Source organism: Cannabis sativa, chromosome 6 (assembly GCF_029168945.1).
Source record: "Cannabis sativa cultivar Pink pepper isolate KNU-18-1 chromosome 6, ASM2916894v1, whole genome shotgun sequence".
In the NCBI taxonomy this organism is placed as follows: Eukaryota; Viridiplantae; Streptophyta; class Magnoliopsida; order Rosales; family Cannabaceae; genus Cannabis; species Cannabis sativa.
The window spans coordinates 27466879-27538967 of NC_083606.1; the positions used below are offsets into that span (position 1 = coordinate 27466879).

The 72089-nt window shown below is 33.4% G+C and overlaps 1 protein-coding gene across 2 annotated transcripts; it reads right to left on the bottom strand.

Annotated features, from left to right (window-relative positions):
* Nucleotides 1-22747: 22747 nt before the first annotated feature.
* On the bottom strand, nucleotides 22748-26209 carry LOC115694775 (COBRA-like protein 10). Of its 2 annotated transcripts, XM_030621863.2 has the most exons (3): nucleotides 25416-26169; nucleotides 23066-24554; nucleotides 22748-22949 (listed from the first exon to the last, which is right to left on the bottom strand). In XM_030621863.2, the coding sequence occupies exons 1-2, from the start codon at nucleotides 25972-25974 to the stop codon at nucleotides 23101-23103; spliced, it is 2013 nt and encodes a 670-aa protein (XP_030477723.1). In that variant the 5' UTR covers nucleotides 25975-26169; the 3' UTR covers nucleotides 22748-22949; nucleotides 23066-23100. The 2 variants fall into 2 exon arrangements, with proteins under 2 accessions (XP_030477723.1, XP_030477722.1); XM_030621862.2 differs by lacking the exon at nucleotides 22748-22949 and having other exon boundaries at nucleotides 23013-24554; nucleotides 25416-26209.
* Between the last annotated feature and the right edge of the window lie 45880 nt (nucleotides 26210-72089).

Below are 72089 nucleotides of genomic sequence, written 5' to 3' on the forward strand. Positions count from 1 at the left end.
CTTTTGTAGGGTTTTTTCCTCTAATATTTTTATTATTTTAATGCCAAATAATTCAAACCTAACCCTAGTGGAATGCTATAAATAGATAGTGAAGGCTTCAGGAAAATTACACTTTTTTCAGACACTTTCTGAATCAGAAAAACCTGAGCCTTCTCTCTCCCTATCTTTGGCCGAATCCACTCTCTCTCTCTTCCTCTTGAATTTCGAAATCCTTAGTGTATGAGTAATGCCCACACACAACAAGTGATACCTCAATCATAGTGAGGAAGATCGTGAAGAAAGACTTTCAGCAAGAAGGAGTTTCAGCATCAAAGATTCAGAGAAAGAGATCCAGGTTCAGATATTAATAATGCTCTGCTACAGAAAGGAATCAAGGGCTAGATATCTGAACGGAAGGAGTCATTTAATTCCACTGCACCCAATGTAAGGTTTCTTTAACTTTATACGTGTTTATTTCATCGTTTTAGAAAGTTCATATTTAGGGTGTTAATAAACATACTTGTGAGTAGATCTAAGATCCTGGTAAAATAATTTCCAACAATTATATGTTCCACGATATAGATATGTTATCTCATTTAACCATTGTTATAATCTTATTGTGATCAAAGATCCTCTATATAGATGATTTACATCGAGATGGGATAATTTTACCGTTCTCACCCCTCAACGTATTTTGCCCCTTAAAACACTTAGCTACCTGTAAATGATGTTTACTGATCTAAGAATTAGTCACTTAAACAAGAGCTCATCCATTTACTTCTATTTTGCTAAGCTCGAAGGAAATCATCACTTGACTTCTATACACCAGTAGAAGCTATAAATTCCATATTTATGTTCAGCACTCCCACTCAATCATACTATCATGTTCCCAAAATATACGTATCACCCTGACCTAAAAGTAGGCTTAACTAATAAATCAAAGAACATGAATAGCACTCCTGAGTTGAGCCTAAGCATATCAAGATTTAGATTCTTTTAATCTTAAGATCAACTACTGATATTGACTTGGAAAGATATAACGGTATGTTTATATTATCTTAACTAAGTTTAATATCGGTCCAGTCCAATGTATACTCCATACATTCGAAACTAGTATACTTTACCAATGTCCTGGAAAGAACATAACACTTACTCCAAGTGTAAGTACACATCATCGCTGATTATCACATTAGTGTAAATCCAAAACACTAATGAAACAAGGACTTAGTGTTTTGATTCATATAATCACAATCACATTCCACTGTGTTGACAATACTGTAATTGTGAATAAACATATGATCTGGACTTAACAGATTTTGTGTGTAAATGTAATAAACATATTAAACCATTAGCATGTAAAATTCATGCAAACATAAATCACTTCAAATTTTTTATATTGATAACTAATCAGATTGTAAAGGGTTTTATTTAGGGCACAAAACCCAACAAACTCCCACTTGCACTAACATAAAACAAACTGTGCAAATAAATCAATCTGATGTCGTGATCTTCCGATCAAGTGTAGTATATTTGAATCCAACCAAACTTCTGGAAACTAGTTCATAAAAATATTTATGAAACATCCTTTACTATATGCTTTACTCATCATGGGATACTGAAATCCTTACTGTTTTAAAGTACATCTGAATAAACAGAAGACATATCTCTCATATTTTAAAATATGGAATAGAGATAATACAGCGTAGACTTTTCTTCAGTAGAATAACTTTCTGATAATTTCGAATTTACAAAGTTATAAATCTTATCTGGTAGAGCTTGAATTATTATAAAATAACTCCTCCACCCCCAGAGTAACCACCATCTCAAAATTTGAATGAGTTGGGGTAGATACAAGGATAACCGATATACAGTTCCTTAATATCTAACATATAGGTCACTTTCATAAATTTTTCTTGAATATCTTCTAGCGTTCCTTATTTGATTACATCTCAGATAGCTCCCACTCAGTAGCAGATGTCTGGCTAAATAATACTTTTAACCACTTATTGTTTGGAGAGTTATCTAGTTGTGACTTATTGTATTAGTCAGAAACTATATGTTTCTTTTAAGACTAAATCATCAACATAGCAGACTAGTATTTGAAGTGAAAAATACTTGCCAGAGATTAAGTAATCAAAATAAAGATACCATAAAATTTTATGAGGATTAAGAAATCTTGGCTCAAGTCATTCGAATAGACTGAACTAGAATTCTTTTATCTTATTCTCATAATTCTGATAAGTTATATCTATCCACATGAATGGTTAGATTTGCTTTTCAGTAGTGTTCTTAAGTTCCTATCACAAGTGTCAACCAAATGAAGATGGGTAAAGAATTTTAAAATTCTCCCACTCAATTAAGGTAGTGTGATACATTATCAAAGAACTTTTATAAGTGTCATTATTTACTACAACAGTAAAACTAAATTGGAACATACAATCAAGATCAAGGATTTATACTGATAATAGCTAATTCATTATATTACTTCCATGTTTAAAGAAAATATGTGTTACATAGGGTATTGTAGATAAATTCCACCCCTAAGTATATAGAGATTATGATCCATCCCTAAAGGTTATAAACATCATGATTCTCTAAGTGTTATAGAGATTATGTGAAGTTGAATACAATCCAGAGTTCATTAGATATAAAAGAACGTTGAACTGCATAGTTTTCTTAACTTTTCTCCATCCCTATCAGATCAAAAGATCCTTTTATTAAACAAATTCTCAATAATTGTATTAGAATTAACAATTATTAATAAACATAGAAATAATTTCTAGTGTTTATTTAATATAACTCTATGAAGAGTTGTAAATTTTATAGAATCAATAATAAAAATACTTACACATACAAACATATAAATATAATGTGGTAATTGTGGTTTAAGATAAAGTAAATGAAGCTCAATCTCATAAATTGCAATTTATTTGAAATAGAAAATAAAAATATTTTTAATAATAAAAAAATGTATTGCAACATTATAAGAAAAATAGGGATAAAAATCCCAAACTAAAATTCGAAATCCAAATTGTCTTTAAACTAAAACAATTAATTCGAAAATAGATAAATGAGCTTCATCTTCATCTTGGACGATCTTCACCCTTTTGTCCAGCTTTCCGATCCAACTCACTAAGATAGCATCTGAGTTCAAGTAGCTTGGCCTACAAGAAGAAGAAACAAATAAACAAAGTTAGTCCAGAATCAATAATCCAATTGGATAATAATTCACTAAAACTCTTAAAGTTTATAGAAAGCAATACCTTGTTTCTTTGCAAGAAGTTTAGGACATTGGGGTTTCCAATGACCTTTCTCATTGCAGTAGAAACACTTTCCTTTTAGTGCATCACCAGAAGCAGCAGCCTTTTTGTTTTTCATGGCTTTGGCACGCTTCTTGGTGTTTCTCCACTTCTTCTTAGATTTGGGTTTAGAAGTAGAGGCAACATTTGCCTCAGGTTTGACGGTCCCATTACCATTGCTAGAATTTTGAGGTTTACCCCCTTTCTTCTTGGGGCCTCCAATCAAATTTTCATATGTCTGAAGGTCATTGACTAACTCATGAAAGTCTATGTCCTTTTTATTCATGACATAATTTGATGTATAGGGCAGAAATGATGGAGTCAGACTATTCAAGATAAGGCTTACTTGAGTAGTGTGATCCATTTCAGCACCATGATCCTCGGCTTCTTAAATATAACTTGCCATTAGGAGAACATGATCACGCACATGTTGATGGGGTTCCATCCGTGCATTGATGTATTTCTTAGTCGCGTCAAAGCGAGACTGAAGATTAGCCTTACCGAATAGTTCAGTTAACTTCGTCATAACTTCAGCAGCCTTTTTGGTTTTAGAAAACCGAGTTTTAAGGGTGTCAACCATGCTGGAAAGCATGAAGTATAGAGCTTTATTGTTAGCATTCTGCCAACGCTCATACTTTTCTTTAACAGCTTTGGTTGCATTGTCCCCCGGCACTTCAGGAGACGGCTCAGTTAACACAAACAAGGCACTTTCTCCTATGAGAGCAATATTAATGTTCTCATTCCATTTTGGAAAGTTAGATCCATTTAGCTTATTTTTGGTCAAGAGTGATAACATGGGATTCATCATGGTTATACAGGATACTACAAAATAATAAATAGAAATCAATAATGGTTTAACACAAAATTCAATTCATAAATTATAAGCACAAAGCATGTAGGAATGATAGGAGAAAATACTAAAAAAATACAATCCTAAATAATTTCCAAGGTTTTCAACAAACTGATATCAGTGTCCCGTTTAGGCGAGAGTTAGAGCTACCATCCATTGAATAGAGTTGTTAGCTCATCTAAAATGTTAAACATTCTAGCAACCTTTTATTCGATCAAGATTGGAATCCAGCGTTGTCCCGTTTAGGCGACAGTCAAGGCTATTCTATCTTATTAGCTTCTACCATTATTTCATATTTTGTAAGTCAAATACAGTCGCCACCATTAGGGTGATCCATACCATATAAAACACTTACAAAGCTACTTATCTTTCGAGATTAAACGATGCTAACTTGCTAATGAACGTACCTCCATTTGGGAGGATTACTCACTAAAACAAAAGCTATGTAAAACCAACAATGGAGATCGAATATCTTAATAATAATAAAGCTCATTCTTTAAAATGTATTTTCTTCATTATTTATAATAAAATATATTCATTAAATATCGAATTTAGAATTAAAATTCTAAATTAGAATTTAATTTAATATTTATAAAATTATACTTAGATGGTGATTGAAATAAATTGAATTATTTCTATCTTAGTAGTAATTTTTTATATATAAATATTAAGAAAATTATTTAAGTTGTATTAATTTAAATTAATTTGAAACTCAAATTAAATTTTCATGAGAATATATTTAATTGTATTTTGAAAAAGAAAGTATAAAAACTTTACTATTTTTGAAATACTTAAATAATAATTACTTAGAAAAAATAATTCAAGCAAAAATATCACCTATCTAGATTTTCCTTTGACTAATTAATTCAATTTCTAATAATATACGTTAATTCATTTATTTTAAATTAATCAATAAATGAAAAAATCATTGATTTAAGTTGGTCTAAGAATTAATTAAAATAAATAATTAATTTACAACATAATCTATTTTTCAAGATAATGCATAATTAAATGCAATTTCGAAATTGATTAATAAAATAAAAAATATATGTTTTCGAAAATTATTTAAATTGAAGTTGAAAAAATAAATTTCAACTGAAAATAATTTTCTAATTAAATAAGTGTCATGAAAAAAAATATTTAAGTATCATGATGAAAATCAACTTAGATATTTAATTTTTCAATTTAATTAAATGTATTAAATTCAAGAAATAAATAATTAAGTGTAGAGAAGGCTTAATTATTAATTTCTAGTTTAATACTAGGAAAAAATATACTTAAATTAAATTGTACCAAGATGAATTATTTAAATAATTAATTTCACAATGTATAATATTTTCCTATTTAATATTAGAAATAATAAGTAGTTTAGAAATAACTATCTAGAAAATATCTTATTTCACTAAGTATCTTTTCCACAAAAATTTGAAAAAATATTTAATTTAAGTTGTTATAGAAAAAATCTAGAACTTAAATTTAAATTTAACTAAATATCAAAAATTAAGTTGTAACCACTTAATTTAAAAAATATTCCATTTTAAGTTTAAAACTAACTTAAAAAATATTTCAAGAATCTTTAATAACTAATTCCTAGAATTCCTCAACTTAGTTTTAAATTTAAATAAAATATTCAAATTTAAGTTAGATATGAAAAATAAGTTAAAGTAACTAATTTATAACTTAAATAGGAATATTTAATTAAATAAGCTTCTGAAAGAATCTAGTTAGTTAAAATTCTTTATTTAATTAAATACAAGAAAAATACAAATAATTTGTCTAGAAATAATATCTAAAACTAAGAGTGTTTTCTTAAAATTAACTTTAAAATATTAAAATGAAAATAAATTTTATATATTTTAAAAGTTAATTATGTTGCTAATCAATTTTATTAGGTTAAACTAATTTAATTAACCCAGCACAGTTATTCAAATCAGGCAAATGGGCCTTCACAATTGGGGTAGTTCATGTGAGGGGAAGCTGGGTTCAGTATGTCGTACCCACTTCTAATGGCCCCCAACTCTCACACAAGGCCCAAAAGAGAGGAATTTAACCTTAAAATAAATAACTGTTGTTAATTGAATAGGTCCAAAAACTAAATGGACCTAAATAAAATCTATCATGGTGTGACATTTTATTTAGCAACAACCTATATACATCTATATAATAAAATAAACATATAGGCTCACACAGTCACACATTTGGATGGATCCTATCATGTTGCTAGGTCATACACAGATGAAAGAAGATTGTAAAATTTACCTGTTACAAATTATTTACTTGATCTATTGACAATTGAACCATGGGTTAAAATCAGATCATTTGATCTGTCAACAAGTTAACCATGGCAATTTAGATCAAGCAATAAGAGGTTTTATAAAACTTACACATAAGCTAAAACACATACTCCTGCAACAAGGTTAACAGGATAGTTGGATGTAGGATTTATTTAATTTTAAATAATTAAATTTCAGAAAAATAATTAAATAATAAAAATATATATTGTCAAAATTAATAAAATAATATTTAAAATTAAACCTACAATTTTAAAAAATTAGATTTCAACTAACCTAAATATCATTTCAAAAAATTTGCTAACTACCTTTTAAAAAAATTGTTATTTTATAAATTAAATATTCAATAAAATTAAAAAATATAAATAAATATCTTTTTCAGATTTTATGATTTAATTTAAATAAATAAAATAACAAAATTTAAAAGTTAGCAAAATATCTTACTTCTATTCAAAATATCATGATTATAGTTATCTTATTAATTTAAATAAAGTCAAATTAAAAAAAATATTTAATTTTTTAAAATAATTTAATATTGACCTTGAATTTAAAAAAAAAATAAGATAACATATAATCAAATTTAAAAATAAGATAAAAAATCAAGCAAAAAGATAGATTTTTACTAGTTTTCAAATTCAAATTACACTAATATCTAAGATTAATTTTAAAAAATTCAAATTAATTTATTTCTGATATTAGATTTGAAAATTGAAAAATCAAAATCTAAATACAAAACTACTCAAAAAATCGGAAGTTAAATCCATGAAATAGCATGAAAAATTGTAGAAAAACGAAAAAAATGCGAGCTGTACGGACAGTATGCTGTGTATACTGCCCGCGCGGAAGGGGAAGTGCACTGCCGAGAAAACTCGGCGCAGGGGGAAGCCTGCAGCATGTCCGCGCGCGGAGGAGGGGTTTCACACACCCCTGGGCGTGTTGCTCGGACAAAACCTTGTCCGAACACGCGCCTGACCGAGGATCACTCGGTTCCGCGCGCGTGGGTGAGTGCTTCATCCTATCTTTTTTCAAATCTTCAAAAAATCATAACTAATTCAAATCAAATCGAAATTGAGTTCTGTAAAAAAATAAATTGCTTAATGTTTTCCATACTATCCAGCAAAAATAATTCCAGAAACAGAATTTTAATTATTTTTCACGAAAATTCACAAACATCAATCAATCATTATATAACACACAACACAACATGAAACCATCCAAATCACAAACAATCGTTTTAAAGTCCAAATTTCTTGCAAGCAAATCAATTACCATGGCTCTGATACTAGTTGTTAGAATTTATTTTACCAGGATCTTAGATCTACTCACAAGTATGTTGTTTAACACCCTAAATATGAACTTTCTAAAACGATAAATAAACACATATAAAGTTAAGAAAACCTTACATTGGTTGCAGTGGAATAATGTCTCCTTCCACGTAGATCTCTAACCCTTGTATCCTTTCTGTCGCAGAGTATTATCAAGATCTGAGCCCGAATTTCCTTCTCTTTGTGTGTGATCCTTCACAGTCTTCCAATCTATGATTGAGGTACCACTTGCTGTGTGTGGGCACTTACTCTACCACTAAAGTTCGAAATTATGAAGAGGAAAAGAGAGAAGTATAGGGTCGGCTATAGAGAGAGAGAAGTGAAGGCTCAGTTTTTTTGAAAAAACAATTTTCTGATTTTCTGACAAAAAGCTTATTTTTGACTCAGCCATCACTTTCTATTTATAGACAACTACTAGGTTTAGGTTAGTAATTATTTGGCATTAAAATAATGAAAATATCAATTTGAAAAACCTGCTTAAGTGGCCGGCCAAGGTGTTTATTGGGCCTCACTTAGTTTTTACAGTTTTCACAATTTTTATTTTTATTTTCTCGAAAACGTCAATTTTCTAATTCTAACCATTTAAATGCCAAAACTAATTATTTAATAACTAAAATAGATTATTAAATAATATTGTCATTTAATTTAATTATTAATTAGACACATAAAGTCTCTTAATTAATAAATAAACTTAGAATCTCTTTTCTTTACAATTTCACCCCTACTTAGTGAAAGTTCACAAATTAGACATAGTCTAACTTTAGAATTATAATTGATTAATCACAAATCAATTATTGAGTCTTACAAGCAGTATTGTCTCAACTAGAATGGGGACCATGGATCTATATGCTGAGCTTCCAATAAGTGAACCGAATTTACTAAGTAAATCCCTACTTATTAATTCCTCGTTGAATCCACCCTTAGAACTTAGAATTGCACTCTCAGACTTATATAGAGCATATTATATGTTCCACGATATAGATATGCTATCTCATTTAACCATTGTTATAATCTTATTGTGATCAAAGATCCTCTATATAGATGATTTACATCGAGATGGGATAATTTTACCGTTCTCACCCCTCAACGTATTTTACCCCTTAAAACACTTAGCTACCTGTAAATGATGTTTAGTGATCTAAGAATTAGTCACTTAAACAAGTGCTCATCCATTTATTTCTATTTAGCTAAGCTCGAAGGGAATCATCACTTGACTTCTATACACCAGTAGAAGCTATAGATTCCATATTTATGTTCAGCACTCCCACTCAATCATGCTATCATGTTCGCAAAATATATGTATCACCCTTACCCAAAAGTAGGCTTAACTAATAAATCAAAGAACATGAATAGCACTCCTGAGTTGAGCCTAAGCATATCAGGATTTAGATTCTTTTAATCTTAAGATCAACTACTGATACTTGGAAAGATATAAGTGTAAGTTTATAATAGCTTAACTAAGTTCAATATCGGTCCAGTCCAATGTATACTCCATACATTCGAAACTAGTATACTTTACCAATGTCCTGGAAAGAACATAACACTTACTCCAAGTGTAAGTACACATCATCGCTGATTATCACATTAGGGTAAATCCAAAGCACTGATGAAACAGGGACTTAGTGTTTTGATTCATATAATCACAATCACATTCCACTGTGTTGACAATACTGTAATTGTGAATAAACATATGATCTGGACTTAACAGATTTTGTGTGTAAATGTAATAAATATATTAAACCATTAGCATGTAAAATTCATGCAAACATAAATCACTTCAAATTTCTTATATTGATAATTAATCAGATTGTAAAGGGTTTTATTTAGGGCACAAAACCCTGTTGGGATTCATGCCCTAAATAAAACTCATTTCATATAATCAGATTTACTTATTAATAAAGATCAGAAATAACATTTTATGTTGCATGGTTCACATGATTTATTTCATGATTATATGTATATAATGTATGAATTCTTTTTAAGTCCAGAACATATGGGTTGGTTAAAGATTATAGTGTTGTCAGCACAGTGGAATATAATCTTTATTATATGTTCAAAAGTTGATTCCCTGATTTGTCAGAACACTGGATTTAGACTGACATGGTATGATCAGCGATAGGTATTCTTACATCTTGGAAAAGTGTTATGTCCTTTCCAGGACATTGGCAAAGTTTACCAGTATCGGATGTATGGAGTATACATTGGAATGGACCGATATTGAACTTTGAATTAGATTTTGAAACTTACCGTAAACATCTATTCAATTCAATATCATAAGTTGATCCTAGATCACATGATCCAAATCCTGATATGGTTGGGCTCAATTTCAAGAGTGTTATTCGTGTTCTTTGATTTGTTAGTTAAGCCTTCTTCTGTATCAGGGTGATACGTACATTTTGGGAACACTGTAATACAATTGAGTGGGGGAGCGCTAACATAAATATGGAATCTATAGCTTCTATTTGGCAAATAGAAGTAAAGGATGATTTCCTTCGAGCTTAACCAAACGAAGATAAATGGTGGAGATCTCATTTCACTTAGGTGAAATATCATTTATACAGGGTTAAGTGTTTTAAGGATAAAATACATTGTAGGGTGTTACGGTAATTTAATCCCTGTACAGTGTAAATCATCTATATAGAGGATCATTGATCACATTGGGGTTATAACAATGGATAACTGATGACGTGTCTATATCGTGGAACATATAGAGCGTTTCTATATGACTGAGAGTGCAATTCCAAGTTCTAAGTGTGGATTCAATGAGGAATTAATAAGTTAGGGAATTTACTTGGTAAATTCGGTTCGACTTATTGGAAGCTCGGTTATATAGACCCATGGTCCCCATACTAGTTGAGGCCATACTTCTTGTAAGACTCAGTTAATTGATTTTAATTATTCAATTATAATTCTAAAAGTTAGACTATGTCTACTTTATGAATTCTCACAGTTTAAGGATGAAATCGTAAAGAAAAGGGTTTCTAGGTTTAATTATTAATTAAGAGACTTTGTATGTCTAATTAATAATTATTTTAAATCACAATATTATTTAATAATCTATTTTAGTTATTAAATAATTAGTTTTGGCATTTAAATGATTAGAATTGGAAAAATGGCATTTTTGGAGAAATTGAAATAAAATTGAGGAAACTGCAAAATCCAAGTGAGGCCCATATTCCCTCTATGGCCGAAGCACTCCCTTTGTGTTTCCCAATTATTATTTTATTTTTTAATTGTCATGTAATTGCTAATCAAAGCCTAGCTATAATAGGAAAGAGGTGAATCACACTAAATAAGGCAGTTAATCAATTACACAGTAAAAGAGGAAATTGTTTATTTAGAAAGTTGTTCTCTCCCTTTTCCTATATAAAGCAACCTTGCTCTCTTCTCTTGCATGGATGATCAGCCACGAAATTAAGAGAGAAAATAGAGAGAAATTTCGAAATCCTTGTGAGATGAGTAGTGCCCACACACATCAAGTGGTATCTCAATCATAGTATGGAAGACTATGGAATTTCTGCATCAAAGAAGGAGAAAAGAAGATCCAGGTTCAGATCTTGGTGATGCTCTGCTACAGAAAGGAATCAAGGGCTAGAGATCTGAACGGAAGGAGTCATATTATTCCGCTGCACCCACTGTAAGGTTTTCTAACTTTATACGTGTTTATTTTCATTGTTTTAGAATTCATATTAGGTTGTTAATCCAACATACTTGTTAGTAAATCTAGATCCTGGTAAAATAATTTCCAACAACTGGCACCAGATCCATGGTAATGATTTACTTTCATGTAATATGAATTAAAACGATGATTGCATGTTTCTGTGTTGATTTGGATGGTTTCATGTTGGTTTATGTGCTTATGTGATGAGTGAAAATGTTGTACGAAATTTTTCCATGAAATATATTTTTTCAATTTTTGAAAATATTTTATTTGGATTTCTTGTGAAAAATTAAGCAATTTTGTTTTTTACAGAACTCGATTCCGATAAAAATTGAGAAAGATATGAATTTTGGAAGTTTGGAAATCATGGCTGCTACAAATTGCGAATTTTTGAGGTTTTTTCCCCAAAAATCCAATTTTTTCATGGGATTGTTTCCCAAAATTCAATTTTCCTTTCTTAAATATTTCTAAATTGAAATGTTTCCAATTTTAAATATTTTCAATTTGGAATTTTTCTAATTTTTAAATATTTCTATTTTGGAATGTTTCCAATTTTAAATATTTCCTATTATGGTCAGATTTAAAAATTTGTTAACTTCTTTAATATTTATTTATTATTTAATTATAAGATTAGATATTTTGATATTTAAGATATTTTAAATTAAAAGATAACTTTGTCTTTTTATTTAAAATATTATATTAAAATTATCTTATATGACAAATTAAATAATTAATAAATTTGAAATTAACATAGATATTTTTATAGATATACTTACCATAATGTTTTTCAAATTCAAAAATTTGTTATTTTGTTAAATATTTAATTATTTATAAATTATAAGTTTAAAAATGATATTTTTTCTATATATATCATTTTTTCCTTATTAGAAATTTATAAATCATATCTTAAATATTTAAATAACATAGATATTTTTGTAGAGATTTGAATATTGCTTAATTTGAGATATTTTGACATATAATTATGGTAATTATTATTTAACCAAATCTATTTTAAAATTGGTTTATTTTATTAAATTATAAGATCTGAAAGTGATATTGGAGATTCTTTCCTTTTAAATCATTGATCTTATTAGATATTTAATTTAATTTAATTCAAATAAACCTAGATATTTTAAAATTAGTTTCCTTTATTTGGTTAGTTTAAGAATAATAATTTAATTATATTAATATCTTAATTCACATCTGTTACATGGACAATGTTTGTTTATTTATATTGTTTATTCAAAACTTTTTTAACAAACCTATTATTTATCTGATCTAAATTGCTATGATTAACTTGGTGACAGATCATGATCCAATGATCTGATTTTAATCATAGTCCAATTGACGATAGATCTTATAAATAATTTGTAACAGGTAAATTTTGTACTTCTTTCATCTGTGTAAACCTAGTAACATGATAGGGTCCATCCAAATCATTTGACCTGTGTGAGCCTATATGTTTGCTTTTGGGCTTAGATACATATAGGGAGCCCATTTAAGTTTTTACTAAGTAAATGGACTAGGTTGCTAAAATAAATTTTGACATAAGGAAATTTATTTAGGCCCAATTAGATTTGGGCTTATTCAATGAATAACAATTATTTATTTTAAGGTTAAATTCCTCTCTTTTGGGCCTTGTGTGAGAGTTGGGGGCCATAGAAGTGGGTACGACATACTGAACCCAGCTCCCCCTCACATGAACTACCCCAATTGTGAAGGCCCATTTGCCTTATTTAAATAATTGTATTAGGTTAATTATATTAGTCTAACCTAATTAAAATTGAATTAGCAACATAATTAACTTTTAAAATATATGAAATTTATTTTTCATTGTAATATTTTAAAGTTAATTTTAGAAAAACACTTAGTCAATGATATATTCTAGATAGTTATTTCTAGTACTAGTTATTATTTCTAATATTAAATAGGAAAATATCATAGATTGTGAAATTAATTGTTTCCTAATTAATTTTGGTACAATCTAAGTTTAGTATATTTTCCTAGTGTTAAACTAGAATTAATAATTAAGTTTCCTCTTTACTTAATTATTTATTTCTTGAATTTAATACATTTAATTAAATTGAAAATTTCAATATCTAAGTTGATTTTCATCATGATACTTTAATATTGTTATTTTCATGTTATTTAATTAAAGTTGAAAATTATTTTAAGTTTGGAATCTTATTTCAGAATAACTTAAGTTTGAATAATTTTCAGAATATATTTTATTATATTTTATTAATCATTTTCCAAAATTTCGAAATTACATTTCTTTAATGTAGAAATTTCGAATTTTATTTGAAAAATAGATTAAAGTTGAAAATTATTTATTTAATTTTGGACCAACTTAAATCAGTGACTTTTTCATTTGATGGTTAATTAAAATAAATGAACTAAAATATATTATAATTAGAAATTGGATTAATTAGTCTATGAAAGTCTAGATAGATATTATTTGTTTTGCTTGAAGTATTTTTCTAGTGTATTTAATTAAATAGAAAATTAATATTTAAGTTGATTTTTTAATCATGATACTTAAATATTTGAAATTTTTCTTAGATATTTAATTAAATAGGAAAATTATATTTTTTGTTGACATAAAATTAGATAATTTTCCAGGATTTATTTTTATTTTATTTTAAAGCATTTTCGAAATGCAATATATATTTATAGAAAATTAAATTTGAGTTGTAAATTAATTCAAATTAATTTTGAAACAACTTAAATTGAATAATTTTCTAAATATATATGGAAATTATTACTAAGATGGAAATAATTCACGTTATTTATCCATCTAAGTATAATTCATAAATATTAAATTAAAATTTATATTTGGAATTTTTCATTCTAAATTGGAAATTTTAATTAAATAAATATATATTTAAAATAATTGGATTAAAATAAATATTAGAAGAAAATACAACCCTTCATTAAATAATGAGCTTTATTATTAGGATATTCGATCTCCATTGTTGGTTTTACATAGCTATTGTTTTAGTGAGTAATCCTCCCTAATGGAGGGACGTTCATTAGCAAGTCAGCACCGTTTAATCTCGAAAGATAAGTAATCTTGTAAGTTTTTTATATAGTTTATGATCACCCTAATGGTGGCGACTATATAAGACTTGCAAGAATATGAAACAATGGTGGAAGCTCATAAGATAGAATAGCCTTGACTCTCGCCTAAACGGGACAACGCGGATTCACATCTTGATCGAATAAAAGGTTGCTAGAATGTTTGACATTTTAGATGAGCTGACAACTCTATTCAATGAATGGTAGCTTTGACTCTCGCCTAAACGGGACACTGATATCAGTTTGTTGAAAACCTTGGAAATTATTTAGGATTGTATGTTTTAGTATTTTCACTTGTCATTCCTACTTGCTATGTGCTTCATAATATTTGAATTGTGTATGAATTTGTATTGAACCATGTTATTTTCTGTTATTAAATTGTAGTTTAATTTCGAATCTTCATTGTTGGTCTAACTTGATTTGTTTTTCTAATGAGATAAATCCCTAATGGATTTTCACCATTAGACTAACATAGTAGTGTTAGATCTCGAAAGATAAATATTGTATATGCAACATCTAGCTGTTCATCAATTGATGACACCTTAGACTAGTATTTTACAATATGAAACAAGAAGATTATATAAATAAGATTACTTTGACTCTCGCTAATCGGAGCATCGTTGGATTCTTATTTAAAACGAAATTATCCTAATTCCTCTTAGCTTATTCATTTCGAATTAGCTTAACGACATATCATTGGATGAATGGTCTATAAATCATATAAAGTCTTATTTTCTCTTAAGAAATTAGATGACACATATGATTATATTCCCGGAATTCTATCCCTAAATGATATAAATCCTCAATCTTAGATATCTCCTACTTGTATAGGCAAATCATAGAGTTAGATTAGTAGTGGTGGTCCAAGAGAGAATTACTAATTATACAGTTACACTTTCACAAGTATTTAATAACCATTTTCTTTCAATGGATTCAAACTGTATGAGTTTACTATTCTGTGACCAGAATCCACTTGCACTATTCTAAGAACTCTTTGATATAACTAAAGTAAGTCATCAAAAGATACAATCACATATTTTATAAATCTAAGGCATTTGTATCTTGTTCATAGTGGTTTTGACAAGATCATTCTCTGCAAAGAGTTAATATGCCTATATCCACTGAAAGTAATTTCATCTCATTCCCAGATGGATGTACATTCAGGGGTGGATATGAGTTTTCGTTGTATTCTTAAAACGATCACTCTAGATTTTACCTTATGCAAAAGAAATTTGAAATGTTTGAAAAATTTCATGAATTTCTAGCAATGGTGAAGGTAAGTGGTTAAAGATCTTGAGAACTGATAGGGGTGGAGAAAAAGGTAGTAAATATGCAGTTCAAAGATCATTAATTTGATTTTTTGAATTATATCCAAACTTACCTCCCCAGAAATTCGAGTTGCATATTGATGATTAGTTACTAGTCGTTGCCTAAATCCTTCTATGGTAATATAATTTCAGAATGATGTAATGTATACTTAATGTAAATCATTACTAGATTCATGGATGACCTAATCGAAATCTTAAGAAAAGCTAGAATTGCTAACCTTGGTTTGCATGTTTGTTAGCTATTCTAAGTGATTAGGGGTGGAGCATCCCATAGTCATTAGACAAGAAAGTGTTTGTTTAAACAAATACTACTTTTCTAAGAAAATGACTAAGTCTGAAAATAAAGTAGCAAATAAAGGAGATATTTTTTCTTGATTCCATAAGTGTTCTATCATCTTATTTTACAAGATGATCCCACTGCCTCTGTTGTCTTAACACAACTGAAGAGGTCTATACCATTTAGTTTTCCTTGACATAGTTCACGGTACCTTGTTGTAGTGGGAGAGTTTCTAGGAACTCACCTTCTTATAACTTGGAAGACACTAGTGATTAAAATCCATTGTGAGTTTAAACAAGTAATGGATTGTCAAGATAAGAAACTAAGAAGAAAGCCAATAGAACTATGGTTTGATCCATTCACATGGAGTAACCTAAAGTTTTCTATTACAAGGACATGAAAGGAAATTTTCGTTAATAAGTCTATTCAATGGACTTAACAAAACTTCCTGTTCCTAGTATTATAGGTTTGAGTTTATCTAAACCTATGGCTTGTGGTATACCTGGTAATTACTTACTCTAATGCAAGCAACTTACTTTTGTAAGATGCTGGAGCATTTTCTTTCCAATGGAAATCTATAGAAGCTTCACAACTTCTTAGAGATAGATTTTATTTATCTAAGGAAAAGTCTCAACTATTCCAGAGAAGATAAAGCCATGAAAGAATTTCTTGAATCAACAGTGAGAGGTCTCAGATATGCTTTAGTATGCCTTAGACCAGACACCTGCTGTTGAGTGGGAGTAATGAGTAGGTATCAGATTAATCCAGGAGAGGAACATTGGAAGACAATCAAGTAAATCTTAAGATTAAGAAGAGGAACTGTATGTTAGTCAATAAGGGTGTTTGTTTAAAACTCTTAGACTACACCACATCAGATTTCAAGACTTGCCTTTGTGCTAGAAAGTCTGCTGATGAGATGGTGATTACTTTGGGGGTGGAGTAGTGATTTTCGAGAAGTGTAAAAACCTATCTGAAATCTCTTAGTCTACCAGAAAGAGACTGAATGTTAAAAGTTGCAGGAAAGATACTTTTTCAGTCTAAGGAAAGTTCTATACATTTGTGGCAGTGTTCCAACTTGCCTTAACTACTAGGGTTACTTCCTGTATAACAAAAGAGTAGTTGCCCAAAAGTATAGAATCCAGTATCCCAAAAGAGTAGACATATAGAGAGGAATTTCACATTATCAAGGATTTTGTGATTAAGGAAGAGTAATGGAGGAGAAGAGGTTGTGTTCAATTCAACCTGTCAGATCCCATTACGAGGAGTATACTACTATTACACTTGATTGGTATATCAAGGTTATAATGATTATTTGAAATGCACTTTTTGTTTTATATTAGTGCAAGTGGGAGTTTGTTGGGTTTTATACCCTAAATAAAACTCATTTCATATAATCAGATTTACTTATTAATAAAGATCAGAAATAACATTTTATGTTGCATGGTTCACATGATTTATTTCATGATTATATGTATATAATGTATGAATTCTTTTTAAGTCCAGAACATATGGGTTGGTTAAAGATTATAGTGTTGTCAGCACAGTGGAATATAATCTTTATTATATGTTCAAAAGTTGATTCCCTGATTTGTCAAAACACTGGATTTAGACTGACATGGTATGATCAGCGATAGGTATTCTTACATCTTGGAAAAGTGTTATGTCCTTTCCAGGACATTGGCAAAGTTTACCAGTATCGGATGTATGGAATATACATTGGAATGGACCGATATTGAACTTTGAATTAGATTTTGAAACTTACCGTAAACATCTATTCAATTCAATATCATAAGTTGATCCTAGATCACATGATCGAAATCCTGATATGGTTGGGCTCAATTTCAAGAGTGTTATTCGTGTTCTTTGATTTGTTAGTTAAGCCTTCTTCTGTATCAGGGTGATACGTACATTTTGGGAACACGGTAATACAATTGAGTGGGGGAGCGCTAACATAAATATGGAATCTATAGCTTCTATTTGGCAAATAGAAGTAAAGGATGATTTCCTTCGAGCTTAACCAAACGAAGATAAATGGTGGAGATCTCATTTCACTTAGGTGAAATATCATTTATACAGGGTTAAGTGTTTTAAGGATAAAATACATTGTAGGGTGTTACGGTAATTTAATCCCTGTACAGTGTAAATCATCTATATAGAGGATCATTGATCACATTAGGGTTATAACAATGGATAACTGATGACGTGTCTATATCGTGGAACATATAGAGCGTTTCTATATGACTGAGAGTGCAATTCCAAGTTCTAAGTGTGGATTCAATGAGGAATTAATAAGTTAGGGAATTTACTTGGTAAATTCGGTTCGACTTATTGGAAGCTCGGTTATATAGACCCACGGTCCCCATACTAGTTGAGGCCATACTGCTTGTAAGACTCAGTTAATTGATTTTAATTAATCAATTATAATTCTAAAAGTTAGACTATGTCTACTTTATGAATTCTCACAGTTTAAGGATGAAATCGTAAAGAAAAGGGTTTCTAGGTTTAATTATTAATTAAGAGACTTTGTATGTCTAATTAATAATTATTTTAAATGACAATATTATTTAATAATCTATTTTAGTTATTAAATAATTAGTTTTGGCATTTAAATGATTAGAATTGGAAAAATGGCATTTTTGGAGAAATTGAAATAAAATTGAGGAAACTGCAAAATCCAAGTGAGGCTCATATTTCCTCTATGGCCGAAGCACTCCCTTTGTGTTTCCCAATTATTATTTTATTTTTTAATTGTCATGTAATTGCTAATAAAAGCCTAGCTATAATAGGAAAGTGGTGAATCACACTAAATAAGGCAGTTAATCAATTACACAGTAAAAGAGGAAACTGTTTATTTGGAAAGTTGTGCTCTCCCTTTTCCTATATAAAGCAACCTTGCTCTCTTCTCTTGCATGGATGATCAGCCACGAAATTAAGAGAGAAAATAGAGAGAAATTTCGAAATCCTTGTGAGATGAGTAGTGCCCACACACATCAAGTGGTATCTCAATCATAGTATGGAAGACTATGGAATTTCTGCATCAAAGAAGGAGAAAAGAAGATCCAGGTTCAGATCTTGGTGATGCTCTGCTACAGAAAGGAATCAAGGGCTAGAGATCTGAACGGAAGGAGTCATATTATTCCGCTGCACCCACTGTAAGGTTTTCTAACTTTATATGTGTTTATTTTGATTGTTTTAGAATTCATATTAGGTTGTTAATCCAACATACTTGTTAGTAAATCTAGATCCTGGTAAAATAATTTCCAACAAACCCAACATGAACTTGGTTGGACAGAGGCAGAAGAAGTCCGCCACATTCTTAAAGTACTGGTGCAAAGGCAACAATGCCCCTTGTTGGGCATGAGCACGCGACCAGACGCACATCCCCTTTTCAGGGTTTGTGGCTCGATTATTGTGGGTGGGAATGTAACAGTCCAATTCGCCCAGGTACCTTGCCTTCTATGAGGAACGGCGGCAGTAAGTTCCTCACTGATGTAGTCCACGCCCTCAACCAGGACGTCGCCATCAGCATCGACTGGCTCCCTAGCCTCATTGTATCCCCCATAGTTTGCGGGTGCAACCTCTTCCTCTTCCTCTGCCTCGAAGGGACTACTAGGACGGACATCGTCCTGCTCTTCAATCTCCTGGACCTTAGCATCCCCTTCATGATCCCCCTCCTCCTAGACGACTGGATCTTGTTCGGCGCTGGGCAAAGTGGCGTGCCAAGCCACTTGAGGGTCAGATGCGTCAACCATATGCATTGTCTTTTTGGTACGAGCCATCATTCTATGGTTGGATGAAAGACTTAAGGAAGAATGCCTTTCACTCAAAGAAGGTGGGCTAGAATAGAGACGAGGATGGTCCTCGTGTAAGAGTTGAAGCAAGTCCTGGTCAATTCGATGTTCGCTCTCCCGAAACTCACCTGAGTTCATCTACAAAAGACAACACACAAGATGAGTGTTTGGTCGGAATATCGAACGTTAAAACAAGCAAATATGCCGACCAAGAGTACTCAACAGATTAAAGAATAAGAATATTCAACGAAAAGTCAAAACTTAGGAAGTTTGAAATTTCTCGAGTTAGGGCAAAAAATTTCATGAAGCTTAGAATAAGCAAGATGAAAGACAGGCATTATGCAGTCCAGAAATCAAACACTACGGACGGTGAAATCACATGAACCCATGACAAAGGAGAATCGCAAAGTTTCTAAACTTAGGGTTTCCTACATATCTTCTACAGCAAAGTCGAAGGTGCATTCAAAAAGTAAACATGCAAAGTAAACATAAAGGAAATCGAGAACTTACTCAAGGATCAGATGTTTGGATTCAGGTAACGCCAAGCCAAACGAGCAGTTTTGATGAAGGCACTTCAGCAAATTTGAAGCCGAAAACCTCTCTTTTCCCTCTGAACTTACTTAGCAAAGAAGGATGGTGAAAATGAGTTTCTGTACAAACGCTCACTCGTATTTATAGGCAAACAACGAAAAAGGGGTAATCATTTCAAAAGAACCTCAGACGCCTCGGCTCCCCCCTAAAAGCCAATATGGGAAATCAAAAATAATCAAGTGCAGCCGTCAACCGTGGTGAGAGAAAATTGGATTTTGAAATATTAATTGTCAGAGCATTTATTAGCCGAAAACCGAAGGGACGCCCAGTCAGCCTCACATCGAGTCGCGATTAAACGCGCTTGACACGGGTCACCCATCCAAATGCAAAAGCAACTCGGATGAAGTCTACACGCAACTTTGGAAGTCCCGTACAGACTTGGGGGGCAAATGTTATCCTAATTTTTGCACTCTGACGTGGCATCACATGATGGTGACACATGGAATCGACTCTGAATATCTGCTCGTAGAATATAGTCTGAACAGGATGCCTTGTATGCATGCTCGAAGCAAAGCGATCAACAATCTGCGTAGAGCGACCAACACTTAGCGAATTCAGCTTTCGCATCGTGAGTCATCAAAGAAATCCCTATAACTTGGGGATCAGATTGCAGAAAATTTGTCAAGCTGTCCAAATCCCACGATCAATGTATTCTGTATGTATTATGCAATATTTCTGCTTATATCCATTGTAACGAGAAGGGAAATACTTCCTGTCCAAGCTCATAACCCTATAAATAGTGATGCATGTTCACTGGGCAAAGGGTGGAGAGATTTTACTTAAGAGATATTATCTAAGAATTCATATTCAGAGATATTGTTGTAAGAGCTATAAGAAAATGAACATTTCTCTTTGTTCTTGAGTTAATACAAATAACGAGGATTAGGTTATTACCGAACTGCTCGGGGCTGAACCTCTATAAAATTCTCGTGTCTTTATATTGCTTTACTATATATCAATCGTTATAAACTACTTGTCGCTTACTAAATTAGACTCACTGTCGTTGGCTAAAAGCGAGGTCAACATACCTGATTTGGATTGATGGAGAGCTCCAAATCTATTTATTATTTCAAGTCATTTATTGCCAATTGTGAACCCTGTATTTTTACAATATTTTTGTTTGTATCAAAATGTTTTAGCAACTATTATAAAACGAAATGCAACTATTTTCATAAAACTAACCATGTTGAAGCAGTCTTTTTTGAAGTGATCTTTCTTTTTTACCGTCAAATGAAATTCCTACAATATTGATAAACACCATATGAAATGATAATACAACTATAAAGCAACCTAAAAAAATGAAACATACTTATACGTAACTAGCTGTAGATTAATTCGAATTTTCTTTTCTTATTGTGTTTGTAAATTAATATATTCCATATTGGAAATCAAAAATCAACAAAAATGCAACTGTATATACCTTAGATCTATTATTCATGACTCTTTTTTTTTTTGGTTTTTTGCATTATACCTGGTTTAAAATCATGGGAGAACTCCAGATCTGTTTGTTAGAGATCTACATTATATGAATCTGAATTTCGATATTAGGATGAGTTGTTTTGATCAAATAAAACCGAAAAATAGTGTTTAATTTCAGTTTTGTCCCAATTTTATTGATCTTTTTTTCGTTAATTTCCGTTTAAATCGTTTCGTGTCTTCTTTTCCAATGAAATTCGTTTGAATTAATGGTGGTCTTCCTCTGAATTTGGTTTCATTTCAATTGTGTTGCAGGTTTGTACGATCGAAGCTTTTTGTTGTTTATCGTTCTGTTTTGTGCGGCTGAAAGTTTAAAGGTGGTATTTTTGTAATTATTTGTTTGTGGGCTGTATAATAGCTTAAATAGTTGGCTCAATGTATTTTAGTAAATTTTTTTTCCTAATTTGTATTTTCTTGTTTTTTCTCATTTTTTTAACCATTAATTTAATTTTATAATTTTTAAAAAATATATAATTATTTTTAAAATTTTAAATTATACACGTGATACTAAAGTGACAATTAGCTAAGTAGTCATGTCATTATTTTATTTATTATATACCATAAAAGTTGACAAAATAACCAATTTACAAACTGTAAATTGTTCAGATACCATTTGTAATAGATTAAATAGTTTAAAAGACACAATAACAGAGTTATAATTAGGAGAGTAAAAATCCTAAATAGTCAACATTTTATATTTCCTACATTAAACTTTATGTCGTGAAAACATCTCTTTGTAAAAAATAAAATAAAAAAAAAAGACACACTTGACACCACAGAAATAAAACATGTTTACAAATCCAATGAATACAGCCCAGCCCGTACATAGATACTTGTAGTATTTAAACTTTCTTTTATAAATATGTTAGATTTTTTCCTAGGAAAGAGAAACCTTTCATAATCCCATGATGGTCATATATCCTCTTCTTCAAATGTTCAGCGTCTTAATTCTAGTTACATTGCGTCATCATCGTGAAACACGTATTATCTCCCACAGTCCCACCTATATATGTCCGAAAAAGAAAGGAATAATTATCATAATAACAAAAATCTTACACAACAAATGTTGCGAGTAAATTAAACTTTATTAATATTTCGTAAAGGTGTATCAGAATTTACCAAAACTAAACAAAAAAAATTATTCATAATCATCATCAACGGAAGCCATGGTCAATCATCAGCATGAAAGTGAACACACAAACAAGGAAAGTTGACAAGAGTCCATTAGTGGCTGCATTATAGCCAGAATTTTCTATTGGAAAACTTTCCGGAATCTCACACTCTTCGCCATTAAAATAAACCTTTGTCGGGAACCCATCCCCACGACGGATATTAATCCCAGGAGTGTTCTTCTTCAAAAAAGAGATCACTGACTGCTGCTTACCAGGGACTGGTGGATCAATTTTGGGGTTCGATCCATTACTCTGGCCCATCAAGAAATTCAAACCTTTCAACCCCTGGAAGAAAATGGTGTTGTTTGCTCCTTTAATGTTAAGCTTCGTTCCATTAAAGGAGTAAACATTTTCGTAACCAGGGTAAGCTTTCTTCATCTGAACTGCAGCAAACCAATCCTCAAATGGGTCAGGTCTCCAGTTGAAGAGAGTGATCCTAGCCGTCCATCCACTCCTATAATCCGAGTTTATATGCCAGTTTAGACTAACCCCACAGTTATCGGAACAGGGCAACTTTTTGGGCATTGGAAAGTGTCTCAGTTTGGCCCAAGCTCTAGCTTTCTCTGACCTATTGGCGAATGGAACCAAAAGAGCCTCTGCAGGAAGAAGCATCGGAGGCCTGTCAGCATCACAAGTTCCCGCAATGCTATGAGGATCTTCTGAACAACCACAGGCGCATGTGTTGCACGGGACCACAGAGTCGTTGTAATAAGATGAGAACGAGACGCAGCACCGAGACTGCTTGGGCTTTGGTCGGGTTATGTTACACACAACTTGCCAACTAGCGATGGCATATGAGACCGATTGAAGCCCACTTGGATCGGGAAATTCACTTGGATCGACCCGAATTGGCGTCCCGCATTTGTACTCTGGATTCAAAACACCATCGATTTGCCATTTCTGAGGTGGGTATATCGTAGTTCTGTTGCCCACGTCAGGTGGGAGCTTGTAGACCTCTAATTGGAAGATTGATTTTGCTTTATTTATGTCCATTGATGGCGGAAGTAAGCTACCATTTCTGCAACAGAATGGCAACTTTCCTACTTTCTCATCCTCAGCTCGCTCGGCAGGAAGGTCGGCGATGATGGGTTTTTTGTCACAGCTCATGACTTGGGAGAAATCTAAGTCTTTGTAGTAGTTTCCGGCAGGGCCATAAATGCATTGCGAGTAATCTTTTGTGCGGGTGTAAGCTCCTCTCATGTTGAAGATGAACTCTCCTCGGCTCCATTCCCAGGTTAAGTTCCAATGGTCGAGACGACCCAATGGGTGCTTGTTTTCCATGGTTACTTGGGCTAGGTAGCTTCCGCCATAGGCTTGCATGATATCGTACGTAAAGGAGAGGTCACCGTTTCGACGAGGTAAGAACTTTGTCCTTTTCGATTTCTTCGCTTTGTATTTTGGATCAGGTCTGCAGCATACGTACATGGATCTTGTCCCTGTAAAAGCGACAATTAATGAAACAATTGATAAATATATTTCTGTTGCAAAACTTATAGTATAAAATCAATCTTCTATATATTATTTATTTAGGATAACACGAAACACATTTTCCATTACAATCATGTTCTTACTATTGTCCACGGTTTTAAACAAAAAAAAATCACATTACAGCTAAATTTTAAACTCATAATCCATCCAGTATGGGAGCCATTTGCATCCACATAATATAAAAATAATAAATAATATTAAAATGTATATGATTGTTGCAACAAACTTTCAATTCTCTCTAGCTGCGAGAAAATGCGAGAAAAGGACACCACTAAAGCAAATTATAGTAACGGTTTATAATTAATAAAAAATATGGTAAATATAGCGGACTCGACTCCTGGATTCCTGTCCATTTCTCATCGAACATATAACATTAGGACATGCCATTATAAACAATTGTAAATATATTGATAACAATCTATTTTCTCAAAGAAAAAAAATTTGTGAATAAGGAACGGTTTAAGAAAATTAATAATACATAAAAATATTTTATAAGTAGATCCCACTGCATTTTAAATTAAACTATGAATATATAGAAAGCAAGTTTACAGTTAACGAAAATGGACAGAAATATTTTACAGAGGATGGTCCAAGAAGAGAACATTTTCTTTTCTTACTTAATTAGATATATATTTATATTTATATATTTCTATATATGTCTGCGTGTCCGCCATTGGCACGGACGTATAATAACTTTTTCTTTGAAAACCACCGACGTATAATAAGTGGTTTTTCAGAAAAACAAACATAATCGAAAGTTGTTGTTAACGGAAGAATATTATAAGATAAAGAACCAGAACATAACTTGCCTTGTAAATGAGGAGCAGGACACTTAAACCCATCATTCTCAAGTTTGATTGTTTTGGGCATTGGAATAGCTTTAGGCCGAAGCCCAAACATTGTCCCAGTAATCGCAATTGTCGCCTGTATCTGCGAAAAGTCTCCAGCTGTATCAATGGAAGTTTTCAAATCCGTAATGGGGTTCCCCGACAAGTAGGTCCCATTCGCAACATCCACGGGAAAATCTCCTCCGTCCATGACAACTGCACCATCGGCAGAAACCAAAATTTCACGGTGCTGAAACCCAACAAAAACCTTCCATGCCTGGAGCTCCTCCGACCCGGCATTGACAACGGAAACCTCCGACTTGAACGCCCAAGACTGAGCAGACACGTTTTTCACCCGTGGAAATTCCTTCGTCCTTGAAATAAACGTGTACGATACGAAAATCCCATTACAGTCCTCCAGAGCAGGTGGCGGAGCCGTTGCCGTGAGTCCGGCATCGTTGTCCTGAGCAGAACAAAGGAGGAAGATATGAACTAGAGCTAGGAATAGTACCTTATAGAGTAATGGAGGTTGTAATTTCATGGTAAAAATATGATTAATATGATTATTTTTTATTTTGGAGATGCAAAAAGAGGTAAGGAAGAGTTTGAGAATTCAGAAGCGGCGGTCTTGGGTTGCCGCATTCTGACAGGAGGAAAAAGTGAGGGATTCAGAGGAAACCCCGAAAGAGAGAGACAGAAAGTGTTATAATAAATTGAGGAACTTGGAGGGTTAATTAATGACTGGGTCAGATTTTGATTCTCTTCCGCTAGTTTTCTCGTTGCATTCGGAGACACCTCCTAACTTTGTTATATGTATTATAATAATACAATTCTCATACGATGTGAGGTGAGGTGAGCTGGCTGATTAATTTCTTAATTTTTCAAATTTATTTTTAATTTCTAATTTTTTATATTATAAATTAGATTAATTTATGTCTTAAATACTACATACTTCAATACGTAAGTTTAATAACCAATTACAAATAAATACTTAAAGTTTAATTTTTGACTGTAATAATAGTTATAAGTTATATTTTTAAATCTCCCTAGTACCTATTTATTAAATGTCAAAGTTATTATTCATGTGTTATTTTCTTATTGTTATATATAAATTATTTTTAAAAAATAATTAAAAATTTAAGACCTGGACCAATCAAGAATTGCCACGTGAAAATTTAATTAATATTTAACAACCAGGTACCTAGAGAGTTTCAGAAGTATAACTAAAGTATCATTAGCGCAAAAAAATTAAACTTAAGTATTTATTTACAGCTGAGAGTTAAACTTAGATATTTATACAACACATTACTTTATAAAGTATCAAATGATTAATATTTTTTTTATATACTTAGATTTCTATTATTATTGCTACTATTTTTAAATGAGAATACTCAACACTACACTGATATAAAGCCTTATAATTAGTCAGCGGTTCTCTATATAATTTATTAAAGAGTAATTTGCGGCATAAGTACTTAAGTTTAACTTCCAGTTGTAAATAAATACCTAAGTTTAATTTTTTACGGTAATAATACCTAAGTTATAATAAATACTTGATTGTTAGTATTATTACCGCCAAAAATTAAACTTAGGTACTTATTTACAACCGAGAGTTAAACTTAAATATTTATGCCGCAAATTACTCTTTATTAAATTAAAAAATATGTAAGATCCGATATTAAAATACACAAATAGTAATATGCACCTGCTTTAGCAAGGTGTTCGTTAGCATTGCTCTTTTTAAATGTCCTTTCTTTTTTAGCGTTACAAACAATATATGATCTTTATATACATTTATATACTACATTAGTATTCAATGCATGTATATTTAATTATATTATTGATTTTTATTTCAGCTATATATATTTTTAATTGTGCAATTAGTTTTTATTTTTTGATATTATTCAACAAATAAAATCATTTTTTATTAAAAGTATTTTATTTAACTGCAATTTATAATATAAAAACTTAATAATACAAAATTTGTTGTTAATTAAAATTTTAATTTAACTGTAATACTTGTAACTTTTTATAAGAATATTATACATTCGTTTTAAATAATATTAGAAAGATAGTTTTTGATAACGTAATGACGTTATAATATTCTTGACGACCTCATTTTCTCTCTATCCATGGCGAAAAGGAAAAAACTAGGTCGCAGGCTGGGATCAAAGGTGGTGATAGATGTTTTAGGTCAGGGTGATACGTACATTTTGGGAACACGGTAGTGCAATTGAGTGGGAGCGCTATCATAAACATGGAATCTATAGCTTCTATCTGGCGAATAGTAAGCAAAGGATGATCTCCTTCGAGCTTGACCAAACGAACATAAATGGTGGAGTACTCATTTCACATAAGCTGAAATATCATTTATACGGGGTCAAGTGTTTTAAGGAATAAATACATTGTAGGGTGTAACGGTAATTTAATCCCTTTACAATGTAGATCATTCATATAGAGGATCATTGATCAAATTAGGATTATAACAATGGATAACTAATGATGTGTCTATATGGTGGAACATATAGAGCACTCTATATACTGAGAGTGCAATTCTAAGTTCTATGCATGGATTCAACGAAGAATTAATAAGTTAGTGAATTTTAGTGCTAAATTCTTGATCTACTTATTGGAAGCTCGGTTATATAGACCCATGGTCCCCCCACTAGTTGAGATAATATTGCTTGTAAGACTCATGTAATTGGTTTTGATTAATCAATTATAATTCACGAATTAGACTATGTCTATTTGTGAATTTTTCACTAAGTAAGGGCGAAATTGTAAAGAAAGAGTTTATAGGGGCATATTTGTTAATTATGATACTTTGTATGGTTCAATTAATAAATATGATAAATGACAATATTATTTAATAATTATTTATAGTTATTAAATAGTTAGAATTGGCATTTAAATGATTGAATTAGGAAATTGGTATTTTTGAGAAAATCAGATACAAAAGGTGGTAAAATTGCAAAATTGCAAAACCCAAGGCCCAATCCACTTATGTATGGCCGGCCACCTATATGTATATTTTAAATTGATTTTTTCATTATTTTAATGCCATATAATTCAAATCTAACCCTAGTGGAATGCTATAAATAGATAGTGAAGGCTTCAGAAAAATAACACTTTTCTTCTGACTTTTTCTATTCAGAAAAACTGAGCCTTCTCTCTCCCTATCTTTAGCTGACCACTCTCTCTCTTCTTCTTCAATATATTTCGAAATCCTTAGTGATTAGAGTAGTGCCCACACACATCAAGCAATACCTCAATCATAGTGAGGAAGATCGTGAAGAAAGATCATCAGCAAAGGAGATTCAGCATCAAAGATTCAGAGAAAGAGATCCAGGTTCAGATATTGATAATGCTCTGCTACAGAAAGGAATCAAGGGCTAGATATCTGAATGGAAGGAGTCATATTATTCCGCTGCAACCAATGTAAGGTTTCCTAAACTTTATATGTGTTTATTTCATCGTTTAGAAAGTTCATATTTAGGATGTTAATAAACATACTTGTGAGTAGATCTAAGATCCTGGTAAAATAATTTCCAACAGCAACACCATTGGCAGCAGTTCTCAGGAGGTAAGGCCCTAAACTCTGATGCTAAACTTTCTTATACTGAACCGAAGATTAGGGAAGGTAGGAAAATTGCTCACATAGACTTGGAGGAGGTGAAATTGGAAGAGGAAAGCTGGAAATCTCTAGTTATATGTATGGTGCTGGGTGCTAATGTTCCAGCTTTGGTCTTTGAAGGTTTTATCCGTAGAATTTGGGGGCATTTAGGTATAATTCATATTGCTAGAATGACAAAGGGGCTTACAATGGTGAAATTTAATGATGAAGCAACAAGAGATGAGGTGCTTGAGAACGGAATGATTCAATTTGATAGGAAATCGGTCATTGTTAGACCGTGGTCTGCGAATTTGAATATGGTTAGGATGGTGAAAGCATTTCCTCTTCGGATTAGGCTACCTAATCTTGGGATCCAATATTGGGGTAAAAAAACTGTGAGCGCTCTTGTAAGTACTGTGGGGAATCCGATAATTATTGATAAGCACACTAAGGACCGAACCCGAGTTCAATTCGCTCGTGTTCTTGTTGAAATGGAAATAACTGATAAATCGGAACGAACTTTTTGGTTTGTTAATGAATATGGGCAATTGGTAGAGCAGGAAATTGAGTATGAGTGGCTGCCGGTGAAATGCAAACATTGCGGTGGATTTGGACACATTATGGCTGAATGTAGGAAGGTAGAAAAGCCGAAAAGGAAAGCTAAAGTGAATGGAGTAGCTAAAGAAGTAACTACTGAAGCTGTTACAGTAGCTAATAATGTAACTGAGGAGACTACCAATACCGCTACAGTCAATGAAACTCAAAAAGAAGATGACCAAAACAATACAGTTATCTCTGAAGGAAACAGAAAAGTTTCAGAAGGCTAGAACAATGTAACTACAGGGAAGGAAAATGATGGGGAATGGAAAGCTCCAAAGAACCGATCTTCCAAGGGCTCGGGCTCATCTAGGAAAGACTTGGATTCTAGTGAGAAGGTTCTTAGGAACTCTTTTGCGATCCTAACGGGGGAACAAATTGAAGATATAGGGGGAGTAAGGTACTGCAGTTTGTGATTGATGGATTTTTGTAATATAAGTTGTTGGAATGTTAGGGGTTTGAATAAAAAAGAGAAACAAGAAAAAGTTGCGGAAGTATGGAGAATGAATAAAATAGGGGTTGGAGCTTTGGTTGAAACAAAGGTTAAAGGGAAGAGGCTTCAAACAATGATGGCGAATTATTTTACTCACTGGGAGTTTTTTTCTAGTAATAAAATTGAAGGTAGGATTCTCTTACATTGGAGAAAGAAGTTTGTGAATGTTGAAGTTATTGAAGATTCTAAGCAACATGTTCATTGTCACATCAAAATGATAGGACAGAAAAAAGATTACTTTGCTTCCTTTATCTATGGAGCCAATACCATAGAAGGAAGAAGTGATCTTTGGTCTGCTCTTTCAATGATAAATGTAACTAAGGCTTGGATTATTCTTGGTGACTTTAATGCGGTGTTCAATCATGATGACAGATAAGGGGGGAATCCAATTAGTGCTTCGGAGCTAGTAGATTCTAATAATTGGATTGTCAACTCTTTTGTTGGGCCGATGAAACGCACAGGATCGAATTCACTTGGACTAATAAACAGAATAGTAGGATCTTTTCCCGCATAGACCATGTTTTTCATAATGAGGATTGGGTTGATGATTTTTCGAATACTTCAGCCCACTTCTCTTGGGAAACGTGCTTGGATCATTGCCTTTGTGTGGTTCATTCTCATGCTACTGAGATTATTGGTAACAAGCCTTTTTGATTCTTTAACTTCTGGACCGAACATCCAGATTTTAAAAGGACTGTTATGGAGAGTTGGGGGAAGTATCTGAGATGTAGTGGCTTGAAGGGGATTTATCTCAGAATTATGCATCTCAAGCACAAACTAAAAAGTTTCAACAGAAATGTGATTGGAAACATTGGAGAGGCCTATGAGAAAGCCAAAGAGACTTACATTGAGGCACAATTCCAAAGCTAAGCTAATCCTAATAACAACTATTTTCTTGATTTGGAACATGAGGCGGCAAATCAGTCTCTCACTCAGAAAAAAATGTATCAGAGTTTCCTTCATCAGAGAAGCAAAGTCAACTGGATTCAAAAAGGGGATAGTAACACTGCTTACTTTCATGCGTTATTGAAGAAGAGGAAGGAAGAAAACAGAATTGTATCATTTGTGACTGACCAAGGGGAATTAAATGATCACTTCCCTGATGTTGTTCAACATTTCCTTAGTCACTTTCAAGGCATAATGGGGAAAGCCAAACCAACTTGTAGATTCAACCTGATTACATAGCTTTGGGACCCAAGCTCAATCTTGATCAACAGGTTCATCTTCTAAAACCCTTTTCTCTCAAAGAAGTTAGAGCTATGATGTTTAGTATCCCTATTACTAAATCTCCTGGCCCTGATGGATTTGGATTAGGGTTCTTTCGGTCTGTGTGGCCTGAGGTGGGGAAAGATATTCATGCTGCAATAGCTCATTTTTTCGACACCAACCAGTTCCCGACAGAGTTACATAACACAGCTCTCTCTCTTATCCCTAAGACTAAGAGCCCTTCCAAAGCTATTGACTACCGGCCAATTGCTTGCTGCACAACATTGTACAAATGTGTTTCTAAGTTGATTTGTTCAAGGCTTGCTAATGTTTTGCCTATCTTAGTGAACCAGAACCAGGGAGCGTTTGTTAAAGGTCGCTCCATTGCGTATAATATTCTTATTCTTCAGGATCTCTTGAAGAACTATAAAAGAAAGAATTGCTCCCCAAGGTGCACAATCAAAATTGACATAAGAAAAGCTTATGATACAGTCAATTGGGATTTTCTTGAGAAGCTTCTAGTAGCCTATTGCTTTCCTGATAAATTTGTAAAGTGGATCATGAACTGTGTAAGAAATACGTCGTACTCGTTACTAATGAATGGAAGAGTTCATGGAACTTTTAAAGGCGAACAAGGGCTTAGACAAGGGGACCCTCTCTCTCCTCTCCTCTTTGTCCTTATTATGGATTACCTGACTAGTAGCATCCAAAAAGCGGCCAGAGATAAGAATTTCTGGTACCATCCCTTATGCAAAAAAATGAAACTCACCAATCTTTGTTTTGTGGATGATTTAGTAATCTCTTATAAAGGGAATGAGGGTTCTATTAGTGCCATTAAAAATCTTCTTGATGAGTTTAGCAAAACCTCGGGGCTTTCCATTAATTTTGCTAAATCTCAGGTTTACTTTGGAGGTGTTGCTCAACCGACTCCCCTTGCTCAGAAAATAAATCTTTTGATAGGAGATTTTCCTCTCAAGTAACTTGGGATCCCTCTTAGACCAACTAAATGGAGACTTGAGGACTGTGGGCAGATTTTGAAGAAAATGAAACTCAAGCTTCACTCTTGGGCTAATAAACATCTATCCTATGTTGGTCGGGTTCAATTAATCCACTCTACATTGATAGGATTAAGGAACTATTGGATGGGAGTCTTCCTCTTGCCTCAAAGTGTGATAAAGGAGATCGAGAAATTTTGTCGGGGCTTCCTTTGGGGTCATAAGGATAATCGAGCTAGAGTTCACTTGATTAGTTAGGAAAAGGTGTGTCTTCCTAAATCTTTTGGTGGTCTTAGATTTAAGGATGGAACTAAATGGAATAAAACTTCTTTAGCTAGGTTTATTTGGGATTTGATGAACAAAAAAGACCTTCTTTGGGTTAAGTGGATTAATTCTATTTATCTCAAAGGAAGTGATTTCTGATCTTATAGAATGAGCATGGATACTAGTTGGTATTGGAAGAAACTTTGTAGATTGCGAACAACATTTAGCAAGGAAATTTGATGGCAGAGGGTGGAGAAAATTTCAAAACCAGCAAGGTTTATAACAGTTTGCTGAAGTCGAGCGAGTTCCCAGCAGCAGGGGAAATTTGGAATGGCCTAAATATGCCGAAGCATGTGTTTCAACTATGGCAAGCAGCTCAAAACCAGCTGCTAACTAGGGACCAACTAAGCAGGTTGAACATCCCTATTTTTAATCTGAACTATGTGGTCTGCGACCTTGATTTTGAGAGCCACAGCCACTTATTTTTCAAATGTAATCTGTCAATACAGGTGCTGCACCAGATTTTTAGATGGATGGGCACGATTGGGTGGTCTATGGACTACGAAAGGTGGACTGTTTGGCTGAGTAGCTCAAGACCGAAAGTGGTGGACAGGATAAGAGTTTTAATCCTTGCGGCTGTGATCTATCACTTGTGGAGCAATCGTAATAATTGCTTGTTTTCTTTATTCTCTAATACTGCGAATTGTATTGTAAATAAAATTAAAAGTGAAGTGAAGTATAGGCTCTTATTGATTAAAGATAGGAATTGCTCTAGGGAGGAGAAAACTTTGATTCACAAATTGATTTGTAACTAGTTGGTTTTGTTGGATGCTTCTTTTTAAGAAGTGATCTTGTTTGTATTTGGTTAGTAGATTAATGAAGTTTTCTTCTTCTTGATAAAAAAAAATACTTTTTTACATATGTGGATTGAGTAAAACAAATGATAATAGAAAGATATTTTTTAGATATGTAAATGGATTTAAATTTCACTACAAGAAAAAGAAAAATTAGGGGAAATTTTATTACTGGCAGAACTTTTCTACCCCTAATAATGGGAGTATTACTAGTGGAGTATGCTTCCCACTGATAATAGTCAAAGAAAATAATAAAAAAAAAATTAGCATTATCGATGTACTTTTGGGTATTACCGGCGGAGTGGCCCACCACTAATAAGAAAATTGGAATAAGTGAGAAATTTATTGCTTTTTTAGTTTGAAATCTTATTACCAGCAGACTATTAGCGGCAGGTGTTCGCTGGTAATTGATTATTTTATTACTATTATATTTATTACTAGTAGTTCCTATTAATGCCAGTGGATTTTTGCCGGTAAGAAAACTCTATATGTATAACCCTCAAAAACCTTATGCTTCTTCTCACTACAAGAAATGTTAGTTTTGTCAGTGCATTTTTGCAACGATAAAAGTACTCTATACTTTTACTTATGCATAATAGTGCTAGTAAAAGCTGTCAGCAATTCTCGGTCGGTAAAAGATCTTTTGTTGGCACAGTTCACCTTTGCATTGGCAAAACTGGCTTGTGCCAGCGATAATAAGTGTCGGTAAAAGGTATATGCCAAAATAAACAAAGCCCCTAATCTGCCAAAAGTTAGCTAAAAGCACTTTTGTCTGTGCAGGTTCGCACCTTTATGACTGAATGGCACGAGAGGTTTTGCAGGTGCAAGTTTGCACCAATAAAACCTTTTGCGCTAATCAGGAATTCGGTGGTATTACCTTTATCGACGCATTAATGTGCCGACAAAGGTAAATAAGTTTAGGGTTTTAGGTTTTTAGGGATGAGTTTTGCCGACACATTTTTTGTTTTTATTTTTTAAATTTTATTATATTTTAATAATTTATAATAATATAATAAAATTAATTACTGTTATACCTGAAACTCAGCTGACACTTCAGAGAAAGACACATGTCAATTTGGGAGAATACGAATCAACAAATATAATGATAATTATATTAGGAGATATTAAAATAGAATAACTCATTAAATGTGGAGCTAATGGAGTATATTTACAACTTGTTGACTGTAAAGTCTTAAGCAAGATAAGGATATACAAACTATTATCTCGCGCGTTAACGAGAAACCATTCACTGTCAGAAGTACAAAGTGAGGCACTAACCTCGCTATGTATGAAGAAATGTAAATAGGACATGTTGATTGTTAGAACACTTAGCATATAATGCACATTATACAAACTAAGCACAACAGTTGAATGAACTTGAACAGCGAATAGTGAGGCATCCATCTCGCTATAAGAAAGCATACTCATGATACCTTCACTAATCAGCTTGAGACATCTTTCAATGAGATTCACTGCTCCGTCGAGTCAGCTCTCTCAGATAGAAGCTGACATTCAAATGATGTTGAATGTTGAAGTCCATCTTGTCACCAGGAACTGCGATTGTTAGATGGAGCGTTATGTCTTCAATAGTAGAAGCAACGAGATTTATATTATCAACCTCAGAAAGACATGGGAAAAGCTCTAGCTCGCTACCAGAGTTATTGTTGCTATGTTTCCAGCGAGATGTCCCAGCATGATACACTTTGCAACGTATTTAATATACACATGCATTGACCTGGTAAAAGCGGACCAATCACAGCTGTGTGATTCTCAAATAATAACCGCATTTATGTTACGTGGGACATAATCACATCCCATGATTTCAGGGGATTATTGTTGTGGGATATCCGTCTGATTTGTAATTAACTGCCCTCCTATGTAACTAAAAATAGGAGCAGAATACACTAACAAAGGGACGAAAAATCCTTGAGAGACAAAGCCCTGTGCAAATCCATCACGATTAAGGCTTTAATATAGTTAACGAAAATCTGCGTTAACAATTACAAATATAAAATTAGATATTAAAAACATATAATTAAAAAAATAGTATTTACATTGATAATTAAAAAGTATTTCGATCGAACTAATATACAAACATGATTGATTTGTGCTAAAATTAGTAAGTAATGAAAAGTTCTAAAGTTAATAGTAAATAAATAAAAAATTGAAATATATTCAGAAAAAAAAAATTACGTTCTAAAGTCAATTATAAAAGGGATATTGGCGGCTAAACCACCTGAACTTTACGGTTTATAACACTTAACCACAAAAACTAAATTTTTGGCAGCTAAACTCCTAAACCCTGGTTCCGTTTTGCTCTGCAGACCTCCGTCCAAAAATCACTGTTAAGTGCCACGGTGGACTGTCCACATGTGCACACTTGTACACGTGGCAAATTTTTAGTGGTCCACGTAATATTAATTTTAAAAAATAATTATAAATATTTTAAAAAAAAAAGAAGAAAAAAATCAGAAAAAAAAATAATTTTTTTTTTATTTTTTACTTTTTTTAATTTAAAAAAATTATTAAATTAAATTTTTTTTTCTTTTTCTTCTTCTTTCTTCTTCTTATTCTTCTTCTTCTTTCTTCTGCTTCCTCTTCTTCTGCGTTTTTTTTTTTTCCAGAAAGCAAAGAATTCCCCATATACGTATATATGACTCACATATTAATTAATTATATTTGTGTGTAGGTGAAAGTTATAAAGATGTTGATTATAAGAGAAGGAATGAATAGATCAAAAAGAGATATCATAGTGTTATATCTCCATTGCCCATGCATACAAGAATGGCAATCGTATAGTGGAAAACCAATATACATCATCATATATATAACGATGAATCATAGTCCATATATGATCTATTTAGAGGCTACAAAAATCCACTTTTAATAATAGGGGTGATATTATAAGGGCCAGCAACAACACGTCTCATCTCTAAATGAAAAGGCCCATCTCACGTCTCGTCCCTACAATAGTCTCAACCTCAACTTCGTTCACCAACAATAGTTTGTCAGTTGAAAGTACTCTCAAATTCCAAGAAGCGAAAGTCATCGAAGCTGACCCAAAACTCAAAATCTCATCACATGGCTTCGTTACAGCAGCAGTACCCCATGATGTCCCTGTACAAGTCGCAGCTCATCGACAAGCCGAAGCAGCTTTTCACCACGGCAATCACCTTCATGCACAATAAGAAGAGGTCCGACGACTTCCCGCACACCGAAGCGGGACACCACGGCGAGGACGACTGGGGTGTTTGATTTCTCTGTCTCTCCTCTGCAAACGTCGACACCGTCAACAGGAGAGAGCTTCAAGCTCAGTCAACCCAGATCTGATTTCTGGGTTTTCCCCCTTTTGGGGGGGTTTAATTTCTGGAAAAAAAAATGAAGAAGAAGAGCGGACGGTTGGGGTTGGACAGTTGGGGATGGACGGCTTGGGCTGGACGGTTGGTGTTCAATTTTTGGGGGGTTTGCTTTCTGGAAAAAAAAACGCAGAAGAAGAAGAAGCAGAAGAAAAATGAAGAAGAAAAAGAAAGAAAAAAAAAAGAAGAAGAAGAAGAAAAAAAAATTAATTATTTTTTCTATTTTTTAAATATTTAAACCTAATTTTTTAAAATACAAATTATTAAAAAAAATTTGATTTTTTAATTTTTTTTTAAAATATTTATAATTATTTTTTTAATATTAATATTACGTGGACCACTAAAAATTTGACACGTGTACAACGGTGTACACGTGGACAATCCACTGTGGCACTTAACTGTGATTTTTGGACGGAGGTGTGCAGAGCAAAACGAAACCAGGGTTTAGGTAGTTTAGCCACCAAAAATTCAGTTATTGTGGTTAAGTGTTACAAACCGTAAAGTTCAGGTGGTTTAGCCGCCAATATCCCATTATAAAATATGTATTGTTCTAAAGATGGATAATGTCATCATCGTTGTTGTTCTGAGTCACGGGAGGATGCAATGACGATCTAGCACTAGGAGAAGTAGAGAATGGTAGAAGATCCCTATGACGTAAGTTGAAACCAGGCACAACCCAAAAGAGATACTCAAACTGATCTTGGAATCGCTTGAGGTAAAGTTGTTGTGTTTCATGATGCTGCCTCGAATACCGAGTTTCCTGCTCTGCGTCCTCCACTTTTTTTTTGTAAGGCCTCGTACTGTTCCATAGTAACAATCTGTGAGGCAGAAGAAGTCGTGACAGGTGATCTTTTGGCCTCAACTGCCTTCAATTTTGAGAGATGACCGAAGCCTCTCAAATGTCGAGATCTCTCACCTAGTACTTGCATCATAACAGGCAAAGTCTCAGGGTACTGGGTGGGATCTATAGCAGTCTCATCACGCTAATCCCTAGTGAGCATTAGTTGATTTGCAACCAATTCAACTATTTGCTCCTAAAAAATTAAATAAATTAAATAATTAATTTGAATACAAAACAAATTGAAAGAAATATTTATAAATTAATATAAATGTAAACTCAGCGCATGTTCTTTGTGCTAAGTGTTGTCTTTATGGTGGAACTTTTGAAAAGTGTCCATAGTAGTTGGAAGTTCCCTTGTCTCGGATTTAGCCTATATTTAAGAAAAAATAAGTGTGATTATTATGGGGAACCATATGCCACGCTCCATTGACAACCTCCCCACATTATGGGCTCGATGTCCACACCTCCAGGATACGGAAAGGGAATCTCAATTTTGCAGTGTCTTCCCAAAGCTTAACCAGAAGAGGCACATGGTCTGAGCCATAAGTAGGGCAATTAAATATCTTTGCATTCGGAAAATCCACGCACCATTGCGAATCAGCCACTGCCCTATCGAGTATTTTTCGAACCCTTTGATCAACCCTCCTGGCAATATGCCACGTACATGGCGCCCCAACGAATCCAAGATCAATCCCACCAGTTTCAAAAGGAAAATTATTTAAGTAATCACCCTCTTTATCCACAAATTGACATCCCCCTTCTTTCTCATATTTGTTTAAAATAACATTAAGATTGCCCATAACCATCCTAGGTTCATGGAAATTTGTGACAATACCAGTAAACCACTCCCACAAAGCATGTTTTTGCGATTGATATGGTGTGTCGTACACACAAAAAAGAATCCACCCATTATGTCCCGAGGCTAGCAATACCTCTGCTTTAAAACTAGATGCAAACACATCTACCACTTTAATGTGTATTCCATTCCTCCAAGCCAAACACAAACCCCAAGTCGTGCCATAAGCAGGGGTACAACAACAATTTAGGAGCCCTAACCTATGAGAAACTTGCTCCATCACATCCGTGCCCACCTTCGTCTCTGAGAGAAAAACACAATCTACATCCTCCTCACGGATCAAACCCCGAAGGGTTCGTTCTGTCACGGGTCTGTGCAACCCCCGACAGTTCTAGGAAAGGCACCTCATTGGGGAGGTGAGGGCATGCTTTCGGCCGCCTCCTTGCCACCACCAAAATTTTTCACAAAAGTAACCGGTATGTCCACATAAATTTCCAATAGATCACAAATGTTGCCCGTATTCTCTCTGCCATCAGATTTAGCCAATTTCCTTCTCTGACGTGTCTTAACACCTGACGATTTCATGCTTACAGTGCTTTTCCTTTCACTGCCTCTTGCCCTCCTTTTCCTCTCTTTTTTGCCTGAATTCGAGCATTCCCCCTCCACAAAATACCCTCAACTAAAGGTTACATTATCATCAATGTCAATTCCATTCCCCCCTTGGTCACCTCAACATCTACCTCGTAAATTGTCGAACTTCCCTTGGTAGTAGTCTGTACAAACTGTGATGTCTCCACTGTATCCCTACTCACACCATTCAATTTTTCAATAACAAAAAAAAGATGAGGATTAGGAATGAGATTATACCATGTGTGCACCTTGAGCTTACGGAACCCAAGTAAGTGAACAATCATTTCTGAGACATTTGGTGGATTATAAATCAGAGATGGTTGGGCTTTGAACTTGTCCACCACCTCAGGCCCATACAATTGCAGAAAGAGTTGTTGCTTCTCAGGGCTATTTGTAGGCCATCCCAGGGGAGTGGGTTCAGGAAAATCGTGGGGCCTGCGAGAAGCACAAATCCACAAATGTGGTATGTCCAAAGATTGAGCAATTTAGGGCCCAATGTATGGTATAATACCACAAGAGTCTATTGTAGGTAGGCCCAAATTCTGTAAAATCCCACGTTTTTATTATTTGAATTTCCCTCCTCCTTACTGCCAGTGCTTGTACGTATCTCCACATTCTCATTCTCCGTACTCGTATTGCCTTGTTTCCACCCACGATCCTCTTTCGTACAATGTCCTCTGTCCTCCAATCTCGGTTCTCCACGTTTATCTCCAGAGATGCTATCTGAAGCTTTTTTGTCATCGGCTAGAGGTCTGACATTGTCTGCCTTATGACGGTCATTTAAGCGTCATTTCCACATGCCCTTGATCCTCTGTTTTCCCCAGGGAGTATACTCAATATCCAGCTTCAAACGCATCTCTCCCTTACGAGCTATGGAGAAGTAGCTACTGCGGTCTGTGTCACTTTTTATTTATGGACCATACATTCTAGTCGTAGGCCCCTCCTTTGGGTACACCATCGCCATTGGGGCATGGCAAGCTTTCTCAAAATGTGCCAACTTTCCACAGGTGAAACACAATAGTGGAAACTTTTCATACTTGAACTGTATCCAAGTTTCTTCTTTCCCTTCCATTCTCAGAAAGAACACAGAGGATATAGGATGTGTCATCCAAATATCTACCCAGCATTTCAAATAACCTCTTCTAACCAATTATAACTTCGATTTTTCCTTTGCCTTAACAAAGTTACCCACTTTCTTAGCAATGATCAGAGCATTTTAAACGGACAAGCATCTGGTGGGCAGCCCGTGAAACTGAACCCAAAAGCGTGCTACCTCAAACTCTGCAAGTCTCATTCCCCTTCCACTGGCCATGGCTTTAAATTGAGTAGGACACCATTAATAAGCCATGGCCTTTTATCAAGCACATAACGACAGTCCTCCTCAGATTCAAAGAAGAAGCCCATGACCCCATCACCGCATTTCTTCATTCTCCAAAAACCCAGCCTGTTCCACACCCCCATCAAAATTTTCTTCACAACAGAGGGGCATGTCTTTACAGCCCACAACCATTGCCACACATGCCTTACAAGCAACTACATCTTCAAGAGTAATGTCTTCAAAAAGTTTCAACATTTCTATCTCTATTGCACTATCCCGTTCCAAAAGTTGAGCAATGCTTGTATCACTTGTAACAATATGGACATCCATTGTTTCTTTTTCTTTACCTCTCGCCGCCATAGCCTCAAAGAAAGAAAGGAGAAAACACAACTATACGAGAAAAAAAAATAATCGTTCTAAAAGCCCAGACAGAAATCCAAAAAGGACTCTTAGGGAAAACAATCCCTCAAAATAGCCTAGTACGGACTAGACTCTACCAACGAAGCCATTTTAATGTTTTTAAGTTGTAATTGTGAGCTCAAATTTACACACTTATCAGTTTTTTGTACTACTGAAGTGTATATTATCGTGAGCTTATCTTCTATGGTCGATACTCGAATCATATATGTTGATCCAACAACAGGTGCACTTCGTTACAATGCAAAGCTCAATTTTGATGTTTTCAAATTTGAGAATGAAGCGTTGAATTTCATTACTAATGGATCACAATGGTTGTTCAAGAGTACAGTCAATGATGCGACTATGAAAAAGGAGAAAGGATAAATTAGGTTATATGAGAGGATGAAGATTAAATAATGGTTTTTCAAAAGAAAAAAAAAATTAATTCTGATTGGTTGTTAATTTTTTTTAATTGAGTGTCAAATTTTTTTTTCAAAGAAAGAAATTTTAATAACCTATAAACAAATACATCTTATACAATCTTGACTTTTAAAAGTCATATAGATTAATGGTTAAAAAAGTGTATGTATAGTATATGAATAAAAATATAGTCACTACCATAGAATTATTTTATATATATTAGGTTAATGTTAAGTGTAATATATCTATGTTTAATTTTTTTTAGTTAAGTAATGTATTTTTTTTTTTTAATTTTTGAAATGAGGTTTGTGATTTTGATTTTCGAAGATTTTTTTAGCTATTGTACGGTTACATTGGTGTGCCATTTAGATGTGATTATATATATATATATTTGGAGGAGGTTCTAATGGTTACATTTTTATTGTAACCACATGGTTATATTTTTTTTAGCCATTGGATCACTATTAAATGATTATGATTAATTTGGAAATTAAATAAAAAAAATTAAAAATGACCTGTAACCTGATATTAACCTGTTAATTTATTTCCTTTTAAAACTTTAATTAAGATTAATTATATTTTAAAATTAAATTAAGTATAATTATTAATTAATTTTTTGTAATTTATTATTAAATAAGGATCTTTTAGTAATTTATTTCTTTTACACTTAAATTATTTTAATTTATATAACAAAACTCTTAATAATTTAAAATTATACACATATAATTTCATAATTAAAATTTTATTATACTTATAATATTAATTTAAAATGATTACACTTCCTTATACTTTTTGTATTTCAATGTATCTTAATAATATCCTCTCTTGTATTGTCAATATTGTACTTCATATGAGTTCTGACTATATTTGTTATCTTATTCTTGTTTAGATTTGTTTCATCAACAACTATGTGTGTTTGAAAAGTATGTTTTTTTTTATCGATCCAGCTTGGGTACAGTTTATGATTGCAAGATAATGTGCCATAGGAATGGGAGTCAATTTTAAATGTTATTGTTGCTGCTAGCACTTTCTTTCTAGAACTAGTTTCCATTGATGAGTGCCTTTCAATGTAATTTTAATTAAAGATTCAGGCTCAAGGCTGAATGGTATTTCATTATGTACAGGGCAAAAAGGTTAAAGTTCCAATATTCCTTGTCCCAGCTACCCAAAAGGTTTGTCTCCCAAATACAATGCTAAAATAATTGGTTGCTTAAAGTTGTCTATAAGAGGAGAGAAATTTGTCTAACACATCCTAATCTACAGGTGTGGATGGACTTATATAGTCTTCTAAATTTTTATCAATCTGCAAAAAATTTAAAAAATCACTCCAAACAGCTACTTGAGGATCAATTCATTCATGGCTAACATCTTCAGTGTCATGTTCACTTCCACTGTTACTCATGTCAGAGACATCTTCTTCACATTTCTTTTTCACAAAACTCATGAAATGAAAAAAAATTATCTTCATCTTCGAACAAATTTATTATAGGTTCTATGTTTTCGTTGTCAATCATTTTCAATGTAAGTGTGGTGGAGAGTGAATGAAAGAAGATAATTGCGAGTAAGGCTTTAGTTAATTAGACTTTATAATTAAAAAAATAAAAATCAAGACTTTAAAGATTAATTAGGTTTTAATTAAGTGTCAATATAATATCATGTTTTTTAATTTATAAGGACACATCCTGCAAAAAAAAAAAAAAGCAGGGTGTGTTCTTATAAAAAAAATTCATTATCATAAGGATAAAATTTTAATTTATATAAAAATAATTTCAATTTTTGTAAAAAAAAAATTGTAAATATTATAACTAAATAGTTTAATTGTTAAAATAATTAAGCTAAGGGATTTATATATAAATAAAAAAAATTATTTATAAATTTTAATTGCTAATTAAGATCTTCTTAAATATTTATTAAATTACTTAAAATATAGTAAATTATAATTAATTACACCTAAAAATGGAAATTTTACCTATTGGTAACCTTCTATTATAGGTAAAAAAAAAATGTAACCATATGGTTACGATAAAAATGTAACCATTGAATAGTCACCCATATATATTTATATGTATAATAAAACCCAAGTGAGATATCTTTATGAATCATTATGTGCCAAACTAACAATATTTTAAGTATTAAATTAATTTTTTTATATAATATTTATATAATTTTTCTCTTTATTTTAGTTCAAAATTAAATTAATAAAGCTAAAAATATAGTTAAAATATCTACAATATTTTATGCATTTTATATAATTTCAATAACTTAATTATATTATTAATATTGCCATTTATATAATTAATTACACAATATTTTTATTTATCAAAATAGTACACACATTACATAATATTATTAGTTTTTTTTTTTTTTATCTTTTTGTAATATTATTTACAAATTCTAATTTTCTTTTTTAACTCATTACAAATTCTAATTTAGATGAATATATATAGTTATTTAGTTGAAAACTTATGTACGTTATTGAGTATATTAATTTTATGCCCTTAATTCAACAAAGAAAAAAAAAGACTAATTTTTATAGTAAAATAGGTTAAAATGGGTGCAAATATTATTACTCACAAGTCATTAATATTAATTAATTCTGGTGAAAGTTTAGATAAATTTTTACAATTTTGTTTGATAAGTTGGTTGTTCATAAAAATCAGTGTTAATACTTAGGTGTCGTTTGGTAACACTTTTGTTTTTTAATTTTTTAATCACAAAATGAAAGTGGAATTTTTGTTTTTAAAAAATTTATTTTTTAAAAACAAAAATGCGTTCTATAACCACTTTTGTTTTTCAATTTTAAAAACAGAAAACAAAAGTGTGTTCTCTAAAGTTCATTTTTATTTTTATTTTTTGATTTTATTTAAGTCGGGTCTAGGTCCGGGGCCGGATTCGGGTTCAAGTCAAAAACCGGGTTTAGCGCCAGGGTTGTAGGGAGGGGATTTGGGTCCGGGTCTGGTCGTAATCTAAAAGATTGATTAAGAAAAAAAAACTGTTTAAAAAAATATTGAAAGTGATTTTTTTTGTTTTTAAAATTTTAATTTCTAATTATAAAATTGAAAAGTAAAAACGGTTTTATAGAACATGTTTTTAAAAAATATTTTCACTTTTCTACTTTTAAAAACAAAAAACTGATTAAAAAAATATTACCAAACGCCACCTTAGTTAATACCATTTGTACTTACTTATATAAACTAATTAAATATAAATGCAAAAAAATATGTACGTGTAAATATCTCTACATAATTTTTATTAAAGCATCTATATAATTTATATTTTTTAAATATATATCATAAAATTATAAAATTAATAAAAAAAATATTTTATTAAATAATAGTATATTCGGTTAAAATTAACGTAAATATATGAATATTAATTGATTAATTGATTAAGAAAAATTTAAATAAACAAATGTCACATATATTAATATATGTATTTTATGTATATATTACATATATAATGTAATATATATTAATATATATATATATATTATGTACATAAAAAAATTATTTTTTTTTTAATTTTTAGAACTATGTTCTAATATCACTTATATTTTTTAATTTTCGGTTAGAGATATTTTTTAATAAAAATTTTAAGTTAGCTATATTTTTCTATCTATATATCTATATAAAGCTGAGTCATAAAGTAATGATGTGGCAATACAGTGATGATATTAACTTTAAATGTAGTGGTGACTATAAGTAAGATACGGTAATGACAGATATTTTGAATTATATGATGAGTTTTCAATAAATTTATGATCTTCTTTTTTGTTTTATATCTATATTCTTTTGAGTATTGTTCAATTTTTAATTTTTTTTCACTATAAGGTACATTAAAAAATATTTTTTATGTGTTTTATTTTGTATATAAAAAGGGTAAATACCATTTGGACTCTGTGTTTTGCAAATGTTACTAATTGGGCCCTCTATTTTGTCAAATGACAAAATAGACCCTATATTTTCCAAAAGTGTACAAATAGGACTCTGAACTCAATTTTTAATAATTTTATTTTATAATATAACCAGCTTTAAGACAATTTTTAACAATAATAGATACGGAAAATGTAACCAATTTTATCATAATATCTATAGATCAGATTATTATTAAATTTTATTTTGACTAAAAATTAGTTCAGAGTCTTATTTGTACAATTTTGAAAAATATAGGGTCCATTTTTTCATTCAACAAAATAGAGGGTCTAATTGGTGATTTTTACAAAATACAGGGTCTAAAATATTATTTACCCTATAAAAAATTGTATAGTGGGTTTTTTTTTTAAAAAAAAAATTCTTTAAAATTCTCTATACAGATTTTTTTAATAAATATATTTTAAAATTATATATAAAAATAAATTTAAAATTATTTGATATGATTTTATTTTTTTAATAAATATTTATACATATAATTTAAAATTTCTATAAGCAGCACGCGAAACGCAAGTTGTTTACTAATTAGAGTAATTTACAGCATAAATATCCAAGTTTATCTTTTAGTTGCAGTTTAATACCTAAATTAAAATTTTGGCGGTGCATATGCCTTCTGTTACACTTTTGGAAATTCTGTAAGTACCTCTCCGGTTTTTTGACACACTGAGTGCCAGATGGCAAGACACATCATTAAAAATAATGTCACATCATTTTATTAATAAGCACCTAATTTCCATTTTGGTCTACAATTAATATAAATTAAACTAACAAATAAATTTTGAAATAAAAATTAATACAGTTAATATAATAAAAAATCTGTAACAAAAACTAAAAGTAATCTACATTAAAGAGAAAACAAAACAAAAAGGAGCGCCAGAGTGGGGTTTCGTTTTTTCTCTCTGTTTGCTCTGGAGCAGTTACCGTTTTTCCTGCAATCTTCTCCACTTCTCTTCAGCGGTTATCAGTCATGGTTGTGAATTCATCTTCCATGCCCTCCTTCCATGGAATCGTGCTCCATGATGGCACTTCCTCCAGTCAGTTTTTCATGGTCCGTGGGGCTATATATGATTCCCAGCATCGACTTTTTGCCTTATACCTCCATTTCTTGTTTGATTATTCTGCTTCCCTTCTCTTTATGGATTCAATTTTACAAGATATGAATTCTCAATTGGTTTAGTCTGAGAAGGAAAGAGCAGTTCACTCCTTCACTGATGCAGACCTCGTTTCTGAAAACCCTGTCCCAAAATTTTTTCTTGTCGCTTGTTGTCTATCGAATGCTATCAATCCCAAAAATTTCATTAAGAAAATGGGTAACTTCTGGAGTAACAAATGTCGCTTCCCTGTTGAGGTATCTGAAATGCATTCTGATCTTTTCTTACTGACAATTGGTTGTGCAGGGGACAAACTCAGAATTCAGAATGGAGAACCGTGGCACTTCCTCAATCATCTTATCCTGCTGCACTCCCCTATTCAGTTACAGAATGTCTCAAGGAATGATTTCTCTAAGTTTCAATTCTTGGTTCAGATTCATCGACTCCCTTTTCTCAGCAAGTCTCGAGCATTGGCTACAAAGGTTGGTGAGTGGATTGGAGAATACATTGATGTCTATGAGGAGTCTTTTCACGAAGGTTGGGGGTCTTTTATCCGAATTAGAGTTTGGATAGATATTTCTCTTCCTCTCATGAAAGGCAAACTTGTTAATCTTCCGAAAGTGCGTGATGAACATTGGTTGGAATTTCGGTATGAGAACCTCCCCACCTTTTGTTTCCATTGTGGTAGAATTAGCCATCCTTTTGATAAGTGCAGTGGGTTTTTGGAAATTGTGGATGCTGGGGTTGAACCAGACCTCCCTTTCGGTCCTTTTATGATGGGGGATAAACTCCCAAACTCGGGGTATGATCGCTACAGGTATGATTTCTCCAAGGCAAATGTGTATCCTTTCCTTACAAGAATGGCCCGTAAATCTATCGCTTCCACTATCCCAAACACTAACTATCACCAAACCAGATTGACTACCACTAAACCATACCCGTCTCCTCTTACTGTTGCTGAAACTAGTAATTCTAGCAAAAATATGCTCCCTCAGAAAGAGACCATTCCTGTTTTACCTTCACCATTTCCCAACTTTTTCCAAAGCCTCTCTTCCACCATGCTCACTTCCCCAACTAATTGTCACATTACACCTAATACTCCTCATCCTAACTACACCAGCCACTCTATGTCATCAAATATCTATGCCACTTATCCACCATCAGACCACCTCCCTCCTCTTTCGGGTCAAGGGCCACAAGGTCTCTTTTGTGATTCCACAATCACATCTTTCAAGGATAAAGGCAAAGCGGTTTTAGTTGAAGAATCCTCTCTTGATGGGATTGCACCTAGTAAGGCTTTCAAGAGACACGTTGATCCTGAAAATTTTCGAAGTGTGTTAAAAAGATGCCGAAATAACATTGGTAGCAGTAAGGAGGTCAATGAATTCAACAATCAGCAAATTTCTAATGCTCAGTCAGATTCCAATGAGGAGAATTCATTTTTTTCAGCGGAGGTTTTGGGTCAGCAACCCCGCATGGAGCCATGAAGATTATTAGTTGGAATGCGAGGGGATTGGGCAACCCTTCGGCATTTAGACATCTCAAACTGCTTGTCAACAAGCAGCGTCCTCATTTACTTTTTATTATGGAATCTAAACTTGCTTGTAATTCAGTTAACAGGGTTCGTTCCTCTCTTAAGTTTAGTCATGGTTTAGAAGTACCTAGGAATGGTTTGAAGGGGGTTTATTGTTATTATGGAAGGATGACATTGATGTAACTCTGAATTCATTTTCAATGAATCACTTTGATGTTTTTGTTTCGTATGATCGTGGTTTCCGGTTTCACTTTACTGCTTTCTATGGATCCCCTGAATCCCATCAAAGAATTCTTACCTGGAATCTTTCAAAAAGCTTTGCATCTTCTACTGCTTCTTAGCCTTGGTTAATAATGGGTGACTTTAATGAACTTTTATCAAATGATGACAAGGATGGGGGTCCTTTGCGAAGAGAAACTCTGATGGAGGATTTTAGGCAAACTGTTGATTATTGCAATCTGACTCCTCTGGCTTTTTCGGGAGACAAGTTTACTTGGACTAATAGACATTTCAGTGGGGTACTCATCAAGGAACGACTGGATCGTGGATTTATTAATGAAAAATGGAAGGAATTTTTTTCAGAAAATCACCTATTGCACCTTGACTATTTTAGTTCAGACCATCGAGCTATTGAATTTTATGTTACTTCTCACCATCAAGAGCAGCCGGTTCGACAAAACCATAGCAGATTTTGTTTTGAGCAGTTCTGGTTAACTGACCCTGAATGTCGTCAGGTTATTCTCAATAGCTGGTCATCTGTGACAGGTTCTTTACCGAACTTGTTGCAAAATATTTCTGCTTGTTCTTCTGCTCTTCAACAATGGCATAATGGTAAATATGGTCAGATGAAAAAGGATATTAATCAAGCTCAATTTATGGCTGCTTCTTTACACAATAGTATGGACAATTCCCCTGCTCACACGGCCAAAGTTCTTAATGCAGAGAAAATTTTAGATGACTTATTGGAGAAAGAAGAATTATATTGGCATCAAAGAGCTAGAGTTGATTGGCTAAAATGTGGTGATTCCAATACTAAATTCTTCCATTTTGCTACATATATAAAAATAATAAGATTAAATCCCTTATCTCTGGTGATGGTAGAGTCCTTCATCCTGAAGATGAGTTTGCTACTGAAGCCGTCTCCTATTTCTCAACTTTGTTCACTACAGTGGGTGTTGATAATGAAGCCCTTACCACTACTCTTTCAGCAATTACTCCTACTATTACGAATGAGATGAATCTGATGTTGCTGGCAAGTTTTACTCATTCTGATGTTGATGAAGCTCTTCATTCGATGGCTCCTGACAAATCTCCTAGTATTGATGGCATGTCTGCCATGTTTTTTCAGCGTCATTGGGATGTTGTTGGTTCCCATGTTTCGGATTGTGTTCTCCAAATTTTAAACAATAGTGTGGATATTACTGATATAAACTCTGCTCTCATCACTCTTATTCCTAAAGTGGATCAGCCTCAACGGATTGGTGACTATCGACCAATTAGTTTATGTTCAGTTCTTTATAAACTTGTTTCCAAGGTCATTGTCAACCGGTTTAAAAGGGTGTTGCCAGCTGCTATTTCTCAAAATCAGAGTGCTTTTCTACCGGGTCGGCTAATTACAGATAACGTTCTTCTAGCTTTTGAACTTGTTCATTGCCTTAAAAATAAAAAAAAAAAAAGAGGAAGACAAAGTTATGCTGCTCTCAAGCTTGATATGAGCAAGGCTTTTGATCGGGTGGAATGGGTTTTTTCTCAAGAGGTGATGCTCAAAATGGGTTTTGATAAGAATTGGGTGGAACTTATTATGCGGTGTATCGTCATCTTCACTCTCTTTCAACATCAATGGGGCTGTGAATGGCTCGGTGAGTCCTCAGAGAGGCTTATGCCAAGGTGATCCATTATCGCCTTATCTTTTTTTGATTTGTTCTGAGAGACTATCAGCTTTACTGGGAATGGAGGAGAGCTTAGGCAATCTGAAAGGCTTATCCATATCTCGGGGTGCCCCATCGGTTACTCATCTTTTGTTTGCTGATGATAGCTTATTATTTTGCCAAGCTAATGATTCCTCTTGTCAAGCTATCAGCCGTGTTTTAGATGTGTATCACCGTGCTTCAGGACAGCTTCTTAACACTGACAAAGCAGTTATGTCTTTTTCTCCGAATGCTAGTGCGGATTTGAAGGCAAGATTTAATAATGTGTTGGGTATGCCACTTTGTGATCTTCATGAAAAGTACCTAGGCCTACCCTCTTATGCTGGTAGAGGGAAATCTGAACGTTTTAGTAATATCAAAGACCGAATTTGGACGCTCTTGAACTCTTGGCATGCAAAGCTTTTCTCAATTGGTGGTAGGGAAGTTCTACTCAAAGCCGTGGTGCAATCTATACCCACATATGCAATGAGTTATTTCAGTTTACCCAAGAAATTTTGCAAACAACTTGAAGAAATGATGGTAAATTTTTGGTGGGGTTCTAGCACAAACAAATCCAAAATTCATTGGAAGAAATGGAGCATGTTATGTCAATCTAAAGAAGAGGGTGGTATGGGTTTTCGATCTTTCCTCCACTTTAATCAAGCTCTCCTTGCCAAACAGGCTTGGAGAATTTTAGAGGATCCTCACTCACTTTTGGCTCGAGTTTTAAAAGCACGCTATTTCAAAAATGGGGATTTCCTTAACGCTTCAAAGGGTACACTTCCATCCCTTACTTGGCAGAGTATATGTGATGGTCGAGACCTTCTCGTTAAAGGACTTCGTTGGAAGATTGGGTTTGGAAATAAGGTTAAATGCGCTTCAGATCCTTGGTTGCCGGGTAACACTACTTTCCTTCCATATACCTATCAAGCTGATCCTCTCTTTACTGTTCAACACTACATAACCAATGACCGCCAATGGGATTTAAACCTTCTCCAACAGCACTTTGGCCAAATCGACATTGACTGCATCTTTTCTATTTCGATTAGTCCTAATCCAAGAGAAGATAGATTGATTTGGCATCACTCTGAAACTGGTACATATTCGGTAAAGACGGGATATCATTTTGCTGAGAGTATTGACAAGATTAACGATTCATCTACATCCTCTTCTAATAGCAATTGGTGGAAGCAACTATGGGCTCTAAAGCTCCCTAAAAAAGTCAAAATTTTTGTTTGGAGAGTGATTAATGATGCTTTGCCCACTGCTGTTAAATCTCTTGCACAGGAAATTTACTCAATCAAATGCTTGTTCATTATGTAATTGCTCAAGAGAGTCTTTAGGCCATGCTCTTTTTCTGTGCACTCGAGCTCAGCAGGTCTGGTCTCTATCCCCTTTTCTCAAGGCTATTCCAAATATGTTCCATCTGAACGGTTTTGAAATTTTTTCTTCCATTGCTGCTGCCACTTCCAACTCTGATTTGGAGAGAATTTTGTGTCGTATGTGGAGTATATGGACTGAACGTAATAAGGAGATCCATGGCACTAAACCAAAACCGGCCTACCTTATTTGCTTTTTTGCTGACAATTATATTCAACAATACATAAATTCCTCTTTGCAGCAAACTTCTTCCGATTCTTGCTCCCTTGCACAGCCTGGTTCAAGCAATACGGAGCAACGGAATGGGAACACGAGTCCCACTGCTACAGTTAAATGGTCTCCTCCGCCTGCTGGTTTTTTTAAATTAAATGTGGATGCCGCATATGACGCTGCTGGGGCTGTTATTGGTATTGGAGCAGTGATCAGAGATTATTTTGGTGATGTTGTTGGGGCCTTCTCCACTCCTTTGCGGGGTTGCTATTCTGTGAAGGAAATGGAAGCTATGGGGATCATTCACAGCTTACATTGGGCTAGGAATCACGGTTTGCACATTCACTTCCTACAGACAGATTCTCTTATTGTTGCAAATGCTATCAACAAAGGATCTTCTACAGCCCATGTAACACCCTAAATAGCATAGGCGTATTACGTGATTTTTAAACGTACTGTGCAGCTCGTTGCTAATCAACGAGGTTTATGGAAATCGTGATTAATTAAAAATTTTCCTTTTTAATTAAACTTATAAAATATTTATACAAAAATACTCGGGATCCCGATTACAAAACACTTTACAAAAGTTTACTGACTAAACAAAATACTTGTCGCCTAGCGACTAATTACAAAATAGCACTATTGTCCCGAGGATCGTACGCTCCAGGCCTAACCGCCCCGACATGTACAATCTTCACCGGCTCGCTCTCACGGTTCTTCAGCCTTGGCCTTGCCCTTACCTACACATAAACATAGCATTGTGAGTCGACAGACTCAGCAAGAAAAGCATAAATCATAAACATACATAATTCCCGGGCTATGATCAGACGCCCATACCCCTGACCATAACCCTAACTGCCGTGTCCCACACGATACTGAGTCCCGAACGTTCATAAGACGGTACTATTGACAAGTAACAGCCTATACTCGGTACACTGGTCATACTCCAGCTGCTAGTCATACTCTAGCCCGTACCGATGTGTTACAGTATCAGCCTATACTCGGTTCACTAGTCATCCTCCAGTTGCTAGTCATACTCTAGCCTAACCGATGTGATACGGTCACATAGCACTGTACCACCAACCCTAGTATCAGCCTATACTCGGTTCACTGGTCATACTCCAGCTGCTAGTCATACTCTAGCCTAACCGATGTGATATGGTCGGATGGTACGAAGCCAACATACATATCTAATGTAATCTAACAGGCTTTCTAACATGCACGCTAAACATGTAATATATATGCATACTGTTATACTAATCTTACCTCAATTCCGAATTCAGGTGTGCCGGTCAACCTGCCTGGAATGAACTCCACGGCGGTTTACAGGCTCCTAAACCATAACAATCACAACACTAATAAGTGATACGCTAAATCACTTCCCGGGGACTTAAACTAGAAACTAAAATATCCCTATCGATAAAAAGCATGGCAATACCCCAATTAACATAAAAATGAGAAAATCTAGGGTTTCTAAAAATCACCCAACCGGCAGACCGGTTGCCCAACCGGAATTCCGGTTCTGGGAATTTTCAGAACCCCATCCGGAATTCCGGATGCACAACCGGAATTCTGGTTCCTCGCAGGAAACTTTCAAAAATTCATACTTTGCTCAAATCAATTCCAAACCACACCAAAACTTCCAGACCTGTTCTAAATACCCCAAAGAACAATACCTAAGCATCAAAACAGCCCAGAACACACATATACCAAAAATGCCACTAAAGCTCCAAGCTTGAGTTCAAAACTCAAACTTGGTTAAATCTAACTAACATGCATCCAAATCAGTTCAAACCTACTTAAACATGCATATTATAACCTCTGAAAACACAGGAAATCGACCTCAACAAACACAGCAACAAAACTCACAAATTCACTTGAAAAACCATAGCTTTTGAACTAAAAATTCTCAAACTAGAACAAGGATAAGTAGCATGCATTTCAACCCCTCTAATCACATTTAATTCATCATTTTAAACACAAAGACAACAACAACAACTAACAGCAGCAACAACATCAAAAACTAGCATGCAACCTATCCACTTTTCTTCAAAATCTTCAAGAACAAAAAGCAAGAGACTTACCAAGAGTTGAGACCACAAGAACTTTGATAAATCCAGCAAGAACACACACAAAGAAATCCCCCAATCCCAGCTGCTCAAAACTGAAAAGAGAAGAAGGAGAGAAAAAGAGATTTTTGCTTTTCCTTTCTAATTTTTCTAACTTTTGAAATAAGAGACAAAATGCAAATTTAACTCTTTTATTCAGCCAACACTTAACATTAATAAACATATAATTTCCACTTACTAAGTCCACTAAAGGACAAAACATAAATGGGGCAAAATGACTATTTTGCCCCTTCACACTAAAATAGCATAAAGAGCACTAAAGGGGTATTTTTGGGAAATTCTAAATTCCCGGCCAATCCCGACATTCCTAATGTCTAAATAACCATCCCCTAATACTAACATACTAAGTTGTGATTTTACTGAGCCAAACACCGAGTTCCATGTTACCGGGCACCGAAAATGCAAAATTATGAAAATCACTAAATGACATAAAATGCATTTCAGAATTCAATAATAACAGCATAAACAATTATTTAAATATCTATAAATAATTTTCCATAATTAAACATAATTAACTGCTAATTTCCAAATTAAACTAAGCGGTCTTTACAACTATTTCCCCCTTAAAAGGATTTCGTCCCTGAAATCTAACCTGAATAACTCTGGATATTGAGTTCTCATATCTAACTCTAGTTCCCAGGTGGCTTCCTCCACCTTGCTGTTTCTCCAGAGTACCTTGACCAAAGCTATGGTCTTATTCCGAAGGACTTTATCCTTTCTATCCAGGATCTGCACTGGCTGTTCTTCGTAAGACATATCTGGCTGCAGTTCAAGGCTCTCATAACTGAGTATATGAGAGGGATCTGAAACATATTTTCTCAACATAGAGACATGGAATACGTTGTGAACTGCTGATAAAACTGGAGGCAATGCTAACCCGTATGCCACTTGACCTATCTTCTCGAGAATCTCGAAAGGTCCTGTAAATCTAGGGCATAACTTGCCTCTTTTCCCGAAACGTTTGATCCCCTTCATTGGAGATACCCGTAAAAACACATGGTCCCCTACTCGGAACTCAACATCTCTGCGTTTTGGATTTGCGTAAGTTTTCTGTCTACTCTGTGAGGCAAGCATTCTAGCTTTTATTTTCTCAATTGCCTCATTGGTTCGCTGCACTGATTCTGGACCTAGGTATTTCCTCTCCCCTGTCTCATCCCAGTGGATAGGAGATCGACACTTCCTACCGTATAATAGTTCATAGGGAGCCATCCCTATCGTACTCTGATAACTGTTGTTGTAAGAAAATTCTATCAATGGTAGATATTTATTCCAAGAGCCTTCGAAATCCATAACATAGGCTCGTAACATGTCCTCCAATATCTGAATTGTCCTTTCGAACTGACCATCTGTCTGAGGATGGAATGCTGAACTGAATTTCAGTTTTGTACCCATTGCTCCTTGCAAACTCTGCCAAAACTTGGAGGTGAACTTCGGATCTCTATCCGAAACTATAGACTTCGGTACTCCGTGAAGTCTCACAATCTCTCTAACATACAATTCTACCAACTGATCCACTGTAAAGGTTGTTCTAACAGGCAGAAAATGAGCAGATTTCGTGAATCGATCCACCACTACCCAGATGGAATCGTACAAACCCGTGGTTCTAGGTAACCCAACCACGAAATCCATCGTGATATCATCCCACTTCCATTCAGGTAGGTTTAAAGGCTGCAACAACCCTGCTGGTCTCTGATGTTCAGCCTTAATCTGCTGACAAGTGAGGCATCTTGATACGAACTCTACCAAATTCTTCTTCATACCGCTCCACCAGAAGTACGGTTTAAGATCCTGGTACATCTTGGTTGTGCCGGGATGCAGAGGAATAAGGGGTAGAATGAGCCTCCTCAAAGATCTCGTTCCTGAGTTCCACACTACTCGGAACACAAACCCTAGCTTTATACAGAAGCATCCCGTTGTCTGACACTGAGAAATACTTGGCTTGACCAGCCAAAACCTCATCTCTGATTTTCACTAACTCTGGATCTGTCATCTGAGCGGCTTTAATTCTTTCCAACAGATCAGATTGCAGGGTCAAGTTGTGAAGCTGACCTACCACAAACTCAATGCTGGATCTAACCATGTCCTCTGCTAACTGAGGTGAGATCTGAACCATACTAGCTACCTGCCCGGGACCCTTCCTGCTCAGGGCATCGGCCACTACATTGGCCTTCCCAGGGTGATAGAGAATCTCACAGTCGTAATCTTTCACTAATTCCAACCAACGCCTCTGTCTCATATTGAAATCTTTCTGGGTAAAGAAATACTTGAGACTTTTATGGTCGGTATAGATTTCACACCTTTATCCGTAAAGGTAATGCCACCAGATCTTCAATGCAAAAACCACCGCGGCCAACTCTAGATCATGAGTCGGGTATCGTTGTTCATAATCCTTTAACTGACGGGAGGCATAAGTAATAACTCGATCGTCTTGCATCAGCACACACCCCAGACCCTGTCTGGAAGCATCGCAATAAACTACAAATTTCTCGTTGTCTGAAGGCAAAGCTAGCACTGGAGCGGTAATCAATCTCTGTTTCAGCTCTTGAAAACTAGCTTCGCACTTGTCTGACCAGACAAACCGCTGATTCTTCTTTGTAAGTTCGGTTAAGGGTGTTGAAATTTTAGAAAACCCTTCCACGAACCTACGATAATACTCGGCTAAACCCAAGAAGCTTCTAATTTCTGTTACTATCTTCGGTCTCGGCCAATCCCTGACGGATTCTATTTTCCCGGGATCCACCTTGATCCCATCTTTGCTAACAATGTGCCCTAAGAAGGACACCTGAGATAACCAGAATTCACATTTCTTGAATTTGGCGTAAAGCTTGTGTTCCCGAAGCCGCTGCAAAACCATCTGAAGATGTAACTCATGCTCCTCTTCTGACTGAGAGTACACAAGGATGTCGTCGATAAACACGATAACACAAATATCGAGGAAATCCTTGAATACTCTATTCATCAAATCCATAAATGTTGCAGGAGCATTGGTTAGTCCAAACGACATAACCAAAAATTCGTAATGTCCATACCTAGTACGGAAAGCCGTCTTCGGAATGTCCTCCTCTCGGATTTTCAACTGATGATAACCCGATCGGAGATCAATCTTGGAAAAGACTGTCTTCCCCTGAAACTGATCGAACAGATCATCGATCCTAGGTAATGGATATTTATTCTTCACTGTTCGCTTGTTCAATTCTCTGTAATCGATACACATCCTCATAGTTCCATCTTTCTTCTTGACGAACAAAACCGGGGCTCCCCAGGGTGACACACTAGGCCGAATAAACCCTATATCAAGCAACCCCTGAAGCTGAATCTTTAATTCCTTAAGCTCAGTTGGAGCCATCCTATACGGGGCCTTGGAAACCGTTTCCACCCCTGGTGCCAAATCTATAATGAAATCAATCTCCCGCTGAGGTGGTAACCCTGGAAGTTCTTTGGGAAAAACATCTAGAAATTCCCGAACCACTCTGATATCTTCTGGCCGAATGGTATCTGGCCGAGTGGTGTCCATCACCACGGCCAGAAACCCTAAACATCCGCCATGCAATAACTCCCTAGCTGACATGGCCGAAATCACCGGGATCCGAGATCCCCGAACCGAACCAACAAACACAAATGGTTCTTCACTTTCTAGTTAGAAGATCACCATTTTTCTCTTGCAATCAATAGTGGCTGAGTATTTAGATAGGAAATCCATTCCTAAAATAATATCGAAATCTACTAGGCTCATCTCTATCAATTCAGCACTTAACTCCCTACCATCTATTCTGATCGGCATAGACCTAATCCACCTTTTGGAGATAACTAACTCTCCGCCAGGTAATAGGGTTCCAAACCCTGATTCATAACTATCACACGGTCTATCCAATTTACTAAAGATTCTGGCTGCCGCATAAGAATGTGTGGCCACAGAATCAAACAGCACTGAGTAAAATGAATTATTAACCGAGAGCTGACCTGTTACAACTGAGGGGCTGGCATCTGCATCAGCCTGCGTGATGGCAAACACTCGAGCTGGAGTGGGTCTCGCCGGAGCCCTAGGTGCCTCTGTTCGAAGCTGTGGACAATCCCTTTTGTAGTATCCGGGCATGCCACTATAAAATATTTATACAAAAATACTCGGGATCCCGATTACAAAACACTTTACAAAAGTTTACTGACTAAACAAAATACTTGTCGCCTAGCGACTAATTACAAAATAGCACTGCTGTCCCGAGGATCGTACGCTCCAGGCCTAACCGCCCCGACATGTACAATCTTCACCGGCTCGCTCTCACAGTTCTTCAGCCTTGGCCTTGCCCTTACCTACACATAAACATAGCACTGTGAGTCGACAGACTCAGCAAGAAAAGCATAAATCATAAACATACATAATTCCCGGGCTATGATCAGACGCCCATACCCATGACCATAACCCTAACTGCCGTGTCCCACACGATACTGAGTCCCGAACGTTCATAAGACGGTACTATTGACAAGTAACAGCCTATACTCGGTACACTGGTCATACTCCAGCTGCTAGTCATACTCTAGCCCGTACCGATGTGTTACAGTATCAGCCTATACTCGGTTCACTAGTCATCCTCCAGTTGCTAGTCATACTCTAGCCTAACCGATGTGATACGATCACATAGCACTGTACCACCAACCCTAGTATCAGCCTATACTCGGTTCACTGGTCATACTCCAGCTGCTAGTCATACTCTAGCCTAACCGATGTGATATGGTCGGATGGTACGAAGCAAACATACATATCTAATGTAATCTAACATGCACGCTAAACATGTAATATATATGCATACTGTTATACTAATCTTACCTCAATTCTGAATTCAGGTGTGTCGGTCAACCTGACTGGAATGAACTGCACGGCAGTTTACAGGCTCCTAAACCATAACAATCACAACACTAATAAGTGATACGCTAAATCACTTCCCGGGAACTTAAACTATAAACTAAAAGTTTCCCTATCGATAAAAAGCATGGCAATACCCCAATTAACATAAAAATGAGAAAATCTAGGGTTTCTGAAAATCGCCCAACCGGCAGACCGGTTGCCCAACCGGAATTTCGGTTCTGGGAATTTTCAGAACCCCATCCGGAATTCCGGACGCACAACCGGAATTCCGGTTCCTCGGAGGAAACTTTCAAAAATTCATACTTTGCTCAAATCAATTCCAAACCACACCAAAACTTCCAGACCTGTTCTAAATACCCCAAAGAACAATACCTAAGCATCAAAACAGCCCAGAACACACATATACCAAAAATGCCACTAAAGCTCCAAGCTTGAGTTCAAAACTCAAACTTGGTTAAATCTAACTAACATGCATCCAAATCAGTTCAAACCTACTTAAACATGCATATTATAACCTCTGAAAACACAGGAAATCGACCTCAACAAACACAGCAACAAAACTCACAAATTCACTTGAAAAACCATAGCTTTTGAACTAAATATTCTCAAACTAGAACAAGGATAAGTAGCATGCATTTCAACCCCTCTAATCACATTTAATTCATCATTTTAAACACAAAGACAACAACAACAACTAACAGCATCAACAACATCAAAAACTAGCATGCAACCTATCCACTTTTCTTCAAAATCTTCAAGAACAAAAAGCAAGAGACTTACCAAGAGTTGAGACCACAAGAACTTTGATAAATCCAGCAAGAACACACACAAAGAAATCCCCCAATCCCAGCTGCTCAAAACCGAAAAGAGAAGAAGGAGAGAAAAAGAGATTTTTGCTTTTCCTTTCTAAGTTTCTAACTTTTGAAATAAGAGACAAAATGCAAATTTAACTCTTTTATTCAGCCAACACTTAACATTAATAAATATATAATTTTCACTTACTAAGTCCACTAAAGGACAAAATATAAATGGGGCAAAATGACTATTTTGCCCCTTCACACTAAAATAGCATAAAGAGCACTAAAGGGGTATTTTTTGGAAATTCTAAATTCCCGGCCAATCCCGACATTCCCAATCTCTAAATAACCGTCCCCTAATACTAACATACTAAGTTGTGATTTTACTGAGCCAAACACCGAGTTCCATGTTACCGGGCACCGGAAATGCAAAATTATGAAACTCACTAAATGACATAAAATGCATTTCAGAATTCAATAATAACAGCATAAATAATTATTTAAATATCTATAAATAATTTTCCATAATTAAACATAATTAAATGCTAATTTCCAAATTAAACTAAGCGGTCTTTACAGCCCATGTTTCTCTTTTTTATGTTCTTATTGATGATATTTCTCTTTTATTGTCCTTCTTTCCTGGAGTTTCAATTTCGCATGTAAAGCGTGATGCTAATAAAGCAGCACATGAATTAGTGAAATATGCTCTTTGATTGGATAATAATTGTTCTTGGTTGGGGGAAATTCCTTCTCCAATCCACTCTGTTATTGTTTTGGATTCTATTCAATAATAATAATAGTGTTTCCTCAAAAAAAAAAAAAAATGAGAAAACAAAATGATTACATTTCAAAAAAAAAAAAACAAAGTTGATTGAAAAAAAAATCATAAACAAAAAAACATTAAACCTGAAAACAAAAACATAACCTATGACGTCAACCTTCAAGGAGAAAGACCATCGATTTCATCTTCTCTGGAGAAGACCACCATCGATTCCATGTACTGCCAACATCCTCCCTTCCTAAATTGTTCTCAACGAAAAATTTAAACTGACCCCAAATTCTTATGGATATATACCCCACAATAAAACAGATTATTATCACAGACACAAAATCCAAGCCCAGAATAATTGGACAGCGAAAAGGAATAAAAAAATGGGGCAACAATTCAATACGGTAACACTTGAACATTCGATCTGGGTTCTTCACCGTTTTTGAGGTACGAAGCGCGACTTCTTGTGGTGGTTCGCAATCACATACTCATCGCTCCATTTTTCTCAGCCTGCTATGGTCATGGTCGAAGAAGATGGAACCTCAAACGTACCGTGGTCGGAGAAGATGGAATGATCGATGTTCATGGTCTGAGAAGGTGGAGTCGCCCACTGTGTTCTCTCTCTCACGATACCCCTGTATCTATTCTAGGTTTTCCAAAATATTTTTTAGATTTAACTAGGTAATATAGTCTTTTCGCGAGGCTATTTAATTTTTTCTTTTTTAGTATTATAATAAATAATTACTTAAAAATATAATTCTAATATATAGTAAAATTATAAATATATTATTTTATTTCATATTATCATTTATAATTTATTTATTAAAAACTAAATATACAATTTTATTAATTATTATTTAAAATTATTTATTAAGAAGTTTAAAATTTATTATATATAGTATTTTAAATTATTTTGTTAAAAGAAAATATTTTTATAAAAATAAATAAATAAGGTGGTGTAGAAAAACTATTGTTATTTATTGTATCTCACTTGTTGTCTCATTGTATCTCACTTATTTGTATCATCGTATCTCACCCGTTGTCATCATTATATCACATCACTTGTTATTACCGTAGTTCACTTGTAGTCGTCACTACTGTATTTCTCAAATCTATATATTAATCTTAGATTTCATCTCGAATTTTAAATATTTTTTTAACATTTTTAAGATATTAGAGAAAATTTATTATTTTGTTATGTTATTATTAATTAATAAGTTCTTTTTCAAAAAAGTTATTATTATTTTTTAAATAACTTAATTGAAAAAATGTATAAAAAATGTGATATTTTAGTTGTGAGAAATGCTAAAGGCAACCCTCCTTGCTTGTATCGATACCACTATTAGTGTAATTAAGTAGTTGGTCTCATATTACTTAAAAAAAAAAAAGATTTATGGAGTATTGCTAACCAATCGTAGGGTGCCACCTATAATTGGTGTTGGGCACCACTAGTGCCCAATAGTAATGCTCTTTAGTTATAATTAAAGTTATCACTTTAAGTGTACATATTGCGTAATCTGTACGGTTTTCCCACATAAATTGATATGAAATAGAATTATCATCAATTTTCTAGGATTTTACGTTTTCATATTCTCTTTTATCACAAAAATATGAATTATTTCAATAGATTATCATTATCTAGATGGGCTGAATGGTCTATGTTTTGCTAAATCTGTCTTTATTCCTCGATTCTCATCAAAAATCACATTGATCATCATTGATGTTGTGCGAACATTTAAGGCCGCTGATGAAGATGGCGGTGATATTCAGATGTGGGTCAAGAAGAAGGATATATCAAATCCTCTATTGGTTTGAACCGAACCCTTGATTACGTGGTGAGTTTTTTGATTTTGAATTAAAATTCTTTTCTTTTTAGATTTCCATATGAGTTATGTTGTTGATTTATTCTGGTTTTATTTCTGAGTTAGTGAAAGGCGTCTAGATTTTAGTACTTTTGTTTGAATGTTTGCACAGTGCGATGAAGTGTTTTGAGTTAAAATTTTAATTTTAGTTTAATCGTGGGTGATTTTGTTCAGTTTGGTGTTGAGTTGAATGCTGAAATAGTAGTTAGTTGATTATATCTTATTGTTGGTTTTTGGTTTTGTTCTATAATGCTGAGTTGTTATAATGGGATATATTGTAATCTTTTTGTTATTAGTTTGTTCTATATTTGTGCCATTATTATGGCTTTGGCGCCTTACAAGGCTATAGCGCCTATTATATGGTTGCCCCCTAATTATTTAGGGTAGTTTGTTTAAATTTTTTACGACTTCTCGTATTGAAAGTATAACAAAATGTTGGCACAATAAAATTGCAAAGTAAACAAGTTATGCACTAGGCACATTTTACTAGTTTGGATATAAGGGTTATTTAGGTTAAGGTATGATGTAAAGAAAATTTTAAAGTGATATTTTTAAAATATTTTCAAGTGAAATAAGGTTTAAAGAGGATTACGTTTAAACGATAATAGCATTTAGCTATGGTTGGTTCATAATTTTAGAAATTATTAGCAAAAAGGAAAAGTGGTGGGAATTTAGTATTCAGAGTCTAATGTTATTATTTAAAATTTATCAAGTAATTTGAAGAAAAATAAATACGAGGATATTGTAATAAAAAGAGGTGGGAACACTAGCTAATTGTCAAATGCGAATTTATTGTGTTCAGATATATTTGGGAAGTCAAATTTTATGGAATTTGGTTCCTAATCTATGTTGTATAGGAAGGTATCATTATAAATGTTTTTATGGTAACTTAAAAGGATACAATTTTTGGAAGTTTTACAATTTGTCTTTTGGAAATTAAAATAGGAATAATTATGTCATAATAACTGAATTGGATTATTTTAAGTAATTTCAATTCAATATAAATTGATTATATAATCAAGTTTTACCATAAATAAATATGTATAAAAATTACTTTTTTTGGGATAAGTACAATAAAGGAATTTGTAATATTTTGGAAATAGGGACATTAATAATGAATTAAAATGGTTGATTTTGTCTATTTTGGGAAAGATTATAGAATAAATGGGCCATTAATGCTTAATAATCAAGATTATTTTGTTTCACTGTATTGAATTACACTAATCATTAATAATCAAGGTTATTGAAGTACATTATTCATTGCTTACTTTATTATTGCGATAATTTCCAAAGTAAACTTTTGATATCCTATGAATGGGAGCATTGCAGGGTTTTCGTTATTACTAGATTACATATCAAAATATTTTTAGGTCGTAGGGTCTTAGTAAGGGATAGTAATCCTAAGATGATGATGAAGTAAAATACAAGAGTTAAGTTGCTATTAGCCAAAGTGTAACACCCTAACTAACATAGGCGTATTACGTGATTTTTAAACATGTTGTGCAGCTCGTTGCTAATCAACGAGGTTTATGGAAAAACGTGATTAATTAAAATTTTGCTTTTTAATTAAACTTATAAAATAATGTTACAAAAGACTCGGGATCCCGATTATAAAATCATTTACAAAAAGATTTAACTGTTTAACTGATATACAAAATAAAGGTCATCTAACGACCAGTTACAAAAATCTGCCTCGCTGTCCCGATGATCGTACGCTCCAGGCCTAACTGCCCCGACATGTACAATCTTCACAAGCTCGCTCACGGTCCATCAGCTTTAGCCTTGCCTTTACCTACACATAAACGTAGAAGTGTGAGTCGACAGACTCAGTAAGAAAAGCATAATAATACTCATACATAAACCTAACTGCCGTGTCCAACACGATACTGAGTCCCGCTACTGCCATGTCCAACATGGTACTGAGCCACTACTGCCATGTCCAACATGGTACTGAGTTCTGAACGTTCATAGGGACGGTACTATTGACACGTAACAACCTGATCGGTCGAACCGGTCATACTCCGCCGCCGGTCATACTCCACCGTACCGACGTGTTACTATATCCTCCCCGATCGGCCGAACCGGTCATACTCCGCCGTCGGTCATACTCCACTCGTACCGACGGGATACGTCAATAGTACGGAACCACCAACCAAGTGTCATCCTGATCGGTCAAACCGGTCATACTCCGGCTGCTGGTCATACTCCAGCCTGTACCGACGTGACAGGGTTGGATGGTTCGAAGCCAACATACATAACTCATGTAATCTAATAGGCTTCCTACATGCACGCTAAACATGTAATCTACATATGCATACTGTTATACTAATCTTACCTGGATTCCGAATTCAGGTGTGCCGGTCAACCTGACTGGAACTTTAGCTGAGCGGCGGATTATAGGCTCCTAAACCATAAAAATCACAACACTATAAGTGACACGCTAAATCACTTCCCGGGGACTTAAACTAGGAACTAAAAGTTTCCCTATCGATAAAAAGCATGGCAATACCCCCTAAAACATAAAAACGAGGAAAAACACGGGTTCTGAAAATTCCCCAACCGGTAGACCGGTTGCCCAACCGGAATTCCGGTTCTGGGAAATTCAGGACCCTCATCCGGAATTCCGGATGCACAACCGGAATTCCGGTTCCTCGCAGGCAGCAACAATCAAATTTTCATATCTCAACTAATTCAACCCCAAATTGATTCAAACTTTCCAGACCTGCTCTAGATACCCCAAAGAACATTTCCAAGGCATTAAACTAACCCAGAATTCACAGATACAAAAATTGCCATTAAAGCTCAAGCTTTGAGTTCTAAACTCAAACTTGAGCAAATCCCTCTAACATGCAATCAAACCTGGTTAATTCTACTTATACAAGCATATCTAACCCTCTGAAAACAACTAAAAACATCCAGCAACAATACAGCAACAAATTACACCATTTCTTTCAAAAACCATAACTTTTTCACATAAAAATCTAACCAACTAGAACAAGAAATTCAAGCATGCAATTCAATCTCATTAAACCTACTGAATTCAACACTTTAATCAAAGAAACAACAACAACAATAACCAGCAGCAACAACACCAAAAACATCATGCATTAATCATCATATTTTCATCAAAATTTCATAATTTTAAAGAAAAAATCAAGAGAAGCTAACCTAGCTTGGAGAATGCTTTGATTGGGATGAGAATTCACTTAAAAATCAAGGAAGGAAATCAGCTTCATGCACCCATATGCCCAGCCGAAAATAGAGAGAAAAAGAGAGTGTTTTTCCTTTAAAATTTCTAACTTTGTGTTTTTTGTGAAAATGAATAAATGAAAACAAAGCCACATATACTATTTCATTTCAGCCATAAATTAAACAAATAACATTTATTTTTCAAATAATCAAGTCACTAAAGACAAAACACTAATGGGGCAAAAAGACCATTTTGCCCCTCCACCATAAAACCACATAAATCATACTAAAGGGGTATTTTTGGGAAATTCTAAATTCCCGGCCACTCCCGACATTCCCAATGTCTAAAACCAGTCCCAAACTACTAACATACTAAATTGTGATTTCTACTGAGCCAAACGCCGAGTTCCAAAATACCGGGCACCGGAAATGCAAAATATGAAAACTACTGAATAACATAACCATGCATTTCTGAATTCCATAATAACAGTATAATAAATTATTTAAATAGCTATAAATAATTTCATAATTAATCATAATTAACTGATAATTTCTAAATTAACTAAGCGGGCTTTACACAAAGGGTTTCCCTTTGGCTAGTTATAGTATTTTATATGGGGATTTAGTTTTTCAGTTTTTGAGTTTTGAGTGTTTTGATCGGATTGATAATTTTCTAATAATTTTTTTTTGGTTTTCTGATTTGCTTTCAGTTTATTCAGATTCGTTAGCTTTGGTGACGGCTATCAACAATGGGAAGATGCATTTCAACAAGTTAGGAGCGTTGTTTGAAGATGTTATAGCTTTATTGTCTAAATTTCCGGGGGCAGTTTTGTCCCATGTGGCTCGCTCTGTGAATTTAGCAGCCCATGGCTTGGCAAAGCATGCTCTGCGGTTAGACGATGAGCTATCCTGGTTCGAGGAAGTTCCAGCGCCAGTGGCGGACGTGGGCGTCGTAAATTCATGAGTGATTCTAATCACTTTGTCAAAAAAAAAAAAGTTATCACTTTAAAAAAAGACGTAAAGTAGGCTTTTGTTAAAATTTAATTAATATTTTTTAATGAAAAATTTAAAAGTGGTAAAAAGTAATTGAAATATTATTTCAAGTATCACACGTATAATTGATTATTTAATTATTATTATTATTATTATTATTATATCTTATTTTTTTTTAAAAAAAAAAAGTAAAAGACGTACACATTAGAGTCATCATTATATATATTTTTTTTTTAAAAAAAAAAATGTCAAAACCGTTAAAGTTGTATATTGTATTATTATTATTATTATAATATGAATTTCATAGAGTTATTTTTATAGATTTTTTCTATAGAAGTAAAATTAAAAAAAAAATGAGAAAATTAAAGAGAAAAAAAAAAGCTCTAAAAAATTTTCGAGTATCATGTCACCGCTTTATGTCTATATTTTATATATATATAGATATAGATTTATATATAAACTAAATTTACAATTAATTATATTTAATTTTACTTTTAATATTTTTTTTGGAATATATTTTTTATTTTCTAACTTTTTTTTAAAATATTTTATCTTTTTATAGAAATTTAAAATCATAGTAAAATATCAATTTGTAGATTTATGTTTTTTATAGAAAAATTAGTAAACATCTCGCGCTTCGCGGGGGATATATAAAATATTTTAAATTATATATAAAAAATAAATTATGTATTTTAATTAATAATAATTACTTAATAAAATTATATTAAAATTTTAACTTTACTACTAAAAAATTTGTGACATAAATACTTAAAATATTAAATTTGTTGCTAATGTTGGAATTTATTTTACCAGGATCTTAGATCTACTCACAAGTATGCTGTTTAACACCCTAAATATAAACTTTCTAAAACGATAAAATAAACACATATAAAGTTAAGAAAACCTTACATTGATGCAGCGAAATTAATGTCTCCTTCCACTCAGATCTCTAACCCTTGTATCCGTTCTGTCGCAAAGTATTATCAAGATCTGAGCCCGAATGTCCTTCTTCTTTGTTTGTGATCCTTCACAGTCTTCCAATCTATGATTGAGTTACCACTTGCTGTGTGTGGGCACTTACTCTATCACTAAGGTTCCAAATTTAGAAGAAGAAAAGAGAGAGAGAGGTTCGGCCAAGGTATAGAAAAGGGAAGGCTCAGTTTTTCTAAAGAGAGAATTTTCTGTCAGAAGAATTATAAAAACTTATGTAAGCATGTGACTTGACTGAGCCATGACTTTCTATTTATAGGCAACTACTAGGTTTAGGTTAGGAATTATTTGGCATTAAAATAATGAAAATATCAATTTGAAATTCCACATAAAGTGGCCGGCCAAGGTGTAGATAATGGGCCCCACTTGATTTTGCAGTTTTAACAAATTTTATTTCTATTTTCTCAAAAATGCCAATTTTTCAATTCTAACCTTTTAAATGCCAAAACTAATTATTTAATAACTAAAATAGATTATTAAATAATATTGTCATTTAATTTAATTATTAACTAGACATATAATGTCCATTAATAAATAAATAAACCTAGAATCTCTTTTCTTTACAATTTCGTCCCTGCTTAGTGAAAATTCATAAATTAGACATAGTCTAACTTTAGAATTATAATTGATTAATCACAAATAAATTATTGAGTCTTACAAGCAGTATGTTCTCAACTAGAATGGGGACCATGGATCTATATGCTGAGCTTCCAATAAGTGAACCGAATTTACTAAGTAAATTCCTACTTATTAATTCTTCGTTGAATCCACTCTTAGAACTTAGAATTGCACTCTCAGACTTATATAGAGCATATTATATGTTCCACGATATAAATATGCTATCTCATTTAACCATTGTAATAATCTTATTGTGATCAAAGATCCTCTATATAGATGATTTACATCGATATGGGATAATTTTACCGTTCTCACCCCTCAATGTATTTTTCCCCTTAAAACACTTAGCTACCTGTAAATGGTGTTTAATGATCTAAGAATTAGTCACTTAAACAAGAGCTCATCCATTTACTTCTATTTGCTAAGCTCGAAGGGAATCATCACTTGACTTCTATACACCAGTAGAAGCTATAGATTCCATATTTATGTTTAGCACTTCCACTTGATCATACTATCATGTTCCCAAAATATACGTATCACCCTGACCCAAAAGTAGGCTTAACTAATAAATCAAAGAACATGAATAGTACTCCTAAGTTGAGCCTAAGCATATGAGGATTTAGATTCTTTTAATCTTAAGATCAACTACTGATATTGACTTGGAAAGATATAACGGTAAGTTTATAATATCTTAACTAAGTTGCAATATCGGTCCAGTCCAATGTATACTCCATACATTTGAAACTAGTATACTTTACTAATGTCCTGGAAAGAACATAACACTTACTCCAAGTGTAAGTACACATCATCGTTGATTATCACATTAGTGTAAATCCAAAACACTGATGAAACAGGGACTTAGTCTTTTGATTCATATGATCACAATCACATTCCACTGTGTTGACGATACTGTAATTGTGAATAAACATATGATCTGGATTTAACTGATTTTGTGTGTAAATGTAATAAACATATTAAACCATTAGCATGTAAAATTCATGCAAACATAAATCACTTCAAATTTCTTATATTGATAACTAATCAGATTGTAAGGGGTTTTATTTAGGGCACAAAACCCAACAGCTAATAAATACCGAAATTCAAAAAATACTAACATAAATCCTCATCTATGGTTTAATTTTTATTCTGATGTGTGTGTTAAGTTCTGGGTTTAAATTTTATTGTGTGTGTTTTTAATGTTTGAGTTTTAGTGTTTTACTGGGGTTCTAATGTTTGAGTTTTTGTTTATGAGATCTATTTTTATTTATTTATTTATTTTTATAGATTTAAAGAATTTGAAATTTGATGTTGTTTCTATTGATTATTGGGATTGAAAGTTTGATTTTTCATACGGGAATTAAAGCTTGCCTTTTCATTTCATTGATTTAAAAATATTAGTAGAAAGTTTATGGAATGAGAATTTTGAATATATAAAAATAGAATTGAAAAATACCATTTGAATCGAGAATCAAAGTTTATTGTTAATCTCCTTACAAAAAAAAAATTACTGTTAATCTATAAAGATAATATGGTTGGAAGAAGATGGAAAAATTAATTTTATTTCATTTAATATGTATATAATGTTTTTTTTTTTTTGAATAATATGAATTTATTTTAATTATTTTTTGTTTGTTAAAATTTATTTTTTCTAAAAGAATTATTAGTTTGGCCAATACTATATTTACAAGCGGCACTTTATTGATCAACTAACAGAACGATAAATTGAGTGTTAAGTTTAAAAATTTGAGGATATCAATAGGAACTACAATGATGACATCAACTTTATATGATTGGAATATAAAATAAATACATTATGAAAAAAAATTGATTCATAATCTCAGACATGTTTCTTCTTTTACATAATCTCACACTTGCTTTTTTTTTTTTTTGTTCAATTCATAATCTGTAAAAAAAAAATAAAAAATAAATAAAAAAACACTTTTCCTATATTCTACAAAGTAAAAAAAAAATCACACATATATATAGTTATGAATACATATATATATATATGGGTGCACTCTAAATGGGTATTACTCATGAATCGATAATATTAAAAAAAATAAAGTTTTTATGATTAATTTTTTTATTTAATTAGAAAAATTTCTCATTTTTATATTATATGGGCTGAGATTGTTCCATCAGCTGAAAAAAAAAATTAATAAAAAAAAGTTTTGGAAAAAAAATGATAAAAAAAAGTAGAGTTTGACTTAAATATTTTTCATATAAACATATTTTTGATATAGTGTAAAAAGACTTATTTTTTGATATTTTTTTAATTAAGTAGCTAACTTAAGCATAGAAATTTAAAATTTTCTTTTATTATTCGTTATCGGATCAAAATTTAATGGTTTAATATTTTTAAAATTAATATTTATAGTTAAATTTGTTTAGTACCCATCAATAGGTAATACCCATTAAGAAGTGTTCTTTATATATATTAGGGCTGTACATCGGTCGGTTTAGTCGGTTTATACTACATATTTTCTAACCCAACGTAAAGATCGGTTTGTAAAATTCTGCATACAACCTACCCAATTAAAAAAAAAATCTTAACCCGACCAACGGTTTGGGAGGTTTGGTCGGGTTAACCCGCCCAAACCGAAATAAGAGGGTTTTTTTTTAGTTTCAACTAAAATAAAAATTAACTACATAAATACACAATATATGTGAGAAAGAATTTTATTGAGAGGTTGAGAAAGAATTTTAGGATTTTGGACTTTTTTTTTTAATATATATTATATATTATATAATATATATAAATTATATAAAATAAAAAAAAAGTAAAAATCAGGTTAAATCGGGTTGGGCGGTTTAATTGGGCGATTTGGGTCAATTTTCAACCCGCCCAATTAACTGATTGAGCGGTTTAGAATTTTGTCGAGTTATGTCGGTTTGTATTTTTTATCGGTTTTGTCGGTTTGGTTTGGGCGGGTTATTCGGGTTGGGCGGTTTACGAAAATATTTGTACACCCCTAATATATATGGGTGCACTCTTAATAGGTATTACCCATGAATGGGTAAAATTAGAAAAAAATTGAGTTTTGTTGAAATAAACCCCATATTACCTGTACACTGTAAAACCAGATTATTTCCAAAGGTTTACAGGCAGTAAAATAAATCCTAGGTGGCCTTTGGCCTCTAAATACCTAGGACAGATCAGCAAGTTAGTCACAAAGTTTAATAAACTTTGTAACTAACTCTTTTCTCTGTTTTTTCCACTATTACAACACATATATAGATCAACATTCTAAAATCAGAAGAACTAGAAAAGAAAAAAATCAGAACAGAGCAAGACACACAAATCAGATCCGAATATATCTCCAGATCAAAAACAACAAATATCAGCACAGAAGATCAACACCAGAAGAGGCTGAGTACTTTGGAGGAAGCTTACAGCGAGGTTAAGCTTTGGAACCCTAGGATTAGGGTTCAGATATCCGAGAAGCCAAGGAGATCGTTCATGCAAGATCAAGGTGAAAAAGGGAGAAATTAGTACTGATTTTAAGTGAGAAAACAAAGAGAAAAGAGAGGAGAAAACACTGTAAAATATTTGGGAATTTCATTTTCATACCTGTGTATTTGAAATCCCTGCAATTGTAAACTTTGATCATTGAAGATCTATAGTGGAAGAGGCGAGCTGAAGAGGATGTACCCAGATTTCTTTGGGGAACCTCTATAAAAATCTCTGGTGCATTCTTTCCTTTAATTTTCTGCATTTTCTCAATATTGTGTTTATGTGTGTATATGATTTCTGGGTTGGGTTCTAAATCGATTTAAGGTGTTTATTCATCTCAGGTCTTTCTGGGTTTCATTGTTGTGTTCTTCGTGTTCTTTAAAGAAGAACAACAAAGAAGGAGGCTCAATTTTGGGGTTTATTTGATCGGGGCAGTAGGTTTTTCTGGGCTATGTTCACTGCTGTTCTTCATGTTCTTCAGGGAAGAACAACGAAGAAGGTGACAGCTCTGCTAGGGTTCTCAAGGTGAAGTTTGGCTAGGGTTTTCTTTAGTTACTGAATAAGTGTTTGAGAAAATAAGATATATTTATATATGGTCTGATGTTTAGGGTTTCATGGGTGTGATTAAAACGACCTGTAGCAGAACTTAAAGGCTGTCGTTTTTTGGTTCATCTACAGGGAGTCAAAAGGGGCTTTGACTGGGTGAGAAAGGTCTTAATTGACCTTGGTTTTTCTGATTAGTGTACTGCTGTGTGTAGATTAAATTAGGGAATAAATTCCTACAAGTTTTTATGCTTAACTTTTCTATCTAAATAGAAAAATCTCTCACTTTTACATCATATGGGCTGAGATTGTTCCATCGATTGAAAAAAAAATTACAAAAAAAAGTTTTTAACAAAAAAAAAAAGATAAGTAAAAGTTGAGTTTCACTTAAATATTTTTATATGAACATATTTTTGATATAGTATAAAAAGTGATATTTTTTTGATATTTTTTTAATTAAGTAGTTAAACTAAGTATATAAATTCAAATTTCTCTTTAATTATTCGTTATTAGATCAAAATTTGATAATTTAATATTTTTAAAATTAATATTTATAGTTAAATTTGTTTAGTAAACATTCATGGGTAATACCTATTAAGAAATGATCCATATATATAG

Coding starts and splice junctions, on each gene's coding strand:
- LOC115694775 (XM_030621863.2), bottom strand. CDS start 25,974: ATGAAATTACAACCTCCATTACTCTATAAGGTACTATTCCTAGCTCTA. Junction 24,555..25,415: donor TCCTGCTCCTCATTTACAAG/GCAAGTTATGTT, acceptor TCGCTTTTACAG/GGACAAGATCCATGTACGTA.